This window comes from Macrotis lagotis, chromosome 7 (assembly GCF_037893015.1).
Source record: "Macrotis lagotis isolate mMagLag1 chromosome 7, bilby.v1.9.chrom.fasta, whole genome shotgun sequence".
Taxonomy (NCBI): domain Eukaryota; kingdom Metazoa; phylum Chordata; class Mammalia; order Peramelemorphia; family Peramelidae; genus Macrotis; species Macrotis lagotis.
The window spans coordinates 15,914,187-15,983,971 of NC_133664.1; the positions used below are offsets into that span (position 1 = coordinate 15,914,187).

Here is a 69,785-nt window from a genome sequence, read left to right on the forward strand (position 1 = left end):
TTCAATAGGATCAGACTTGGATCAATAATGACTCACTGCCCACCATCAGAGGCTGAGGAATGATTTCGAGGCAACTTTCCTAGCCCTGGTGATCCTCCTTTGTAAAGGGTTCCTTGGATCAGGGAGGAGAACCTAGGACTCACTCTATATTTTCCCATCATAATGGTATTGGTATATTTTTTATGGAAAGGGCATGGGATTGGGAGTCAAAGAAAAGAGTTTGGACCCCAGCTCAGTCACTTCCCCCTCTGTGACCTGAGACAGGTGACTTAATCTCCCCAGATTCTGTTCCTCATCAGTAAAATGAAAGGGTCGGGATAGATGTCCTCTATAGTTCCTTCCAACTTTAGAGGAAGAACCTAGAGCGATTATAATAATAAATGACATATGTATGTATATTTTCATTTATTACATAGATATCATTACACACACACACATATGGCAGCAGATTTGTTTGCAGTTTGAAGTACACACACTCTAAATAAGTGGAAAGACAGACATAGCCTATAGTGATTAGAAATAGTTAAATATATCTCACAGACAGACAGACAGACACAGAGACACAGTGAGACAAAGAGAAAGAGAAACAAAATAAAGTTTGAAATAAGGTCTCTCATTTGAATTCCATAACAATTTTGGTGGTACAAAATGATACAAAAACTATCATCTCTGTTTTACAGATAAGGAAACTGAGGCTCAGAGGTAAAGCAGTTTGTTTACAGGGTCACACAATGTTGAAATACCTGAGGCTGGACTTGAGTCTCAGTCCTAAAGCTTCCTGAATCCCCAGTCCCATAATCCTACTGGTGAAAATTTCAGTAGTTCCATAACCATGAAATCCCCGGTGAATAGGCTATGCCTATCATGCCAATATCTGTGTTTCTTGGAAGTTTGTCAGGGGAGCAGGGTCCACATTGGAGTCTTCCTTATCATTCTCAGAAGGGGATGAGAGAGGAAGGTGGACGCCAGGGATGAGGGGTAGTGACTGCTGCTAGAGGGTGAGGTTCAGGCACCCCTCCCTCCTCAGGGAGGCTTGGAAGACTTCTGGGGTGGCATTCTGCCTGGGCTGCCCATCCTAGCACTTCGGCAGAGTTGGCCTGGGTTCACCGGGGAGCAGGAGCAGGTGCAGCCACTGAGCAATCCCCCACCCTCCCACAGTTCAGGGGCCAGGCCAGTTGGCCCAGGTGCTCTTCCTTCTTTCATCATGGCAGGGCCTTTCCCAATGATGTTGGTCCCATGCCCAGCATGGCAGGGACTGGTTGCTTCACTGCTGACATTGGCTGACTCCTTTGGTGTGTACAAAATCATGTTTCCATCTTCACAAAGTAAAGTCTCTGCTGAGCCCTCAGCTGAGGGAGGGCTAAGAGACAAGCCACCAATCTGTTTGAAGACCATCATAAAAGTTAGAAGGGGAGTTTATTGTGCCTCCGTCAACATCCTTCCCCTCCAACTTCTGGATCCAGGGATGACACACAAGCCAAGATAATAACTGGCATTTATAAGGGCTTTGTTTTAAGAACTGCAAAGGTATGACCTCAACTGACCCTCATGGCCACCCTGGAAGTTGGTACCATAGCATCCTTATGCTCATTTTACAGGTGGGGAAACTGAGATGCAGAAGCACAGGACTTCTCATGGTCAGGGAGCCAGTAAGAGTCAGAGCAGGATTCTAATTTTTCCTTCCTGAAGGAAAACCCAAGTTCAAATCCTGTCTCCAACTACTTATGTGACTACTCAACAAGCAATTTTTAGGTATCAGTCCTCAATGTCCTCATCTGTAAAATGAAAGTATTGGGCTGGATGACCTCTGGGTGCTGTCTAGCTCTAGATCAGGCGCCAGGCTACAAACCAGGGATAAAACTAAGCCCCCAGGTGCATTTAACCTTTCTTCCTAACACCAAGTCCCATGGAGTCCACAGTTCCTTTATGCCTTTAGAGAAGGGGTGGGGGGAGCCGAAGAATAATCCATGTAAGGAAATGAGTAGGAAACAGTCAAGTCAGAATCCCAACCCATGCTCTCTGGTTACAGATCATTGATGTTTCAAGGAACCAGAGAGGGCGTCTACTCCAACCTCCTCAAAGCCAAGAGTTGAATCCAAGTCTCATGACTGCCCTGGTCAATGTGAAGTGTATCTGTTCTGGACATCATATTTTAAGAAAGACCCTCATATACCAGAAAGAGAGGAAGAGAGCATCTAAAGTGGAGGAGACCCTTGGAGGAGCCCACACTAGGGAAGTACTTGAATCAGATGAGAGAAGACATAGGAAAGGCATGAGAATTATCTTCCAGTATATAAAGGGCAGTCCTGTTGAATTAGCCTTGACCTATTCAGTTCATCAGGGCAGAATTAGGAGTACTCCACCAGCATTATTAAGTACCTACTGTGTACCAGACTCTGCACTAACAATCTAAAGTTCAGTCCTCCCCTCAAGGAGCTTACATTCTATTGGGGATAGCTTATACATAAAAGTATGAATATGAAGAGAATTGAGGAGGAAAGGGAAAGCAACTGGGGAGGGGTGGAAATCAGTTGTGCATACACAGGCAAAAAGCTGGGGGACCCAGGGTGAAAGCTGCCGGATCACAGGGTACAAATTGGAAAACAGTATTTTAGAAGATGGGAAATGTAGAAAGGGACTGGAGAAAGAAGTGGCAAAGCACTGTAGAATCTCTGCCAAGAAAGCCTCAAATGGAGTCAGGAAGAATCAGTCACTGAATTAAACTTCCTCATTCTGGATACAACAATCTATACAGTTCACTATGGTCACCTGGTCTGATCTCATTTGAGAGCTACAATACAGTTAAAATCAACAAAATTTAGCAGTTGATTGAGGATGTGAAGTAGATGTGACTAGTCCACCCTTACCAAAGGTTCTTTGTAAGTTTGAAACCACCCCATAACCAATTCATTTTCTAATGGCCAATATCTCTGAGCTTCAGAGGATGAGGCATGGATGTGAGTACTTATCTCTGTCATTGGTGCAGGTGACCACCCTACCATGATGGAGGGTTAATTTCATGAGCTGATGTGATCCAAATGTTCACCAGTTGGTGGTCAGCCCTCTAACAGCCAATATCTGATTCTCAAGCTGCTGTCTCCATGTCCATACATTCTCTACTGTGGCAAGATTATCCAGACCTGTCATCTTCGATGACATAGGGTCACATCCATGCTCTGAGGAAACACTGGTGTTGGACTTAAGGGGGGAGAGATGATATCAGAACAGAGACAAGTAGTTTTTTGTCTTTGTTTACCCATCTTGCCACATCCATGGGTTGACAATTTATCATTGCCAAATGGGATTAAGAATGACCAGGAGCTTGCCTTCTGTGGGGAGTGGGGGGGAGGGAAATAAGATTAGGGAGAAAATTGTAAAACTCAAAATAAATAAAATCTTAAAAAAAAAAAAAAAGAATGGCCAGGCTCAGAGAAAAAAAAAATTCTGTTTACCTTCTGGCATTGGAGGTTGTATACATTTCTCCATACACAGATGGAGAGAGTCAGACCTAACTTATTTGAACCAAGAGATAGCAGTAATAGCCCCTGCCTTGATTTGGAGGGATTTATGGGCTCCCCAGCCCAACCTTTTAGAGAAAGAAGAAAAGAAGGAGGAAAAGAAGGAAGAGGAGAGTGCCAAAAGGCACAGATGGAATAGAGCCTTTTCCTGGGGAAGAAATGTGAGATCATACAAGGATGAAGCCAAAGGGCTGGAAAGAACCTGGAACCTTGGAAGAGTTCTGAAAAATTATTCCCACTTTAGAGATGAGGAAATTGAAGCCTACAAAGAGGAAACACTTGTACAAGGTCACCCAGAAAACAAGTAGTAAGGCTTAAGATTCTCACCCAGATCCTAAGATCTTGCTTGGGGCAGCTAAGGTGACCCTGAAGTCAGGAAGATCTGAGTTCAAATCCAACTTCAGACACTTACCAGTCATGTGACACTTGGCAAATAATCTAACCACTGTTTGCCTCTGTATCTGTATCGATACAGACGCCTTTGCATCTGTAAACTGAGGAAAGTAATAATAGCAACCGCTTCCCAGGTTGTTTCAAGGAAATGAGATAATTGTAAAAGTACTTAGCCTAGGGCCTGGTACCTAGTAGGTACGATCTAAATGATAACTATTATCAAATAGTATTGTTACGGTTCTCCTCCCGTTGGCTGGAGCCTTCAAGAGCTACCTTCTAGGAGGCTGAGTCCTGGCTAGCACTACTAAGGGCTTCTTGTCCTCCTGAGGCTCTCAGAGAAGCTCTGGGATCTTCATCAGGCCAAGGGAGAGTGGTAAAAGGAAGCTGGAGTATGGCAGGCCCGGTCCTGAGGGCCTCCTTGGGGATCATCCTAAGGCTGGCTGGCTTGTCTGATGGTGCTGAGGAGGACTTTGGAAATAGCAGATGGTGTCTTAGAAGTTTAGGCTTCATGGGAAGTGGATCCATGGGGGTTCTGGAGACTCAGGAACTGCAACCTAAGAGAGGCCCTTCCTGGACCTCCTTGCAGGGATATACTAGAGTCAGCTCACCACCTGTCACCAACTGATGGTTAAATGTCCAGTGGAAGCATTCAGCCTCCCCTGCCACTCCTGCCCCCAAAACAGCAAGAGGGGTAAATCAGGGTTTGATTCATTCCATCAGTGCAACAATCAGGCACAATTTTGGGGTATCTGAGATGGAGAATACCATCTGTATCTAAAGAAAGAATTGTAGAGTTTAAACAAAGAACACAGACTATTACCATCAAATTAGGGGGGGAAATTATCTTATTATGTAATTTTTCTATCTCTTAGACTTTATTTTTCTTCCTTGAGGATATGATTTCTCTCTCATCACATTTAACTTAGATCAATGTATAGCATGGAAACAATGTAAAGACTAACAGACTGCCTTCTGTGGGGCATGGGGGGGAGGGAAGCAAGATTGGGGGAAAATTGTGAAATTCAAAATAAATAAAATCTTTCTTCAAAACAAAAAAAAAACTATTTGCTTTGGAAAGAGAAGACCTGAGGGGGTGGCTAGGTGGCACAGTAGATAGAGCACTGGCCTTGGAGTCAGGAGTATCTGAGTTCAAATCCGGCCTCAGACACTTAATAATTACCTAGCCGTGTGGCCTTGGGCAAGCCACTTAACCCCATTGCCTTGAAAAATCTAAAAAAAAAAAAAAAAAGAGAGAGAGAGAGAAGAGAAGATCTGTAGCATCTTAATAGAGTGTGTGACTGTAGACAAGTTAATATTTGTCCTTCATTTCCAAAGAAAACAGCATCAGGGAGCACATGAATTGCATTTGAGTGAGGGGACAGCTGTGCTAAGTCCCCAGCCTCACTTTCTCCTCCAGAGCCATCTGGGTCCAGTGGCCAGATGTGAATCAGGATTGGAGATAGCCTTGGATGCCAGGCAATCAGGGTGAAGTGACTTGCCCAAAGTCACACAGCTAGTAAGTGGCAAGTATGTGAGACTGAATTTGAACTCCTGTCCTGACTCCAAGACCAGTGTGCTATCCACTGCACCACCTAGCTGCCCTTGTAGACAAGTTACTTAACTTCCCTAGGCCTCTGTTTCCCCATCTGTAAAATGAAGAGCCTGGACTAGACAACCTCTGAAATCCCTTACAGATCTCCACATATGACCTCTTCTCTCCATTGGTCTCCGACAGGATCTCTTTCCCCATTCTTCTTGGCAGAGATGGATTCTGGGGCAAGGACTGAGTTATATTTTTTGGACATTGTCATTGTGACAATGTGTTTTGCTTTACTATATGTGCTTGTTACAAAGATGCTGTCTTTTTTTTCCTTCCTTTTTTCCCAATAGGAATGGAAAGAATGAAGTGAAAAAATTTTGTTAATTGGACAAATTAAACTTCTTAAACTACCATCATAAATTTGATCATGGTTACAGAAGTTGGGTAGGAGAAAAGAAGGGTGCCTCGTGAAGGTACAGTGGGGTACTGTTACGGTCATTCATCCTTCATTTTAGAAGAGAACCGATGACACCATAGGGTGATGTCTTGACTCACTGGTGACCTGGATTTAAGTGAGGCAGAGTTGCACAAAGCCAGCCTTACTCTCTCTTCCAGAGGACGAAGAATGAAAGCAAAGCATCGTTGGGACCTGCATGAAATAGGGGACCAGGAAAGGCAGGCACCAAAATGACCTCAGCCCCTACCCCCAGAATCAAATGTCTGAAGATGAAAAAATGAAAACTTCCATGGGATGGTCTCTTGATCTAGGAGCACAGGCAGGCTTTGAAACACACTGGATCTCATACAAATACATTTCTCCCCTTATCACTTAAATAACATGGGAGAAAAAATTAATGTAATAATAGAAACTAGAATACAATTTTAGTTTTGACATATAGGCTGCCCCTTCCCCCAAGGCAAAATCTCTTCCCTTTGATGGGGCTATAGAACCTCCTTCTAGGCTCCTGGGTCCTCTGAGACTATCTTATTTGACAGAAGAGAAAGTTCAGATAGTCCTTTGAAAACAGGAGCATTTATTAAGTGTTTGCTGTTACCATGTGTTTCTAAGGACAAATACAAGTTAAAAGAAAGACAATTCCTGCTTTCAGGGAGCTTACACTCGGATGGCAAAGAATTCAAAATTGAGGGGTGTCCATCCATTGGGGAATGGCTTAACAAGTTGTGGTCTATGAATCTGATGGAATTCTATTGCTCCTGAAGAAAAGCCTGGAAAGATCCACATAACCGACACAAAGTGAAATGAGCAGAAGCGACAGTAATTGATACACTGTAGGGTTGTAGGATGATCAATTGTGACTGACTCTGCCCCTGACTTCCCAGGCACAGGGACAGATGGCCCTCCTGAGAGGGTGCTTACAAGCTCTGTTTTCATAAATATTGGGTATTTAAGACTTTTGGGTAGGAAAATGTCCCTGTCTTTCCTGTTCCTCTCTTTGATTGGTGATCCAACTGGCTTGGGAATAGATATGGCAGCAGAAAGGGTCCAATGTAGAAAGCAAAGACAATTCCAAAAGACTTGAGACAGAAAACATCATCCACATACAGAGAACAATCTAGAGTCACTTTTTTATTTGTTTTTTGCTTTTTTTACCCCTTGTGGTTTTCCTCTTTTGCTGTGATTCTTCTTTCACAACATGAATAACATGGAAATGTGTGTAACATGATTGTGTCTGTATAGTCTATATCCTATCTCTTGCTGTCTTGAGGAGGGAGAGGGGAAAAGAAAGAGGGAGAACATTTTACAAAAATGAATGCTGAAAACTATCTTTATATGTAATTGGAAAAAAAATTTGAATAAATGATCGCTGCCTGCCTAACAACCTACTGAAATTTGAATTGGATGCATGCAAGCCCCCTATCTTAGCTGGACAGTTTCCCAGGCTCAGGGACAGATTGGCCCTCCTGAGAGGGTGCTTGCAAGATCTGTTTTCATAAATATTGGGTATTTATGACTTTTGGGTAGGAAAATGTACCTGTCTTTCCTGTTCCTCTCTTTGATTGGCAATCCAACTGGCTTGGGAGTGGATATGGCAGCAGAAATGGTCCAAGAAGAAACATGGACAGCATCTGACCAGCCAGCAGGTTCCTGGTTCATTGATCCTTGGTCCAATCACCAACCAAAGAAAAGTGTCCAGACTGAGAGTTGGAAGGAAGCCCAGATGAGGAAACTGAGACCCACATGGTGAGACCTCCTGGGGTCACACCAGTGCTAAGCCCAGGAACCACCAAGTTTAGGGAATTTGCCCAAGGTCGCAGGTTCTTAGTGTCCAAATTCAATGCTCAGTTCACTCTACCATCCTGGACTGAAAGCCTGCTTTGGGCAGGCTGGAAAAGTCATCAGTTCCCTCCCTGGGCCTCAGTTTTCCTCTCTGTAAAATGATGGAGCTGAACTTCCACCTTCCACCAGCAAAAGCAAAGACTCCACATTATGTGAGGACCAAGAGTTAAAAAGCAAACTCTTGAAAAGCTATCATTTGGCAAATGGCACTATTGGGACCTGAGGAGGCCTTTAGAATATCATTTGCATAGATGGAAAATTCCTCTTAAATTATTTCCTCATGCAAATGTGTATTTAACAGGAGATTCCTGTAGGGCCTGTAGTTTGTGTAGGAAGGAGGACAGGAAGGGGACCATGGCCCTTCTCAGACCTGGTGGGGAGAACTGGCTTCAGTTCTGGACAGTGCCACTGGCACAACCAGTTGAGGAAGGACCTTCAGTCTGTGCCCTCTGCGGATGGTGGAAGGAACTGGGGATGTTAAAATCCTGTAGAAGAGAAGCCTCAGGGGAGACAGGAGAGTCCAAGTATCTGCACTTTTTCTTTGTGACTTCAGAGGATACAACTAGGTTTCCAAGTAGTCAAAGTAAAATTCGAGTGGTTACAGTGTAAGCCCGGGCCCAAGGCTGGCCCCCACACTAGGGCACGAGCTGTGAGTGGAGAGGACGCAGAGAGGAGGGACATGAAGCCAGGGATTGCCAGAGCAGGGTGAGAGGACAGAGGGCATCACAGAGAAGATAAGACATCATTTTATGAGGGCAATAGCCAGAAAGGGACTTTGGCTGGAGCAGGGAGGGGAGTAAGGTGTAAACCTTAAGATTTGAAAGGAATACTAGATAGAGATGAGAACAAGAACGAAAACCCTGTTGACATCGGGTCATTTGGAAATTTTCTCCTTTCACAGCCCCTTGGACAAATGTCTCATGCCCTGTAGCTGTGACTCCAAAAATGCAATCATGTACCTTCGGGGGTTTCGCCACGGACTGCAGGCACTCCCTGGTTCAAACAGATTTGTTTTCCGATTTACAGATACAGTAAGTATGTCTTGGGCCTTTGGCCTTTGGCCTTTTTATCACACTGTGGAATATGATCTGGTGATTCTAATGCCTTGGAGGCTTAACAGGGTCTGCCAGTTTGGAAGAAGAGAGGGCAGGGAGTTGGAGGGAAGGGATCTGGACCTCCCAATGGAGAAAGGAACCCTTGATGTGGAAACATCTTTGACTAATGTAGACTGTCGACTCCTCTGTAGCTTGGATTAATTGTCCATGGTTATCCAAGCAAGCCGGCAACAAACATGCCTTAATAGTCTTCTGTAAAGCAGGAACTGGGCTGGTACAAAGGTACAAAGATGTAGATGAGACCATCCCTGTCTTCCATCCCAGCATGGAATGACCTGAACCCAGGTCAATTGTCAACAATCATTTATTAAGCACCTACTATATACCTGCTAAGACAGGATACAAAAAACTTAAAGACAGTTCCTACCTTCAAGATGCTTACAATCTAATGGACACATAAGAGGAAGCTAAAAAGGGAGTGGAAGGATGGATGTACCTGACTCAGGAGAGACTTTATCTTCTAATATATATACATATATAGATGAATATACATAGAAAATATATATTGATGTTTGTCCTTCATTCTCAGAGAAGACCATTTCCTTCTCCAGCTCATTTGACAGATAAAGAAATGGAGATAAACAGGGTGAAGTGCCTTGCCTCCCAGGGTCTAGTTAAGTGTCTGAGGCTGGATTTGAACTCAGGAAGATGAATCTGCTGACTTCAGGCACTAAATCAATGTCTGTTAGACGTTATTAGTTGGTTGGTTTTTGTCATCAAAGAAGACCAAAATGACATCACTATCTAAGAGACAAGTTATGATGTGTTCAACTGTGGCTGACCAGACTACCTCCTAAAACAAAGAATTGAAAAGAGAGGGAGGAAAAGTCATTAAGACTTATAAATATATCAGGAAGGTGGAGCCATGACACACATGTGAATTGGATTGGAGTGAGGGGATGCTGTGCTAAGTCACCAGCTTCACTTTCTCCTTCAGAGTCCTCTGGGTCAAGTGACCAGATGTGAATCAAGGCGACTGGAGATGGTCCTGGATGCGAGGCCAATTATGTGTGCCACATAGTAAGTGAGTGGCAAGTGTCTTCTTCAGTAATGAAGGACAAGAACCAACCAACTAATGACAGCTAACATTGGCATAGTGCCTGAAGGTTATAATAGACATATATCATTTGGCCTTTATTACAATCCTGTAAGGTATGTCCTGTTATTATCTCTCCTTTACAGATGAGGAAGTTGAGGCAAGCAGAGAGGTAAGAGACTTTTCCAGGGTGGGGTAATGTGTAGATACTTAAAACTATTTACAAGTGAAAACAGGCATTACCCCAACACTAGTCCATACTGTATGTTTTTATATGTTAAAAGAATTCAAAAAATGCAAGTTTCATGCATCACCAAAAAACCTTCCATTATAACACAGAAGTGATACTACCATTACAAGCAACAGTGAAGTATATTGCCATTTCTTGGCTTGAAGATAATAAAACCCATGCAATACACCCAAAACAACCGCAGTCCTACTCAAGCAAAATTTGAACCCAGATCTTGCTGCCTCCAAAGACAGCTCTCCCCCTCTCCTCTTACCCTGCTTTTTTGGATCAAAGGGATGCTGACAATAAATATTTCTAGTGGTTAATGTCCCCAGAGAACAAAAGGCAGTAGCTTTTTAAAAGAGGTGTGCCAAGGTGTTGGCCCTTTGGGGGAGAACACTGGGGGAGGGCCACTGTCCCCAGGCTTGTGGCAGGTCTCCAGGAGCAGCCTTGGCACAGTCACAGGCCTGCAAGTCAGGACTTGATATCCAAAGGGTTAAGACAAACAGCCGCTTCAAGGGTAGCAAACATCCTCCACTGTCTCCTTTGGGTGGACAAACCAGTCATTAGGCTGTCATAGCAGCGTATTCACAGTAGCTGGCCTTCATCAGCCCTTGCGCATAGTAGGGATAGAGACTGGGCCATGACTCCACTGGGGTAGGAAACTTCAGTGAAGAAATTCCATCCACCAGCCTAGGTCGTTGCACTTTCTATGAAGTTTATAGTCTTAAAAGAATTAGGACCGAATGGGAATGGGGCTACAGCCAGATTAAGCTGAACAAAATCTATAAAAATACAATAAAACAGATAATGTTCCATTTTTAAACTGAGACAATATGTGGACTGAAGGGCTCTTTACGGGCCCTTGTGTCTATTGGAGTTTGACCTCCCTGGTCTGGGACAGAGAATTAAGGCGTGCTCAAGTGCGATTTGAACTGAGATCTTCCTAGCTTTGAAGCCATCTCTCTCTCTCTCTCTCTCTCTCTCTCTCTCTCTCTCTCTCTCTCTCTCTCTCTCTCTCTCCAAGCCGCCTCTAAGCCTCAGGAACCCCCAGAAAATCTATTTTTTCTAGTATTCGTATCTTTGTGGAGGAGGGAGGGACCCCGCAGTCGCCGAGGAGGGCTTTCTGGGAGGGACACCCCCAAGAACCTTGAAGAGGTTTCCCAGAAGGTAGAGAAGAATGAAGTCCATTTCAGGCAAGGAAGGGAGATGGGAGAGGAGCACCAAGGTCAGAGAACAGGGAGGAGGCCAGTCTCACGGCCACAGAGAGCAGCTGGGGGGAGGGGGACACACTGATGGGAAATAAGGCTGCAGCCACCCAGGGGAGTCAGCTTTCCCCGTTATTGATGTGTCTGGGCAGCTCCTGCGGTCTCTACCTGCCCCCAGTTCTGCCGGACGGTCATTTGGAGACATTTGGCTGCTGTTCAACCCCCGTCTTTGCACCGGGCCTGAGAAGGGGACGAGTGCCATCATTCAAATGGTAACTGCCCGGCCTTTCATAGGTGGTGGTGAGGTTGGCAAATCCGCAAGAATCCTGCAAATGGAGGACTAGAGGTATTCTTGTGGCCATTGGCCAGAGGGGGAAACTGAGGCCCAAGGACCCGCTGGTGGCGGGGCTGGGGCGATGGGGCTCTCTTCCCTTTCTGGCCCCAAGTTCAAGTCCCCCCCCCGCCCCCAGCAGCCTCCTGGGTTGCAACAAGTGTAACCAAGGTCAAAAGGCCCCCCCCCCCCCCCCCCCCGGCTCTTCGGAAACCCCCAGCTCAGGTTCAGCTTAGGCTCTCTTCGCCCGAGTCACTTCTGGCGCCGGGAAAACCCCGAAGCCATCCAGAAGCCCCAGCCCACGAGTGGGCAGGCCCGGTGCCCAGAGGGGGTCCTCTGAGGGGGGCGCCGGGTGGGAGGCGGGGGGCGCGGGGCTCTCAGGCTGGGGTCCGACGGGGCGGGGCGCTGGCTCCGAGGTGGGGGGAGCTCGGCCCGGGCGGAGCCTGCGGAAGGCTGGGGGTGGGGGGAGGTGGAGAGAGGGGGGCTGATGGGGAGGGGCTTCCGAGGGGGAGGGAGGGAGGCTGGACGGGCGGGGCCCCCGGGACGGAGGGAGGGGAGGGAGGCTGGACGGGGCGGGGCGGGGCGGCCAGCGGCTGTCTGGGGCTCCTCCTCCCGCATCTCCTCCTCCCGCATCCTCCTCCTCCTCCTCCTCCTCCTCCTCCTCCTCGTTCTCCCGGCCGTCCTCTCCTCTGGCCTCGCGGAGCGGCCGGCTGCGGGCATTCTCGGGGTCCCGCCGGACCCCGCACCCCGGGCGTTCTCTCCCCCCGGGCTCCCTGCTGTCCCGGAGCCGTCGGGGCGCGAGGAGGATGTTCCCCAAGCGGTCATGGGCGCAGGGCTGCGGGGGCCTCGCGCACCTGGTGGTCCTGCTGAGCCTGGCGGGGCTCCGCGTGGACCTGGATCTCTGCCCGCTGCTCCCCCCGCCGCCCCTGCTCCGGGACCCCTGGGCGCTGCCCCCCTTCCGAGCAGGCACCGTCGGGGCCCGGGGCCAGCTGCGCCCCAAGCGCTTGGACTCGGACCCAGCCTCGCTGCCCGAGGGGCAGCGGCTGCTGCGGGAGGTGCGCGCCCTGGGGGTCCCCTTCGTGCGCCACACGAACGTGGACGCCTGGCTGGTGCAGCGCGTGGCTGCGACGGGGGGTGCCGACGGGCCCCCGAGACTGTTGGGGACCCCCGCCCCGACCGAGGCGGGCGGAGAGGCGGACCCCGGAGACCCCGACGGCGGCAGTGGCGGCGGCGGCGGGCCGCCCCCGGCTGAGGACAAGGACCCCGAAGCTGAAGAGGAGAGGTCCCCGACGGCTGCTCCAGCGTCGGGAGGCACCTTGGAGGAGGTAACTCCCGGCGAGGCCGCACCCCGGCATTCCCGGGGCCTGGAGGGGATCCGGGACCTTCGAGTGCATCTAAGGGCAGTCTCCCCTTATCTTCGGAGACGAGGTGAAGGGGACTAGCCCAAGGTCACTTGGCAGCGCAGCCTAAATGCGGGTGGAGAGGCTTCCCACTCTGGCTCCCCTTGCTGCTAGACCTGGACAGTGTAGACAGGGTTCGGGAACAGCTCTGCAGCGGGGTGGGCACGGAGGCGGACAATGAGAAGCGATTGGGGGGGGGGGGGGCAAGGCTCAGGCAGGGAAGGAATGGGGAGGGATGATTCCCGACTCGGGGGCAGCTCTGCTAGGGGACAGTTCCCCCTCCTGCTGGCTTCCTAATTTGATCTCTCCAAAGCATCTTCCAACTGGGTGCTTTAATCTTCCTACCAGACTAAAATGTTGTCAGAAACAAACACCCTGCATGGCAGGCAGTTTACAGAGGGGGGAAAATGAGGCACAGGAAGGTTTGGCACAGGACAGGAAGCCAAGCCTTCAGACTCTCCCTTAGTACCCCAAAGAGAACGTGGCTGGTCTCTGACATCCCTCCCATCTAGAATTTATGGCTCCATGACCTAGGTTTGAATCCTGCCACTGACTCTTCCCACCTGTGTGGCCTCATTTTCCCACTAGATAAAATGAGAGGGCTTGGAGGAGATGGCTTCCAAGGTCCCTTCCAGATTCTACTCTAGAACACCCTGAGCGTGTGGGGAAAAGGAAATCTTAGAGTGCTTTTCCCCTCCTCATAAAAACCTTATGCTGATCACACCAGCCTGGACCAACCGGTATTGCAGTGAGGGTAAGCGCCCTAGGCCAGGACCTAGTCCAGGGGCAGTGGGCCCCTCCACCGTGGTGTGCTAACAACCATTCCAGAACAGTCCTAATAATAGCTCACCCTCCTAAGGGTGGTGCCCAACCCTCATTAGTGCACGAAAAGGAAAGGCCCCAACTATCTCATCTCCATGGGCCAAACAGGTTTCCTTTTGTCTATGAGTTCTTTTCAGTCTGCTCTCCTCCCAGCCCTCCATGCTCTGGGTGGACTCTACTCTTTTTTTGTTGTTGTTTTTGTTTTTTGCAAGGCAATGGGGTTAAGTGATTTACCCTGAGATAGATTCTGAAGCAGCAAAGTGGCCTGGACCCCCAGCCTGGGCACTGTAAACAGGGAGCCAGATGGGCAGGAAAAGCCAAGAGCAGAGCTTGCTTTTTTCTTTCACCCAGCTTGACCACCAGGAGTGATCCAAAAGCCTTTAAAGGGTTTGCTTCCCCTGAAACTTGGAGGTTAGAGATTAGTATCAGTCAACAGATCTGTTCCTTCGATGTTGTTTTGGTTGAATTGCAGTCTTATGCAAATGAAGGGAAAAGTTCTGGGCTGATTTAACTCTCTGTGGGCTTGCTGTTGTTGGACAAGCTTCTCCACCCTCACCTAAAGAGAGGATTGTCTCCAAGTGGGTAATGATTCACCCCTATGCTAATCTAACCCCAACCTCCTTGGATGGATTACAGTCATCCCTGCCCTTTCTGTCTCACCGTCTTCCTGGTCTGCCCACACAGTCCCATTGGAAGTACCCTGCTGTCTCACTCACATTGCCACTGCCCTTTTTCACCTCTTGCCTGGACTGTTTGTTGGACCCTCCTATCTCCCCCTTGATCATCCATCATCTGCACAGATGCTGAAATTAGTCAAACTTGTCCTTTGGAAGACAGTTACTGCCCTGCTCAAAAAACTTCTGTGGCTCCCTATCACCCCTAGGTTAAATGCCAACCCCCTGACATGCTATTTAGACCCTCTGCCAGCAGCCTCCACCTGGTCTTCCAGTCCATCATATTCCAATTGTGCTGGCCTAGCTCTTGCCCAGAATCCTGCACCTCTGGCCCATGGGCGTCTATACAAACCATGTCTCTTATGTGGAAGGAACTCTTCTTTGGTCTCTCAGAATCTTTCACCTTCTCTGGGAAGCCTTCCCTGCTTTCTCTTATCCCCTTCAGGATTTATTTAGTTCTGGCCCCACTATGTGGGGAATATGGATACAAAAGTGAGACCCTCCCTGCCCTCAAAGAGGATGAGAAGCTGACAATATCCACCAGCTAGCATTTATATAGTGTTTTAAGGGGTGCAATGTACTTTGAAGGTAGTGCACTGGTTAGAGCTCCAAGCCTGGAAGGAAGGAAGGAAGACTCATCTTCCAGAGTTCAAATGAAGCCTCAGACACTAAGTGACCTTTGACAAGTCACTTCACCTTGTTTGCCTCAGTTTCTTGATCTGTAAAGTGAGCTGGAGAAGGAAATGGCAAATCATCTGCTCTGAGGAAGACAGGGTGATGTGACTTGCCCAGGGACATACATTAGGAAGTATCTGAGACCAAGTCCAATTCTTCCATAGATGGAAGATGAATAATGAAGCATGGTAAAGAGACCAATTAGAGTTGGAGTTGGGTCAGAGGAGTCAGGGAAGTCTTCTGGAGGAAGTGGTACCTGGGCTGAGCTTTGAGAGGAAGGAGTCCAAAGGTGGTGGTGAAGAAGGCAGGAGCCCCCTGCAGATACAGTGTCCAGAGGTGGCTCCTGGAAGGCCTGGCTGCCTACACAGCATTGTAAGAATAAAGGATGGATCATGCCACAACTGGAGGCCTCAGTGAGGATGGGGGCCAATGGGTCCACTGGGTTCAAGGCTGGCTCCAGCCACATATTGTCTATGTGACCTGGGACAAAGCTTGGAATTTCTCAGGACTGGAACCAAATAGGTAATTTTCAGAGAAAACTCAGGACAGAAGTTTCCTTTAGGAATGAAATTGCAGATAGAAGTCTCATCCTATCTATCCTCAGAGCCTGGTATATAGCAAGTGCTTCATAGATGCTCAGCCCCCTTCTTTCCCATCCTCAGAGCCTGGTATACAGCAGATGCTTCATAGATACCCAGCCCCTCATCCTGTCTGTCTCCATAGCCTGCTGTACAGCAAGTGCTTCATAGAGAATGACCGTGATTTGGCCATGGCCACTGAGCTGGGGGAGGCCCCTGCATTTAGAGATTCTCCTCCAGCTGCTGGCCTCAGGCCCAGAGAGCTTCCAGTGGCTCAAGTTGCCTTTGGACAGTGAGATGTGACACTGGATGACAAAGCCCCCTCTCCTGAGGCAGGGCTGACCAGGCCCGAGGGCATCCACTGGGTTCTGAGATCGCTGGACATGCAGAACTGAATTAACTAAGCATTAGTGACTGATCTGGAGTTGACCTCTGAACCCAGGAGGCTTGGGTTCGAGTCATCTCTTAGTAATTTAATCCCTCAGGACCCCTGGCTTCCCTTTAGGAGGAGGAATGCCCGAGGAGGTGCCAGTCAGTCCCGGTGGAGGGAGAGCCCTCCCAGAAATGAAACCTAGCTCTAATAATCTATTTTTTTTAAGTGCTCCAAGTCTGAGAGTTGAAAGGTAAAGTGAGGCTTGGCTTTCTCAGAGAGCTGGGAACCTCACTAATCCCTGATTTTTATAGAGCTCTTTGAAGTGTTCAATGCCAGGGGAGCCCTGGGACAACAGACCTTGCTATTTCACAGCTGAGGAAACTGAGGCCCAGAAAGTGGCTTCCCTCCAGGGCTACCCAAAGACAAGATCAGAACCTAGGCCTCCCATGTCCAACTGCTTTGTGCAATGAGAATTTGGGGGAAGGCTCCCCTGGTGGGCCTATGGTGGCTACCCAATGGACAGAAAGGTCTGGAGTGGGGATCCTGCCCTTGGGGTTTTCTGGGCCTCAGCTCTAAAAGGAGGGGCTTACACTGGTAGCAGCCCCTGGGGTCCCGTCTGTGACCCTGGGCCACTTGGCTGAAGCTGAAGAGAGAGAGAGAGAGAGGCTCTCCCCCCAGCCCAGCCCAGACAGACTCCTCGGGGGGAGCAGGTGTCCATGGGAGCGCAGTAGAATGTGAGCTTCTGAGGGCAGGGACTCTCTTCTTTTCCTCTCTCCAACCCGGGTCATTACTCATACTGAGCCAATTGAGGGAAGATCTCCCCCCCCCCCAAGTTTTGCCCCCTGGAAGCCTTTTGGCAAGGGGGAGTTTTCTTCGCAGCAAAACTCTGCTTAGTTGGTTGAGTGTAAACAGGCCCCTGGAATTCCCCTGAGAGCCAAGCTCCCCAGAACCCACACTGTGACCCACAGCCCAGGACGCCCCTTGGGGCCGGCACAGCACAATCAGCCCCAAACTCCGACTTCATGACTCAGTGGCCGGGCACCTGGCAGAATCCTGCCTCAAACACTGGGCCTTCCAGTATGGAAACTCCCTCCCCTAGACATCATCGCCATCATCATGTCTGTAGCCTTGGAGCAGGGGGTCTCAGCCCATTTAAATGGCTGAATAACTATTTCCACATTTCTCTATTTCTTCCTTCAAATGACAGGTCGATAGATCTTGGATGCTAAGTCTAGGGTTCCCATTTGTTGGTGAATATCAAGATGGTAGCACCGTAGGCCAGAGATCAGGTGCCAGCTGCTTCAAGCTCCCTAGGGCTCCTTGCTCTTTGCCCCCAGCTCTCTCTAGAGAAGATGGGCTGGGGGCAGGGGGGATGGACTCCTTCTCCCAGACCCAAAGCCCAGTGGAGCCCAAGGATTGGCCTCCGGAGCTCGGTTTCCAAACCTGCGATCTCAATCTCCTTTCTCAGGCCCCAGGGTAGATGAAGTTTCACAGGTGTGCCTGTCCAAGGCCCTCCTTCCCCCCCAGGAGTTCTTCCGTGCCAGGCGGCCAGCCCTCGGTTACTCAGCAGATTCCGTAACAAGTAAAGGGTTTCATAATTGGAAGCACGTTGCCCTGGACGGATTTATAACCTGTTTACTGTAGAAAAGGTGTTTGTGGGCCCCGGGCCTTCCCAGCCAGGCCCTTCCCCTGACAAAACAGGCTCCCTGGGATTGAGTGAAGGAAGTATAGCTGTTCTATTTATAATTACAAGAACAAGGATAAGCATTTAGCTGCCACTCTGAGGCCTGCAGGAGGGGCTGTGACCCCCATTTTCCAGTTGAGGAACCTGAAGCAAGATGACTTCCCTAGTGAGTGCTTGGGGCTGGATTGGAACACAGATCTTTCTCACTCCAGGCCCAGTGCTCTGTGCTATCATGATACCGACCTACCTCTGGCATCAGGTGTAACCCCCTTTTTTTTACTGAGGCCCTGAGGGATGAAGTGGTTTGGTCCCGGGAAGAAGCAGCATCCTCTTGTGGGCTTTGTGGTGGAGTGGTGCTGAGTCGGTTGGGTTTCTTGGGCTCTGGAGAAGGCCCTTTCTTCCTTCCTGGACCCCAGAATCTTTGGGCTAGTGAGGGCGGTCCTGCTGTTCGCTGGCCTCCTAGGCCAGTGCTGGGATGGGCAGTGGGATCACTTAGGGTTACCTCTCCAGGAAGGTCAGTGATCAGAGAAGGGAAGCGGTGGGCCATGCCTGCCTTGGGGATGGTGGAAGGATATGCCTGCCTCACCAGTGGGGGTGGCACCATGTCTGCCATGAGGGTAGTGGTGGGGCCATGCCTGCCTTTAGGGTAGCAGGAGGGCTACGCCTACCTCACTGGTAATGATGGGACTATGCCTCTCTTATGGGGCTCTACCCACCCACCCAGAATGAGAAGTGTTTTATGTAGATAAGAGAAGACTTTGGGGAGGAGCAGAGAGAATATTGAGTATTAACATTAAGTATGTGAATCAGTATCCTGGGGAAGAGGGAGCAGACTTCTGGAGTGAGCCAAAGCAGGATGGCTCCAGGTCCCAGATGTCAGGGAGGGTCTCTTGTGTAGGTACAGCTCCAAGAGTCCGTGGTCTTGGCTGGCGGGGCCCAGCCAGTGCAGAGGAGGGCATGTGGACCATAGGGCTTAAGGTCATAGGACTTCCAGGAACCAGATGGAAGCACCTGGGCACCTACCTAGGGCTTGCCATCATCCTGGTGGATGGAGGCATCTCCCCAGGGAGTGGCTGGCATGGTGAAATCCTCAGTGTTGCCTCACATTATCTGTCAGCTTCAAGGCCACACCAGAGATAAAACCTCACTGTTCTCCGGATGCCTCCCTCCTCCTCCTCCTCCCACATGAAGCTCCCCACACAAACAAGCCGCTCCCAGAAATGAGCCTGACTGTGTGGGGCTGTCTCCTTGACCTTGACATCTTTAAAGCTGGAGGGTGCCCCCAGACCCCAGGTCCGTCCTGAGCCCCTGAAGTTACCAGAGGCTCATTTGATTCAGTCCTAACAGGTCAGAGGCATTGAGCTGCTGCTCCTGGGGACCCCAGAGAGCCCCCGGGCCCCTCGAAAATCGGCCCCCGGCTCTCTTAGCTCCTCTTGGCAGAACTCCAACTTTGTCCCTACTTCAGTTTAATCTGAAAACCTCAGAAATGGGGGCAGATTCAGTCCAGGCCCTCCTCACTCCCCGCAGAGGTGGCCTCGCCCCCAACCGATTTGGGGCATCTGTGGTTCTGGGCCCCATCCAGTGACTTCCCACTTAAGTGATAAATCACCAATGGCCATCCAGGTGTAGTAAATGCCCCCCATCCCTCTCCCCAGCTAATGCAGCTTTCCCTTCACTGAGGCTCACTTTCCCACCTCCGGGGATGACAGGAATTTAATGACAATGTTTAATTCAATTAAATTCAACACTCACTTAGTATGGATTGAATGAATCCCTGCCTCCATGGAGCTTCCATTCTATTGGGGGGGGGGGCTCCCATTCAGCAGACCCGGGGAGATATTTCTATGAAAAGTCAGGTTCTTGTATGGGGGGGCGACTTGGGTCTAGGCCTCCCTCGCTGCCCATCTGCAGGGTCTGGGCCAGACCTGGTCCTCGGCGGCCAGGCTCTCTGCCCGAGTCGCCTAAGTCACACCCTGGGAGCTTTGCGACATTTTGGTTTTGCTACCTGGACCTTCTTAACCCCTGTGATTAAGAATGGCATCCGTGGAAAGGGGTCATTATCAAGGGAGACCTGGATGCCGTGGCCTTTGCCTTAGGCCCCCCCAGGGCTAGAGAGGAAGGAAGTTGGGCCAGGACAGACAGCGTGAATGCAAAGGCAGGGAGGCGAGAAATCAAGCCCTGAGCCCAGGGGATGGCAGTTAGACCAAGTCTGTTGGGAATACGGAGAGGGAGGATCTGTGGGATGAAGGAAAGAGGTGTGGAGGGCCTTGAATGCCAGGCTAGGGGGCCTGACCACTCTTCGGGAGGCAATCGCAGGATTTGGAGTAGAGTCAAGGGTCAAGTAGCCGAGGAAGCCAAGTCTGGTCCAGCTATGGAGGAGGAATTGGAGAGTATAAAAAGACCCATCAGTCTATCGCAAAAGCCCAGGTGGGCGTTAAAGAGAATTGTGTATAAGGGTGTTGGCCATGAGAACCAGCCCAGGAAATGAAGGACAGAGAGGTTGTTGTGGAAGGAGGGGAAGAACTTGGGGCTTAGATCAGGGACAGAAAACAAACGAGAGTTCCTGCCTCCCTGCCTTTGCCCATGCTGTTCCTCATGCCAGGCATGCCCTCTCTTGTCACCTCCACTTTTCAGACTAAGGTTTGGTCCAAGTGTTACTTCTCGTGAGGGCCGGCTCCTGAACCTCCCAGGTGTTAGTGACTCTCCCCACCCCCAGCTCCAAAATGACTTTGGATTTCTTTCGCTTCTAGTTCTCCCCAGCAGGATGTGAACCTCAGACGGTCCCTTGCTAGGCAGCCAGCTCTTATGAAATGCTTATTGTGCGCAGGCTTGGTGCTAGCCCACCCCCACTGGAGCAAGGCAGATGCAATCTGGCCAGCCCCAAGAAGGAGGGCGTTTATCGCCTCATGGCCATCCATTTCTGTAGAGGTTTAGTCTAGACTGCCAGGAATCGGGAACCCCAGGGAAGAAACCCCTCCACCAATGCAGCTCTGTAATTTGTTGGCTCAGCAAGCTGCCCTGGATCCCAAGAGGTTTCTAGGCCTAAACCCAAGGGTGTAGAGGCCACCTCTCTCTGGTTCTCCCTAAGGAAAATGGAAGACCCTTCAAAGGCCAGATGGTCTTGGTAGTGGGTACAGTGGAAAGAATCCCTCCTGAGGAATCCGAGAGCCCCTTGGTGAGGGTATCAGGCCCACCCTTGCTGTCCACATGGCCTTGGCCTCTCATGCTTAGGGACAGTCCCTCCAATCCATCCTTTCTTTTAATTTGTCTCTTCCTGGTGATGGCCCCACTGTGGGAGTCCCTGTCCCTCATTCTCCCTAACCAAAAGTCACAAGATAAAAAAGACCTCCCGGAAGGGCTCTCCTTCTGTCCATTCACACTGTGCTTATTTCCACTCCCCTGATGGCTGTGAATCTACCGGACATTCTGTCTCAGGGTCTCCTCATTCAAGTCTGCCAGAGACGCAGGAGAGTGAAGTGGGTGGAGATCTGGACCTGGGTTCAAATTATGTTTTGGACAAGTGACCCTGACCTTCTCTTAACCCCCAGACTTTTCTTTGTGACAGATCCCCAGAAAAACTCCCCATTCTGCTCCAAGGTCTTCCCTCTAAGGAGGAGAGTGCTCAACGTATCCTGTGAAATGACTAATCAGGCTCACACAGCTGGAATAAAAGGATTTGAACCCCCAAAGCCTTAAACATTTGGAAGAAGCATCAACTCTGGATTCAGAGGTTCTGGGGTCCAATATATTGCTTGTGTGATTTTGAGCAAATTATTTTTTATTTCCCCCATTAGCAACTACAGACCCCCAGCCCTGCTGAATTCAAAACCCAATCCAAGGCCTCTCCTCCCTGAGGCTTCCCATGAATCCATCCCCTTCTAAAAGGGACCTTTCCTTTCTCAAATCTCTTCTGTTATCTTTCACCCTTTCCTATGGGCTTCTGGGGGAAGGACTCTCCCTTTGCGAAAGCTCCCTCCGCCAACGTGGATTGAAGCTTTGCAGGTCCAGGCTAACTGCAGGTCTGGGGTCCCACGATCAGTAGAGCAGGGCTCGTATTACCTTCATTTATGTACTGTCCGACTTTTCCTCCGAGACCCTAATCTGGAGGGCTGGACCCCTGCCTTGGCTTTGGAGGGCACCGGAGCTGCTTCACAGGTTACAGAATCGTGTTTGGCTTTTTATTATAGGATCAATTGTGTAGCAAGTTGAACAGGGTTTAAACTCCAGTTCTGGACCTTAAAAGGAAAGGACTCTGGGAGTGAAGGCCTCCTGTGTGATCCGGGCTTACCTGGGAGGCTGAGACTGGCAGATCTCCTAAATTCAGTGTTTTCAATTGTCATAGGTCGAGTCTGGCAGGACTCTGGCATCCATACAGTGAGAGATGGGGTACAGCCCCAAGTTGTCGAAGACTGGGCCTGTGAATGGCATCCCCACTAGAGAAAAGGAGACCCCATCTGAAAAGGAGAAGACGTTGACATTTACTTCTTTTAGTTTTCTCCCTTAAAAATAAAATAAATGGGGGCGGCTAGGTGGCGCAGTGGCTAGAGCACCGGCCCTGGAGTCAGGAGCACCTGGGCTCAAATCCGACCTCAGACACTTAATTGACTCAATAGCATTATGAGGAATGTCTGGGAATCTGGGACTAGGTTAACATGAATCAATTGATCAGTTAAAAGGCATTTGTTAGGGGCAGCTGGGTAGCACAGTGGATAGAGCACTGGCCCTGGAGTCAGGGGTACCTGGGTTCAAATCCGGCCTCAGACACTTAATAATGACCTAGCCGTGTGGCCTTGGGCAAGCCACTTAACCCCATTGCCTTGCAGAAAAAGAAATTTTTAAAAAGGCATTTGCTATTATTTTGGTGGGGGAGGGGAAATCAAGTGGGGTTAGGTGACTTGCCCAGGGTCACACAGCTAATAGATTCTGAAACCTAATTTGAACTCTAGTCCTTCTGCCTCCAGAGTTGTTGCTCTATCCATTTTGTCACCTAGCTGCACCCCCTCCCAAAGAAAAACATTTATTATTAAATACTGACCACACTTGAGGAGATGGTAGGGTTTACAAATGCAGATGCAGATGGCTTCTGATGGCTTTAATGAATTTAGTTCCATTCCGATAACTTCCATTATATCTCCCCTCCAAACTAGACCATGAATTTCTTCAATATATTTTTAAAAGGGCGAACTGGGGTCTTGAGTTCAAATCCCTTCCTATATGACCTTAGGCAACTCACTTAAGCTCTTATAGTCTCAATTTCCTCATCTGTATTATGAGGGGGTTGAGCTAGATGACCTCTTGAGATCCCTTCCAGCTTCAGACCTACAAGCCTGAGATTCTGTGAGATCCAGGATTTTGTGGACCTCCACCAATGGCCATCTGAAAACCTCCATTCTTTTTTTTTGTTGTGTTTTTAGATTTTTGCAAGGCAAATGGAGTTCAGTGGCTTGCCCAAGGCCACACGGCTAGGTCATTATTAAGTGTCTGAGACCGGATTTGAACCCAGGTACTCCTGACTCCAAGGCCAGTGCTCTATCCACTATGCCAACCTAGCCGCCCCTCGAAAACCTCCATTCTTGAGACAGTCTCTTGAAATGGTTGAGGGTGGGAAAAAATGTCCTGGCCTGATGGCCCACCTTCCAAGAGCCTAGAACTGACCAGCTCAACTTGACTGGCCCTCAGAAGGCAGAAACAGTCTGTCCATCACTAGGCCTCCTTGAGAGGCTTTCCTGGGCTGAGAGGCGACATCTCAGCTTCCAATCCTGCCAGATCCCCCTCCATCAAATGAATATCTTTAATGTAGGAGGGGGTCGATTCAGGTAATCCATCTAGTATTCATTTATGGGGCATATTCTGGGCACTATGCCACCCTCTGGGGACACAAAAAGGAGCATACAATCGAATGGGGGAAGACAACAGGAAAACAGGGATGTTCAAAGTAAACTATATACAGGAGAAATGGGAAGTCATTAATAGAGGGAAGGCACTCTAAGTGAGGGCGCCGGAAGAGGCTTCCTCTAGGTAGATGGTGGGATTTTAGCTGGATTAGGGTTACAAAAACATTTTCTCAGCCCAGCTGATGAAATTACAGAAGATAAGAGAAGAATGTTTGCCAACATTATTATAATAATATAATTCATGTTAATTATGTAATTTTATTATAATACTTAGACAATAAAAATAATAGTATAATAGAATTTATTCCTAATTAGTCCAGTTCCTAATTTCCTAAAAGGAAATTTGTTTAGAAACCATCAGTAACTTTTGAGAGATCGATTTAGTTGACGGATGAGCTGTTTTTTCAGAGTTCATTACTAGGCCTCCTCTTCCCATGATGCTCTGTGTATTTTCTGGAGAGGGAGTCCAGGTTTAAGGTTTGGGGTATTGTTCTTAAGATACCATCTCAGTAAACGCCTTTACTTTGAGCTAATTGCATCCTCTGGCTGACTACAAAAGGGAATCTTTAACAGTGGGGGTCCATGAGCGATAGTTTTAGGAATGTGGACCTGAAGAGTACCTTAGACCTGGGACAGCCTCCCTGCTCAGCCTTCATGGTGAAGTTAAGAGGATGGGGGGTAGCTCAGACTGGGGTCCAACATGGAAATATACTTTCCTGTTCTAAAATCTTCATTCTCTAACAAGATACTGGCCAGATTCCTTGGTTTTGCCCTCAAGGCCCTCCACCACCATTCCTCCAGTTTTCTCTCTTATACGTTCTTGTGAGCCTATTCTCACACCATTTCTTCCATTGCCTGTCCAGACTTACCCTGGCCTCTGTAGTCTAGCCCCTGTATCATTCCATACTGAATGCTCTTTAGTCCCATCAATGTAGATGTTCCCTCCATTGGTACAGATTGCAACCCATCTCTGCCATTTTTGACATCATGAACATGCTAGCCAAGCTTTGGTGGAATATGCATTTTCATTCTTCAGAGGAAATTACCTGGGCAAATCACTTCATTTCTCAAGACTTTGGACTTGAAAAGACTCTGTTTCAGAGAAAATATCAAATTGAATTAGAAAAAATAGTTTCCTAAACTAATAAATCACAGGTCCAGACCCCATGCCCCTCCCTGTCTCATTGATCCCCATCTCTTCCATATCTTACCACTATGGTAGAATGTTGGGGACCTTCTCCTCTTACTCAGATTTGGGACCAATTCATCATACAATATACATCCAAAGTCATAATCTGTTCAATAGATATTTTCTGTGTAGATGATTCAGATATATGTATCTTTTAATCCCTGAACTAAACAGGATATTGTGCAATATCTTGGGGTACTCCCCTGTCTGATCAGTTGAACTAGGGAAGCAGTGTTCTTTTCTCTTCTTAGAGTCCTTTCAGTTGATATCCCTTTCCCCACCTCAGTCTCTACTTCCAACATGTAAAAAATAAATCTCATCAAAATGTAAGAAAATTTGGGGGTCATAAACTATATAATATGGAAGAGAACTTCATGTTTTAATAGCACAGTCAAATTTGGATCAATTATATTGAGTTCAGAATTTTAAAAAATAAAAAAGGCAGAATTTTTTTAAAAATCAAATTTAAAATTTTTTTTTAATTTGAAGAGGGGTGGCTAGGTAGCACAGTGGATAGGGCACCTGCCCTGGAGTCAGGAGGACCTGAGTTCAAATTCAACATCAGATACTTAATAATTACCTACCTGTGTGGCCTTGGGCAAGCCACTTAATCCCAATGCCTTGCAAAAAAGAACCTAAAAAAAAAAAAATCTGGAGAATTACCGTTCAGAATGGTTTTGCCTTCAGACAACTCTAAAGAGTCTTCCTGATCTGGCCTCTGAGATACTCCCTAGTCCTTCACAAAGACCCACAAGAATGGGTCACCTTGCCCTCTTTCAGATAAGGGTTGCTTTTCTTTCTGTTCCCATGTCCCCCTCTCCCCCACCCCCACCCCCACTTTGGTTCTTTCTGCTGTTGCTTCCCTTTGCTTTAACATGACTGGTCTGTGCCTCCTTTTGACAGGCATCACCTTAGCAAATAGTTGCTCTTTTCCATTGCCTCCAATGGTCATTGATCAATTTTAGTCTGTTGTCCAGCTTCTTGGGCACCACTGCCAGCCCCTTTACCCAAATGGAGCAATGCTCCATGTCTTGTAGCCAAGATATATTTATGCTCTGGCACACCTTTGTTATTTTATCATGTTTACCTGCATTTTAAAATACATTAGTATGTATAGACATTCTACTAGCTGTGTGACCTTGGTCAAGTCACTTCACCCTGTTTGTCTCAGTTTCCTCATCTGTAAAATGAGAAGGAATTGGCCAACCACTGTAGGATCTCTGCCAAAAGAACCCCAGATGGAGATATGAAGAGTTGGACAGTCCTCAACAAAACCAGTTTTAATTAAGTAAACAAGTGTTTATTAAGGCACTACGATGAGCCAGATGTTATACTAAGCTCTGAGAGAAAGAATTCAATAATAAAGAAAGATGCCCTCTGGAAGCTTAGGTTCTAATGGGGTGAGAACACCTGAGAGGAAGCTGAAGACTGGCAGGGCAGGGCAGGGGAGGGGAGTTGGTAGAGGAAGGAATCCAGGAATCCAGAGAGTAAGGAGTGGATTCTAGAGAGGAGTGAAGCACAAGGGGCAGCCTGGGCACGTTCTTAAAATGGTGGTTCCGGGAGGAAGAAATGGGTCGGGGGGACTGAGGCGTCTTCTAGAGCAAGAAGCTGCTGGGTAGAGAGATAAGTCTGGAAGATGGTGAACCTTCAAGGATTCACAGCCAAGGCCCTGAACATTCAGTATGTGCCCTGGCCTCTCTGATGGGCCTCCCCTTTGGGCCTTCGGCCTGACCATGCGCCCTTCCCTCTGATGAGCTCCACTTCTGTGGCTAAGCAAGAGCCTCAAGACTTCACCATTATTAGGGCGGTTAGGTGGCACAGTGGATAAAGCACCAGCCCTGGAGTCAGGAGTACCTGGGTTCAAATCTGGCCTCAGACACTTAATAATGACCTAGCTGTGTGGCCTTGGGCAAGCCATTTAACCCCATTTGCCTTGCAAAAAAAAAAACCTAAAAAAAAAGACTTCACCCTGGCAATAAAAAAAAAACCCAAAGAATGGCCCCCCCCCCAAGAAGAAATCACAGACTCACTTGATTTTTTTAAAAACTATTTTCTTTTCTTGTTGTCATTTTGAACTTGACAATAATCAAGCAACTGGATATACAGAAGACCATAAAAAGCAGATGAACCAAAACTGGCAAGGCCCTGTTAGGTACAGATTGAATTTTAAAAAGATAATAATTTCTTAGAGTAATATATTTATTTAATAAGTGTATTATATAAATATATTTATGAGTATTTTAATATAAACATACTGTCTAAATATCAATAAGTGAATATGTTTATATTATATAAATTTACATATACAAATTTATTTCTATAATAAATATAAACATATAGTATGTTGATCATATCAAAAGATAATAAATAATAAATTCAACACCCCAAGTTTCAAAGCTGTCAGCTTATCTGTTTCTCCTTCTGAACCTCATTCTTTTGTTTTCTTTTTTTAATGAAAATATTTTTCTTTTTTTATCTTCCTTCTCCTCCTCCTCCTCCTCTTCCTCCTCCTTTCTTCTTTCTTCTTCTCATCATCACTGTCAGACCTTTAAACCTCAGGCACAGAATTTCAGAACTACTCTAAAAAGATGATTCTTGAAAGGAATGGAAAAAAACCTCAGGGTTGATGGGGAGTTGATCCCCCTGCACAGTTTGCAGAACCCACAGTTCCAGAAAAGCACAGTTGGCTTCATTTCTTCCCATTGTGGCTTTGTTCCTGGATGCTCCTCCCCTGTGACTCCCACTTGGCTGAATCAAAATTTCTTTTATCGATCCCAAAACTGAGCTCTCAGGTGCTTCCACATTGAGGACTGAAAGATTTGCTGGGGGAGGGCACAGAACTACCTTTGGGGGGGGGGGGTGTATGTCTGCGGGTGTGTGTGAATGTGCAGATATGCATGTGTTCACAAGAAAGAGTGTGCGTGTGTGTGTGTGTGTGTGTGTGTGTGTGTATGTGTGTGGGGGGGGTGTGACCCACTCCCCATCCTAATTGAAAAGAATCTTTCCTGGCACTTTCAGCCTTCCCTAAGGACTGCAATTTTTATTATAAGGTTTTTTGTTTCATAAAGCAATCTTTATTTCATTTGATAATCACAACCAGCCTGGGAGATGCTTGTCGTTGTTTTTAGTTCATTCATTCATTTCAATCATGTCCAACTCTCCATGAGCCCATCGAAGTTTTCTCAGCAGAGGTACTGGAGTGGTTAACCATTTCCTTCTCCAGCTCATTTTACAGATGAGGAAACTGAGGCAAGCAGGGTGAAGTGACTTGTCCAAGGTCACACAGCTAGTCAGTGTCTGAGGCCAGATTTGAACTTTGACGCCATCCACTGCTTCCCTCTGGAAGGCAGGGACTCTCATTTTACAGATGAAGAAACTGAGGTAAACAGAGGGTCACACAGCTAGTAAAGTGTCTGAGGCTGGATTTGAACTCCAGGTCCAGCATTCACTCTACCTCCATTTTCAACTTAATGGAAAAAGAAACTTGTCCGTGAGACTTCAAATATATTCTGTGCAGATGGCCGTTTTTAAAGACTAATAAATTCAGCCTATTTGTTTTTGAACACTCCCCTGCTTATCTCTGCTTCTGAACCTCCTTTTTGTTCTAGTCTTTAAAAAAAATAGATACAAAGTCCCATTTTTCTTCCCCACACCCACATCTTAAAACAAAAACAATATTTTCCTGTACTATTTTTAGTCAAGTAAATCAAATCTGTACATCAGCCATATCCAAAAGTATCTCTCTCACTCTGGGTCCTTGAGCTCCCCATCTCTCTGTTGGATTGACAAACACCCCTCCCCCATCTGGCTCCTGCTTTATCATTAGTCTTCTATAGTGATGGTTGATCAACAGTTCTTAAGTCATTCAAAATTACTTTCATCACTTTTTTTTAGTTTTTGCAAGGCAATGGGGTTAAGTGACTTGCCCAAGGTCACACAGGTAATCATTAAGTGTCTGAGGTCACATTTGAACTCGGGTCCTCCTGACTCCAGGGCCGGTTCTCTATCCACTGCGCCACCTAGCTGCTCCCCAAAACCCCTTTCAATAATAACAGAAGAGTATACACTCAAGATTTTTATTTATTGTGCTGTAATTGTACAAATGGCCTCTTAATTCTTCTCCCAACTCTCTGCATCCATTCATACGTCTTCCCAGTTTCTTCGAACCCATCCAATTCATATTTGGTTCCATGTATAGACTATAATTTGTCCAAATATCTCTCAGGTGACAGACACTCCCTCAGCTCCCAGATTTTTGCTATAACTAAACATGCTGGCATGATAAGTATGGTTCCTTTTCCTCTCCACTTTGGAGCCACACTTTGTCAAAGAGCCATCCCAGTTTTGTGACCCTGCGGACAGAGTTCCAAATCGCTTTTCAGAACTGATTCACAGTTTTTTCCAACAAGGTCCTCCCTTGGTTCCTGCAGTAGTTTCCCTTTTCTGTCATCTCTGCTGATCTGTGGGTGGCAGAGTTATTTTAATTTGTAGATCTCTTTATTATCAGTCATTCAGGGCACTTTTTTTCATTCAGTTGTTAAGAGCTTAGATTTCTTCCTTTGAAGAATTACCTGTTCATATTCTTTGATCATTTATCCATTAGGGAATGTCTCTTATCCTTATATATTTTAGCTATCAGACTTTATTAGAAATACTTGCTGCAAAGCATGTTTCCAGGTCAACTGTTTCTTTTCTCATTTTAACATCATTGATTTTATTTGTACAGAAACTTTTTAATTTTTAGCAAGTAAAACTGTTCACTGTATCTTCTGTGATCTTCGTTAGTAATGAACTCTTCCTCACTCATAGCTGTGAAAGCGATCTCTTATTTTGCCACTCTATTTAAAATAATAATAGTAATAATAATCCACCGGAGCTTATAAAATCTTTTACTCAGATTTTCCAGATTGTAGGGGTGAAGTCTGAGAAGACTTCATCAAATCACTGACAAAGAGGTTCCATGATACAAAATGATTAAGAAATACCCCTGGTCTAAACCTCATTTCTTCCAGACAGCCCTTCAGTTTTCCCAGTTTTTGTCATGTTATTCCTGATGATTCTGATCTTTTAATATTTTAATATTCTTGGGAATCCAAAAGCATCCATAGGTTGCCCCAGCTCCCTGCACAGTCCTACTTGGCTTTGATGGAGCATTTCTTGCTATTTACTGCTTGTAATTTAGTTAAAAAATATTGTCTATATAACACCTAAAAAAAAAATTCTTAAGGTCCATAGGAGCGCCATCCTGGAACATCAGCCTTTGTAGATTAAGCCTGGCTCTTCCAAACTTTATAATAAAAGGAGAGAGGGAAAGAGTATACTTTACAGGATTGTTTACATCCTTTTGGGGTTCAGTGCTGACTTGTATTTTTGTTTAAACAATCTACTGAGTTTCTCTATCCAACTATGGAGTAAACTCCCTTAAGGAAGGGCTCTGACTTTTTTTATTGCCTTGTCTCCGTCCCCCACTTCTATATTAGACTTGGGGGGTAGGATCTGTCTTTTTTTAAAATTAAATTTGATTTTTTCCAATTTCATGTAAAGATAGCTTTCCATATTGATGTTTTGGTAAGATTTTGAGCTTCACATGTTTCTACCTCTCTTTCTTCCCTCCTTCCTCCCCATGACAGCCAGTAATCCGATAAAGGTCATCCATGTACAATCATGTTCAACACATTTCAACATCAGTCATGTTGTGAAAGAAGAATCAGAACAAAAGGAGGAAAATGAAGAAAAAATGATAAAACCAGTTTTTAAAAGTGAAAATAGTATGCTTTGGTCTACATTCAGCCTCCACAGTTTCTTCTCTAGATGTAAATGGCATTTTTCTTCACAAGTCCTTTGTCTTTGTTCACTGTACTGCTGAGAAGAGCTAAGTTCATCCTAGTTCTATCATCACATAATGTTGAAGGTTTGCAATGTTCTTCTGGTTCTGCTCGCTTCACTCAGCATCAGTTCATGCAAGTCTTTCCAGATTTTTCTGAAATCCACCTGCTTAAGATTTCTTATAGGACAATATAGAACAATAATATTCCATGATATTCATATAGCATAGCTTGTTCAGCCATTCCCCAATTGATGGACATTCCCTCAATTTCCAGTTCTTTGCCAGCACACAAAGAGCTACTCTGAATATTCTTGTATATGTGGGTCGTTTTCGCTTTTTTTGGTGATCTCTTTGGGATACAGCCCCAGCAGTGGTTTGTCCCCAGTAGGGGTTTCTCACCCCATGACAGACACACTCAGGAGCCCAGTGATGCCCTGCTCTCCCTTCCTTTGGACATAGTTCCCAATTGCTCTCCAGGATGATTGGATCAGTTCCCAACTCCAACGATGCATTGGTGTCCAATGTCCCCACATCCCCTCATATATGGATCATTTTCCTTTTTTATCATATTAGCCAATCTCATAAGTGTTAAATAATGTTGACTGATTGATTTTCCTCTCGTAGTACTTTGAGGCCCAGGTTCTCAGTTAGGATATATGGGACTCATGAAGGAACAGGCAGCCTTTCTCAGTCTACTGAAGACTACAACCTTGGAACTTTTCTCAGGAACATGTGTAGGAGCACAAACCAAGCCTGTACTCCCAGCGAGGCCCCTCTCTTGACCTCTCTGTGTGACCACCTGATGACTCCCTCTGATCCAGCTCCGAGGGTCTTTGTCCTCCAAGCTCACACTCCCCAGGATCCACTTTCTTCTCCCTCCACCCAGTTCCTCACCCCATGACAGACACCCCTAGGAGCCCAATGGTGTCCCCAGTGCCAACCAGGAGAGCCTGACTACCCTGCTCTCCCTTCCTCAGGAATCCTCGGTCATCAGAGTCTTGTCTTTGGGACCAGAGTGAGACCAATGCATCATCTGGCTGCTCATGACATATTTAGAGAGCTATCATGTCCACCTGCCTTAGCTTTTCTGCAGGTCCACTTCTGCCAGCCCTTCCGGCTTCTCACTTTGATCATTAACTAATTATGTTTAGAGATTATTTTAGGCCATTTAATTATTTTAAGGCATTATTTCAACAACTTAATTATTATTTAATTATTTCAAAATTTATTTTTAGTAATTCCTCACCTTAGGAATGACCTGCCTTAAAAATGCCTCCAGAACTGAATAGGAGGCATCAGGGAACGTCTGGGACTGGCAGCAGAGGACCTGGGTTCTACCATTTTCTTATTATCTTAATGTTGTTATTACTTTGGTAACCTTGGCACAGTCACGGAACCTCTCCCTAACTCAGTTTCTTCATCTGTACAATGGAGATCATGATGGTACCTCCTTCCTAAAGAATTCAAAGTGCTTAGCACCATGCATAGCAGCTGGTAAGCATTATATAAATGATGGCTACTATCATCAATGATCTATTATTGCAATATTCTAATACAATTGCATTATGTATAGTAAATCGGATATGTAAATATAACAAATATGTGATTATATTCTATATAACTATGCAATAGCATGATATATAAGTATATATCATAGTATTTATTATATGTAACATAACAAAGATTTAATAATGTGTATATCATGTATTAATAATAGCTAACATTTATAGTATTAAGGTTTCATTTATTAGTTCATTTGATCCTCACAATAGGTGATAGGTACTGTTAGTATTTTCATTTTACAGATGAGGAAACTTAGGCAGGTAAAGGTGAAGCAACCTACGCAGACTACAGAACTAGTAAGTGTCTGAAGCAGGATTTGAACTCAGAGCTTCTTGACTCCCAAGCCGGACACTATTCATTATACTACCTGGCTGCCCCAGCTGTTCAACTATCTTTTGAATGTCCCTGCTTAGGTCAGATTGGGATGAGATGGACAGTGACCTCTCTCATTGGAAGATCTCAATCTGCATCACAGCTGCTATGGACAGCCGTGGCTTTTGAGGATGCCAAGTCATGCCCTTGATGCTCCTGGAGCCTGGTGCCCGTGGAAAACGTCTCCAGATTTTTCACCCAAACATTGCCCTAGCACTTAGGAAGCTCATCATAGGAATCCTTGTGTAGGACTTTCTTTCCTTTGCATTTCAGCTTCTTAGACTTGACCCATTCCTCTAAATAATGATGTTCTTTCTAATTAATAAATACGTGTTCCCTTCCCTCTAATCTGCAGGAATCTCTTTAGACCCTGGCTCTGCCCTGCAGGGTCAGTAAAACCCTGGGGAGGCCAAGAAGCCACCCTTGGAGATTGCCCTGAATAGACTTGACCTGGGAGCCCAGAATTCTCACCCATGAATGAAACCTTGGTAGGAGGAGGACTAGTAGGCCCCACCCTTGAAACAGTAGGCTCTGCAGGTGTCTGTAGCCCCTGTCTAGCTAATCCACATTCATTTATAGCACCAACACTGATTAAGCACCTGCTGTTTGCTTCCTCAAATCACACAAATGTGTTTCATCGAATTAGACATGGTTTTCAAAATGTTTTGTGACTATGGCCCTTGAGCAAACTTTGCTTTTCTAGACCTCCATTGGAGGCTGGAGGAGATAATTAGAGAAATGATGATGATGATGATGATGATACAATAGCTAATATTTGTATAGAGCTTAGTATGTGCCAGACATTATAAACACTTTAAAATTATCATCTCATTTGATCTTCAAAACAACCTGGAAAGTAGATGTTGTTATTCCCATTTTACAGATGAGGAAACTGAGGCAAACAGCAGTGAAATGGCATGGGAGATTGATGCTATTCTTATCCCCATTTTACAGAGGAGGGAAAAACTGAGGCAAAAACTGAGTTCACACAGCTAAGAAGTGTCTGAAGTCACATTTGAATTCAGGTCTTCCTGATTACAGGTCTAGCACCCTAAGATGCAACTCTGACATTCTATCATTCTAAATTTCTGGAGGGTTTAAAAATAAGTGGATTCCTTTTTCAGAGAGTGGACCTTGAGGGTTTCCTGACCCTAGGGGTGGCAATAGGGCCAAAGAGGGATAACTACTTGTGAACCTTATTGTAGAAGGCCTTACAGATGTGGACTTTGAATGGATCAGAGAACTTTCAGGACCTGTCTTGCTCTCATAGTCCTTGATTCTGCAGATTGGACAAGCATGGCTTCATCCAAGTCACTGGGAAAACCATATCCTACAGATGAAACAGATGCATAGGAAGACTGGTCACTGGCAGCTTCAGGGGCTTGTGCCATGGACAAGGGAGACCATTTTCTGTTTCTAGAACCATCCCACATTTTCACTTTGATGAGAGATCTTTCACCCACGTGTAGGAATGAATTCCGGATTGTATATTATCAAAACACTGAAAGGCACATTGAGTCCAGGTTCTCTGGATGGCCAAGACCACCCCTCCTTCACTAGGAAGACTCAGGCTACACAGCACGAAGACTCAGTCTCTTCAAAAAAGCTCATTCTTGTACATTAACTTGGCCTAAAAGCACCCATTGTACCTTGGAGTACAGAATTCTCTGAACACTTCCAAAGGGCTTTGAGGGTCTATGCCAATGGCACCAGGAAATGTCTATGCCATGAGTGTTCTTCAGATGTTGGTCTGATTGACCTATGGTAGTAGGGAGAGTCTAGATTCAATCCCTAACCCTGGATCATAGAGACCCAAAGCCAGAGGAACAGACATAAGATTTTGTGCATCATGGGAATATCTCTTTGGGGGCAATAGCTGTATAAGGGGCACTGGAAATATTTCTGAATCTGGAGTAAGAATACCAAGGTTTAAATTCTGTATGACCTTGGCAAACAATCAATCCACATGAGTTATCATATGCCAGGTCCTGGGGGTCCTAAGAAAGACAAAAATAGTTCTGCCCTCAAGGGCATTGAATTAGACTTGTATTAAGGGCTTGTATTCTAATGGAGGAAGAGAACAATCATATCAAAAGAGGTATATAAGATACACAATCTACAAGGGAAAAATCAAGTCAGGACTCAGTTTCCTCATGTAAAACATGAAAAAGTTTGGGGATAGCCTTTCTTATCATGCATAATATAAAATACAAAGGGAACCAATTATAATGAAATTTCTATTTGAACCCACTTCAGGAGCCTCTGCCCTGGATGACCTCCCAGTGTTCATCTTTGTGAGAGAAAGAGGGCAGGTTTTCTCCCATGATCTGAAACAAGAAACTTTATTTCTCAAGGGCATCTTCCCCTCGGGGGCCCTGGGCCTGAAGGGAAGAGAAGTGGGATGGGGTGGAAGGGTTAGCTTCCCCTTCTGGTTGCCCTGGGTGTGACGGGAGCTAGGAGAGGGAACACCTGGTCCCTATCTCCAAGGTAGTTCCTTGAACTGGTGACCTTGAAAAAACCATCCCTCTTGTATCTTTTTCAGAGCAATGGAGATGAATTGGACGCAGCCTGGTCTCTGGAAGACATTTTTCATTTGATGGCACCTCCGATGGAAAATTCCCTGGAGGTAAAACTAATGGACTCTGGCTATTGAAATCGAAGGGCATGGGAGGGAGCCCAGGATCAACCTTGTATCCTCCTTCTAAGAGAAAGAGGCTGGGTCTGAGGGGTATGAGGGGGCAGTTACATGACGCAGTAAATAAAGCACTAGCCCTGAAGTCAGGAGGAGCCCCCACAATTGAATTTTAAAAATTTATTGCAATGTTATTGAAAGTTTTCTTTAAGAAACACAACACAGGGGCAGCTAGGTGACATAGTGGATAAAGCACCGGCCCTGGAGTCAGGAGTACCTGGGTTCAAATCCGGTCTCAGACACTTAATAATTACCTAGCTGTATGGCCTTGGTCAAGTCACTTAACTCCAATGCCTTTCAAAAAACAAACAAAAATTGTTGGGCTACTTGAAAGCCATGATTAAAATAACAAAACTTAGATATCATCTTTTAAAAAATTATCAATGAAAACTGTTCTACTATTCTAGAACCAGTGGATAAAATAGAAATGGAAAGAATCCACTGAGCATTTCCTGAAAGTGATTCCCCAAATGAAAAGTCCCACGAGCTATGGGTAAAATTCAGGGCTTCTGGCAAGCAGAAACAATTCAATTATCATGTCTGTTTAAGAGAAGATTTAGCAGCCTCTACATTAAAGGATCAGAGGGCTTGGAATATGATAGCCTGGAGGACAAAGGGACTAGGATTACAACTAGAATCACCTACCCAGCAAAACTGAGTATTTCTGGGGGGGGGGGGGGGGAATAGATTTTCAATGAAAGAGAGAATTTTCAAGCAGTCTTGATGAGAAGACTAGAGCTGAATAGAAAATGTGGCTTTCAAATACAAGATTCAAGAGAAGCATAAAAAGGTAAACAGGAAAGGGAAATCACAGGGGACTTAAGGATAAACTGCTTACATTCCTACTCAGGAAACTAAAACTTGTAACTCATAAAAAATGTTCTCATTATTAGGGTAATTAGAAGGAGCATGTCAGACAGAGGGCACAGGGGTGAGTTGAATATGAAAAAATGATATCAAAAAGAATAAAATAATAAAGGGAGAGGTAGAATAGTATAAATTATCTCACATAAAAGAGGTAAGAAAAAACTTTTAGCATGGAGGAGCAGATGGAGAGGTGAGGAAGAGTGAGTGAATCTTAACTCTCAAAATTGGCTCAAAGAAGGAGTATTACCTACTTTATTGCATATGGAAATCTGTCTCGCCCCAGGAAAGTGGGAGGAGAAGGGGAAAAGAAAAAGGGAGAAGGGTAATAAAAGGGAGGGTAGATTGGAGGAGGTGGTAGTCAGAAGGAAGACATTTTTGAGGAAGGATAGGATGAAAAAAGAGGGAGAACAAACAAGGAGAGAGATAGGATAGAAGGAACTACAGTAACTATGAAAAAATTTTAAAGCAAATTTCTCTTATTAAAACTTCATTTCTGAAATATAAAGAGAACTGAGTCAAATTTATAAAATAATTATTCTTCAATTGATAACTGATCAAAAGAAAATTATCAAAAGATATGAAGTTTTTAGATGAAGTAATCAGTTATCATATATGAAAAAATGCTCTAATTCACTGTTGCTTGAAGAAATGCCAATTCAAACAATTCTGAGGTACTGCCTCATACCTATTAGATTTACTAATAGGTCAGAAAAGGAAAATAACAAACGTTGAAGGCGATATGGGGAAAATGAGACATGAATGTATTATATAATACATGAAAGTATTCTATCACAATCTTATACCACAACTTGTTCAGCCATTTCCCAACTGATGGACTTCCCCTTGATTTCCAGTTCTTTTAGATTCTTTTCCATTTCCCTAAGCATCCTGGGAAACATCTAATAATGGTATTGCTGGGTCAAAGAATATAGGCAGCAAATTCACTTTGAGCAGAATTCCAAATCTCTCTCCAAAATGGTGGGATTAGCTCTCTCAGATCCACCAACAATGGATTAAAATCCTGGTTTTTCTCCATATCCTCTAATATTTGTAGCTTTCCTCTTCTCTCATTTGAGCCAAACTAATAGGTCTAAAATGATATGAAGGTTGTTTTAATTTGCATTTCTCTAATCGGTAACAATTTAGAGCATTTTTTCACATGACTATAAATTGTTTTGACTTCTTCAACAGAAAGCTCATCCTGTTCATCTTCTTATAGATTTGACAAAGTTCTTTATATATTTGACATATGAGGCCTTTATCTGAGAAACTGTCTATAAAAATTTCCCCCCAGGTTTCTGCTTTCCTTTGAATCTTGTCTACATTTATTTTCTTTGTAAAAACCAAAAAAAAGAATTCCCTCCTTTAATAAAATCAAAATTATCCATTTTACATCTCACATCACACTCTATCCTTTTTGTTCATAAATCGTCTTATCTACCCTATATATAAATGGTATAAGATATTGGTGTGGGCCCCATCAATAATTCTTTAGAGCAATTTGCAACTATGCCCAAAGGGCTACTAAACTACGCATACCCTTTGACCTAGCAATACCACTGACCCCAAGCCAAAGCCCCTATGTCTTCCCTTCTCAGTGGATGAGGTTCATATCCAAAAATAGATAAAAAAAAAAAAACCAAAAGGAAAAGGATCTATTTGTACAAAAATATTTATAGCAGTTCTTTTCTAGTCACAAAAAATTGGAAATTGAGGAGATGCCCATCAAGTGGGGAATGGCTGAACAAATTGTGGTATGTGATTGTGATGGAATACTATTGTGCCATAAGAAATGATGAGCAGGCAGGTTTCAGAGAAACCTAGAAAGACTTACATGAGCTGATGCAAAATGATTCTGTACAAAGTACCAGTCATATTGTATGATGTCAGCTATGGATGACTCAGCTGCTCTCAGCAAGGTCTTGATCCAAGGTGACTCTGAAGAACTTAGATGAACAATGCCCCCCACCCCCAGAGAAAGAGCTGGCGGTGCCTGAACACAGACTGAAACAGACTTTTTAAAAAGAGCTTTCCTTTTCTTGGGTGTTTTTATTCTTTGGTTTCTTTCACAGCCTGACTAATATGAATAGTTATTTTTTTTTTTTGCAAGGCAAATGGGGTTAAGTGGCTTGCCCAAGGCCACAGAGCTGGGTAATTATTAAGTGTCTGAAGTCAGATTTGAACTCAGGTCCTCCTGGCTCCAGGGCTGGTGCTCTTATCCACTGTGCCACCTAGCCGCCCCAAGCCTGACTAATATGGAATTATATTTTGCATGACTACACATGAATAACCCATACTGAATTGCTTGCTTTTCAATGAGGAAGGTTGGGAGAGAATTGGAATTGTTTTAGGTTTTTGTTTTTGTTTTTCTTGCAAGGCAATGGGGTTAAATGGCTTGCCCAAGGCCACACAGCTAGGTCATTATTAAGTGTCTGAGGCCGGATTTGAACTCAAGGACTCCTGACTCCAGGGCCGGTGCTCTATCCACTGCGCCACCTTAGCTGCCCCTTGGAACTGCTTTAAAAATGAATGTTAAAAATCATTTTTACATGTAATTGGAGGAAAATAAAATACTAAATAATTTTTTTTAAAAAAGAGAGCTATCATAGTGGGGTGTGTTGTTTTTAAATTCATGGACCTCAGGTCAAGAAAGCCTGGTCTAGTGGAGCTGAGTTCAGATTCTAGCCTTCATTGTGTGTGAACCTAAGCAAATCATTTCTCCCTTCTCTGGGTTTTAGCATCTTCATCTATTAAATGGGAGGGCTGGCCTAGAACTGAGCTTTTAAGGTCCTCTTCTAGCTCCAGAGCTTTGTGTGATCCTCTGATGAAGTCACCTATACTCCATAGGCCTCATGAGCCTCAGTTTCCTCATCTGTAAAAGGTAGATAATACCCTTCCTTACAGGATCCATTGAGGTCATGTGTATAAAATGCTTGTCCAGAAGTAATGGGTTGGGGCGGCTAGGTGGCGCAGTGGATAGAGCACCGGCCCTGGAGTCAGGAGTACCTGGGTTCAAATCTGGCCTCAGACACTTAATAATGACCTAGCTGTGTGGCCTTGGGTGAGACACTTAACCCCATTGCCTTGACAAAAAACAAAAAAAAATCTAAGTTCAATTGTGGCCTGAACTAGGCCACCAGCTCCTACCTATGAGAGTTTTCATTCTATAGGAAGGACACAGAAACAAACAAGGCAGAGTTTGAAGGAGGCAGAGAAGGACAGAGACCTTCAGGGTAGGATGACCCAAGAAAGGAGGTCGGGAATCTCATATATACTCACATGTCCATTTGCAGAATGCCTCTAACCACTCTTTACCATTAGAACCTCTCTACTCACATGTAGTTCTGCCCCAAAATGTAAAGCTCTCTCCATCAACCAAGAGGTCTCTGCTTTGTCGTCCCTTCCAGGGTGTGTCGTCTCAGCCCCTGCCTCTTCTCTGCAACGGCAGCAGTGACGGTGTGGATGCTCTGGAGCAGGACAGTGTGAACTTTAGCCAGGCCATTAGCCATGACGTAAGCCTGCACGAGGCCATGTTGTTACGGCCAGATGCATCCAGAAGGGACCCGTGGGCCAGGCAGCCACAGACTCAGGAGGCATTCCTACCATTAAATTCTAGCAACGCCCTCCCTCTTCCAGGGACAGACTGGGCAGGACTTTTTCCATCTTCTGAGAGTAGAACCAGGAACCTAACAGCCCCAGACCTTTTCTTGGACCTTGATGAAAGCATATTTGATGAGATAAATCTCATGTCTTTTGCCATGGAGGAGGGTTTTGACCCAATGGAAGTTTCCCAGCTTTTTGAAGAGCCAGATTCCGATTCTGGACTTTCCTTAAATTCCAGTCATAGCAGCACATTTGTGACCAATCCAAGTTCATCGGCTTCCCCATGTGATGATGAAGGTGCTGTGGGTTACAGCAGTGATGCCGAATCTCTCTCCCAGCAGGGACTAGAGGGAGCTGTCGGAGGTCACTACCCAGAGACAGGCGAGCTGGGCGGTACCGGTGGCGGGAAGGGCTCAGACCTTTCCAGAGAGCCAACATTGGAACACATTCTTCATAACCACACTTACTACCTACTGCCAAGTCCACCATCGTCTGAACCTCTCTTTCCATGGTCCCAGAAGTCCCGGAACGTAAAAAGGAGCAGCTACCTCGGTGACCAGGCCAGCAGGCTGAGCCAGGACGAACACCATGCCAAAACCCTGCGTCTTCCCTTCTCAGTGGATGAAATCGTCAGCATGCCCGTCGACTCCTTCAACAGTGTGTTAGCCAAAAGCTTGCTGACAGACACACAGGTTTCTCTGCTCCGTGATATCCGAAGGAGGGGCAAAAATAAAGTCGCTGCTCAGAACTGCCGGAAACGCAAATTGGATGTGATTCTCAGCCTGGAAGAAGATGTGTGCAAGCTGCGGGCCAAAAGGGAGAGCCTTAAACTAGATAGGGCCCAATATAGCAAGTCACTGCATCTCATGAAACAGAAGCTCCATGACCTTTATCAGGATGTTTTCAGTAGGTTAAGGGATGACCAGGGCAGGCCTGTCAATCCCAACCTGTATGCTCTTCATTGTGGCCAGGATGGCAGCATTTTGATTGTGCCCAAAGAACTGATGAGCCCCAGCTTTAAAAAAGACCCTCAAAAAGAAAAGGAGAGAAAATGAGGGGAGGAGTGGACTTCTCTGGAGAGAAGATTCCGTCGGTGAAGAACACCAGGACAAATGGGATCCCAGTGACAACTGAAATGGAATTGGGCAGATGTTGAATCCGAGTGACTTCTAACTTGGCACAGTCCAGCCCATAGGGGACTGCTGCCGTACTTGATCGGTGCTTGTTCTTATATGACTGAATTAATGCAACAGATTATCATTTAACTGGACTAAAAACCCAATGGAGGACTTCAAGTTTAGTTCTTGGGGATGTATTGTTATATGGGACCAGCCATGTTTTTCAGGAAGTCTTCAAATGCTAGGTTCACTTCTCTTCCAAAAAAGTTGATAGACCAGAATTTCTGAATCCAATGGAGAATGGGAAAGCGAGGGACAGTTGCATTTGGGTAGGGGTTTTATTTTATAGTGAGATGATCACTTTTAAGCAAAAAAAAAGAAATCCTTTGTGTTAGAAAGATTCCATATTTTCATATGGCCTAACTTAATTCAAAGTGATCTTTTGTTCTTGTTCACTCCTGTCTTGACTCTTTGTTGACCCCATTTGGGATTTTCTTGGCAAAGATACTAGAATGGTTTGCCATTTCCTTCTCCAACTCATTTTGCAGATGAGAAACCAGAAGCCAACAGATTTAAGTGACTTGCCCAGGGTTACACAGCTACTATCTCTTACTGGATTTAAATTCAGGTTTTCCTAACTCCTGGGGCAAGACTACCCTAAAATGACCTTGATTTGTTTTCATTTAGTCTATTAGCACTGGAACCCAGATTACAGTCAGCTTTTCCAAAGCAACTTCTAGTTAAAATGTTTGTGAATACTTAATTTATGTATTTTTCTTGCTATGAAAATAAATTATGGATTTGTAGAAAAAACTGGCTTCTTTCCTTTTTTTCCCCCCCTGAAAATCATCCTAGGGGGTTATCCAGACTTTAATGTATATTTCTATACTGAAATCTTAAGCAACTAGCATTGCTGCTTCATTGTTACCTTTATTTATTTTAACTTCTTTTAGGCCTGTCTGGAAACAGAATTTTCAGATTTTTAAGAAGTTTTTGTTCTAACATTTTGTTTTCCAATTAAAATAGTAATATGTACCCATCATTTTTTTTTTTGTTTTTTAGTTTTTGCAAGGCAATCGGATTAAGTGGCTTGCCCAAGGCCACACAGCTAGGTCATTACAAAGTGTCTGAGGTCAGATTTGAACTGGGGTCCTCCTGACTCCAGCGCCAGGGATCTATCCACTGCACCACCTAGCCACCCCCACCCATCATTTTTTTTTGCAAGGCTGTGAATTCTACAATTTACCCCCACCCTCCCTTCCCTCCCACACCCCACAGAAGGCAGTCTGATTAAGTCTCCACGTTGTTTCCATGCCATGCATTGATATAAATGGAATGTCTTATAAGAGTAAACATAACCCTCTTCCCCCAAGATGAGAAACCTCAAGAACAGAGAGAAAAAATGTCCTTCAGCCTGTGTTCAGATTCCAGGGGATCTGTCTCTCTCTCAATGTCTCTTCTTTATCATAAGCCCACCAGAAGTTGCTTAAGAAGCCTAATTATGGAACATTGGCTTCCCCCCCACACACACACACAAGGTGATCTGATTTCTTTGATGCTCTGAGAGAAAACTCTTCCTGGCAGTATTCTAGCAGTCTTTGGCGTAGCTGTCTTTGGAAACTCCTTTTTAAACATAGAACTTTCCAAAATCAAAAGAATTTGCTTATGACTTAATTTGGATGAAAAATGAAACCAGATCCCCCCCCCAACTTTGATGGTAAACGATCCACCTTCAAAACTTACTTTATGCCTTTGCCCTTAAACTGTTTTTGAATTGTCATCTCTTCAGACTTTGTTTTGAAATGTACTAAAGTATAAGTGAGTCTGCTTTGGACCTGCTCAGGGCCACCACGAGAGGGCATGAATTGTGATGGGAATTGTGAAAACCTGCACCTCATGAGCCAGTGAGGACTGCCTCCGTTGTACTGAATGGAAAGGCCAGGAAGCCAAGATAAACTCTACTTTTTAATGGAGTAATAAACATGTAGTGGTTTGTATCAGCCTTCCCAATGATATTCATGAAATTAAGACTCCAGATTGCCCTGGATCTTAAAAGCCCCTCCCGGCCTTACTGTGGCCTGCAAGCCGGCTTCTCTCGGCCATGTTGCCCCCATGTGCCGATTTAAAATGAAGTGGCTCCCCCTCTCCTACTTCCCATCCCATCTGTTCTTGGTCCAGGGATCCTGAGGTTGTATTAAACCAGTCTTTTTCAGTGGCCCCCCCCCCAAAAAATGAATGGAATGATTTTGCCTGGCTTTTCCTGCCTTCTGCTTTGAAAAAGGAATCAGTAGGCTCCAGGTGTTCATTCCAGCCAAGTGCTGAGGTCTTTGATCACTCAAGTGCAGACTACACATTTGGAGTAAGATAAAATTTTATCCACAGGGGAATTATTAAAGGCTTAGACATGAACTATGACAACATTGTAAAGGACTTTGATGGGAAAATTTTTTAAGTCTAGTCAACGTGAACTAGATGACCCACGTTTGAGAATTGTGGACCTGGGAGTCTGCAGTTACCTTGACAAGTGTCCTTCACTGACCAGCATCTGGTCTTGGAATCTCAAGCAAGCACTTGAGACAGGCCTCCATGACCACCTAGTCTAGTGAAGGGAACCAAGTCCATCCTGCTGGAGGTTCTCCTATTGAGCTGAAAGCCACTACCCTGTTACAAAATTTCTATTGTAGACATTTTTCATTTTTGTAAAATTCCTACCTCCTACCCTTCCCTCTCCAAGAAAGTACAATGTTACACATCTCCACATTAGTCTTGCTGTGAATCAGGAAAGGAAAAAAAGAAAAAAGTGAAAAGGTCACCTGCAGACTCATTCTATGGATGTGGATTTTTCCCCATCTTTCAGAGCTCTTTGAACCCCCAAAAAACTTACCTCCCCTAGCAACCAGGGAGTGAGAAAGTCCCAAAGATTTCCATTACCTGCCCCAATGTCTCTTAAGCATTGTCCTACGTTGTCTTCGTCCTCTTGTTTCTTAAGACCACCTTATTATTAAAAATAACATTCAGGAAAAAAACATTTTTCAAATGTAGCTCAGATACTCAACAGCAGTTGAAGTTGGTCCATTCAACCATTCCCTTGCTGGATTGTGTGGGTTTCTTAGTTCAGTTGTGTTGGAAAACACATCATTTGCCATTTCAGTCTCCAGTTCAATCCACAGATAAGGATATAGGAGGGAAATGGGATGAAGTGACTTTCCCAGGGTCACACAAGTAGCAAAATGTTTAGCAAGTTTTCCTGCCTCCCCAATCTGCATTTTTATCCACTGCACCACCTAGCTACCCTTCATTGCCATGACATGAGGATGAGAACACCAATTTGGATAGTCCTTCTGACCCAAAACAAGGCACAAGTAAATGTTCATTTGGGACCCCATTGCTTTGGCTATTCCCAAAAGGCTCCTCTTTACCCAGACTGACTGGGCTAAGGTAAGCCAGGAGGCCCTGTGACCACGTTGAACATGAAACATCACACAGCAATCACTTAATAGCACCACCTTGTTAGAATGACTTTCTCATTCTCTTAACATTCATCATTTTCAAGTCCTTAGGACTGAACTACTCTCTAGTAGGTACACTCTGGCAGACAACCCTTTCATTGAGGAGACATACCCAGGAATCAAAGAGGTCACCTAAGTAAAGTTAGTAGCTACAAGGAGAGACCAAGTTCCCTTACAGAGGTAGAGCAGGAAGTTGGATCCTGGCTCCTAAGCAATTTCACTATTACCTCTAAGCTACTGAGATTTGGCCAAGTCTGTGTACATTAAGCTTATTTGAACCCTTTGGTGTCTTAACTTTTCCACATGTGGAAGCACCTTCTCTAATGGCTTTTGTGGATGACTGTCCTTTCTGGGTAAGGGGGAAGAGGCTATTAATAATTACATGTGAATGGCATAAGAAAACACTTGGCAATATTTAAATCAATAGAAAACCCCAGAAAACTCCTTTGTTCCGTCTTTTTTTGCTTAATGAGCATTTTAAATTCTAACTTGGCCCATCTTAAAAAAAAATTCTGCTTTTGAGCAACCATTACTTATTAACACTTACACTCCACTTGAACATGTTTTTATCTCTTCCAGAATTAAAGTTCATGTTTTATTCACAGATGAGGTAGTTTTTTTAAGTCAAACATTGCATCAAGCCATCAACAGTTTGCAAAGAAATAGAAACCTTGTATTTTCGACAGACACCAATTTTTAAAGAGACAGTTTATCAAGCCCTAAGTTTGGACACCATCACATGGTTCCACTACATGAACCATCCCAACTGTAGTCTTTCTAGTTGTCATCAAAATGACTTGTGAGCCACAACTCAAAACCTCAATTGTCATAGCACTAAACAGTCGAAGTTAAACCCTTATAGTTCAGTTTTCTTAAAAAAAAAAAACCCACGTGGTAGGAGTTTGAGAGCATCTTTTCTCAGGCAAGTGTAACCTTCTGCAAGCATAATCTAACTGAAGGGATTCACAATGTTGTGTTTTAAAAGGTCTTAAAGGAGAAATACTTTTTCTGAAAAGTTAATTTGTCATTATCTAACATTAAGAAATCCAGCTAAACAGAAAAAATATAGTAAAAAATACAAGGGTAGTTATTTTAAGTAAAACAGAATCCACCTTGTCAAATATGCAGGTTTTAAGTGAAAACTGAAGGAGTGGCAATACTTCTTTTAGACAGCTACAAGCCTAAGAAATAAAAAAAAGGCACACATTGTGTGTGTAATCATCACACAAAAGTACTTGGATACAAAAATGTTTATTTTAAAAACTTTAAAAAAAAATCAAGTTTTGTCTGTTCACGAAACCTGTTCTTAAAACACCATACAATTTGAATGCTGGCTAGGGCAAGCTTAATTTTTGATGTTTACAGACAATTCTCATCACCCATAATTTGAACTGATCATTTTGTATTATCATCCAAATACCATTTCCCTTTCAACTAAAAAAGTGCTTTTAAAAAGGAAGGCACCACACAAGAAATCTATTCAGATGGTACAGAATTTCTTATTTCCTGAAGACATTCTGTGGTTGGCCACTTCTTCATTAGTTACCTGCAGCAAGACACATTCCTGCCAAAGAAAAAAGAAGTATCTGAAGAGGTTGATCAATGTGTGCTCCAAAGTAGCTAGCAATCACTTCAGTGGTGGTCGGAAAGTTCTTACTAGACTGCCGGGTGAAAGCCTAGTAATCTGATGGTCTTATCCCATCCCAGGCAATAAAGCCTCATGTCCAATCACAGAAAAGTTAAGTCATTTTCTTAGTTTTCAAAGTCCTGTAGGCCTATAAAAGGAAGTCACCCTATTTTGTCTTTTTCAGTGATACTGGAGAAGATGAATGTTTGCCATGGGTTAATCCAACTGAATTTTGCTGATTGGAATATGGGGAGATATAGTTGGTTTAAATATATTTATGTAAATGTACAAGTTACATATATTCTAAGACATGTAAGTAGAAACTCTTGCATTTTGTTAAGGGGAAAGGAAAGAAAACCAAAAACCCTGCTCTTATATGTATCCTCAAAGAGGTATCTCTTATTTCCTCCATTGTAACTTGAGAATCAAGAGTCAAGATGGGATAGCATAATGATCTACTAAATTTTAAGTTTTTTGATGTCTTTTTTTTTTTTGGTCAACACCACTGAAGGAACCCCAAGAAAGCTTTATTTAATGATCACCTGCTTGCCTCAGTTGTTGAAAGGTAGCACTTTACAGTCCCTGTGGCAGCAGATTATGCTTGTCCTTTGGTTCATATCAATGCTAAATTCCAGCAGGGAAAAAAATGATATGTTAAAGTACCAGAATCTCCATCAAGAAGAGAAAAGAAAAAGAAAAGAAAAAGAAAAGAAAAAAAATTAAAAGAAAACAAATGACCCCCCCCCAAAAAAAAGCCCCAAAGCCCCCAAATGTCAATTTAATATATTGGAAAACAGGATTCACAAATTTATTTGAGTTGATAATGGTTAACTCAATTTATTGCTATGTTAAACTACATATAAATAATCACTATACTGACATAATAGACTGTCATATAGTATTAGTTTATCTTTTTTTTTTTGGAAAATTAAGAAAGGAAAAGTAAATAAGATCTTACCTAAAGCAGTTTAACTGAAGCTTAGAACTATTTTTCTCTACACACCCTCAGCTTTCGATGGCATCCTTCTAAAACTATGGCAGTTAAAAGTTTTGTAGAAACACAGCCCAGTTTTTTAAGACCGGCTGATTTTAGTAGCCGTCAAGAGTTCTCTTGTACTAGACCTGTGTCCCTGGAAGAGTACCTCGCTGGGGATATCTCCTTGCATTGAAGAAGCAGCATCTAAAAGATCTAAAAAGGTGTTTCTCTTTGCAGAGATATCCCTTCAGTTATCTAGATACTTTTATCCTGATGAATTGCAGACAACACACTTTTTTCTGATCAGCATTTAAATTTACAAATGTAACAATAGCTTAGCAATGGACTTAATTATACACTACCCCCTCCTTAACTTTAAAATAAAAAGTCTATAATTACACAATTTCCTTTAGAATTATTTTATTAAATCATAAATGTACAACAGCTTCTTAACTCTACACACGCACTTAAATTTTTTAAAGGAAAACGTTATGTCTTATTACACCATGATCCTGGCTAATAGCTTTTCAAAACTTTGAGAAAAATCTTAAAAAAGAAGGTTTCACATGTCACCTGAAACTTACAAATTTAACATTATCAAAGAAGGAATGCTTCTACACTCTTACAAAGACCACTAGAAAGAAACAACAATTAAAAAGCTAAGAAACTGTCTCAAAGGCATTTTTTTGTGTTTTTTGTGTTTTTTACAATCCTTCCTCCACAGTAAGGTAATGTTATTAAATAATCCAATCCATTCACAAAATGGCTCTCTGCATCTGCTCTGGTGTCTTCTGCCATATCACTGCATATTTATGCATGACTGAGATAAGAGTTTCCTTAACATTGTTATTTCGATAACCTGAAGCTGTTCTGTTACCTCTGGGCTCTCATCCTCTCCTATTTATACAGTGAAGCCTGTTTCAACAGAAGTAAAGAGTAAAAAAAAAATAGGTTATGAAATTATCCATCTAACCAGTTTTTAAAGGAAAGATTAACATGAACCTAAAAAGCTTTTACTCCTGCAGCTAGGTCTCCCAAGAGAAATAGCAATAGTAATACTCTCATAAAAATCCACTTACCCATGGCAAACAGGCAGAAAAGCTCAATAGCGGCTCCTCCCTCCATAACCCCCACTTCCTCCACTGCCTCCTGGACCATAGTTTCCTAGAATTTTAAGACAGAAAACAAGCAGTTACCGTCAACAATTACGTCTGCCAGGATCTGTAGGACAAATAAGTTAATCTAAAATTGGAGAAAATCTCAAGTCAAAAAACTCACTTCCTAATAATTCATATTCAGACATGAAATTCTCAGAGGAACATTTCCACAGATCTATCAATCAGGATTTCTCCATAAAGTATAACCACAACAGAGTATAATCAGATTATTTAGTGTTTAAGGGGCTGAGATTTTTTTTTTAATTTAGAAAAATCCTTAAGGCATCATTTGGCCTAATAACTACATAAGCAGGATGACTACAATTCAACACCCAGGATTCTATCTGCTCAGACTTGCTACCTTTTCATTTGCAAAATCCTTTGGTCTTTTTGGAAGAAACTGTCACTTTTGTTTTCTTGAATCCAAACACTTGAGACCAAAAGGGGCAGCAGAGTAAGGAAAAACCTACTTAACTATACTAGTAAGCCCTCCAAGCTATAACTCATTTCAAAGATGCTTATAACAATGCCCATCATTTCATGCCACAAATCAGTCTTTATTAGACAGGTTAAGGTTATATTCAGTACCTCCACCATATGGTCCCCCCATGTTCCTGCTACCACCAAAGTTTCCACTCTTCATTGGACCATAGTTTGAAGGTTGTTGGTTATAGTTTCCAAAATCATTGTAGTTCCCACTTCCATAATTGCCTGTTGAACATTAGAGATGATTAAAAGTATAGTATCCATATACAATGAACATTTTAACATTAAAATATACTACACAAGCTTAAATATTTGTGAGACAAACCTACAAAAACTATAACAATAATAATACCTCTCTACACTTTTAAAATGACAGTTAAATTCAAGCGTTAAGTCATTTTAAATTCCAAATTCATACTTTCCCCACATAAAGTTTTCACATGAATTTATTACCTCCTCCATAGTTGTCATAACCACCTCCGTAGCCCCCACCCTGGTTGCCATAGCCAGGTCCTCCACCACCATATCCTCCTCTTCCTCCTCCATAACCAGGACTACCTCCAAAATTGCCACCTATTATAAAATAAGCCTTTCAGTAATTGCTTAATATCTTCAAAGTCAGAGAACTGTTCAATCTGAGGAAGCATACCAATCTACAACAAAGTGCTAGTTGAGGGTTTTCTAGTCAAACTTTTGCAATCAGAAAATGTTACTATATATTCTGTTACCTATGGCTCTTGCAGGTAATAAGACACCTAAGAAAAATTCCTTTGCCCTCCAAACAAAATAAAAACATCTTTCCTGTTTTGTACAGCAACTGCAACTATTCAAAAATTTTTAGCAGAATAGACAATTTTTACCAAAAGTAAATTGGTTTTAAAAAGGGTGGGAGTGGGGTGGTCCTGGCTCTGGTTATTAAAATTCCTTTTCCATGCAAACTCTGGAATTCTGTCCTATTTTCTTGCTAGATATTGTCCACGTGAGAAACATTAAATACCCAAACTCCCAACTAAGTATGTAATTTCGTAACTCTTTCAAATCTTGAATTTGTCATTCTCTAGTAAAATTTGGACCCTGTATTTCCTTTAATAACAAGGAAAACATCAAAGTAGTGATTACTGTTAAGTTTCCAACCAAAGTATTTGTAAAAGAGCTCAAAATTTGAACTGATTTTTGAAGATAAAATTATATTTTAAAAAACCAAGCTTTTAGAATTAGAATGAGATGCAGAATGCTTTTATCAGCACCATTTTGCAAAAAACAAAAAAAGGCCTAACAAGAGAATAAAGACTTTATGTGAAAAATCTCTTAACATATAAAATGGGTCAGAACTTTTACCTTTGTAAAAAAAAAAAAAAATTTAAAAAAACTTTTGACTACTTTGTGGGACAAATCAAGAATATTTTAAAGGATTAAAATAAGAACCAGCTGTACAATTTGGTTCTCTTCCCAAGAACCGCTTTTCGTTACTGTTTTAAAACATTAACATGCAGATTCAATTAAGAATGTGAATTGTCATAGCAGCAGCTGTTCACAAGATTTCCTACTCTACTTAAAAAAACTTACTATTTGCTCTATTCTAAGCCTACTAACTTTACTAAGTCTGAGGAATACAGAATTGTCCAACCTTGAGTCTAAGGGGCTGGGGGAGGTTCTTTATAAGTACCAGCAGGGTATATTTCAAAACCTTACAATAAAATACTTACTTAGTTGGAGAAAAAGGCAGTAAGGGTAAGTCTGGTCAGAGCATTGTCTACCTACAATCACCTTTTATTTTTAAACCATGTAAACAAGCAGCCATTAAATGGAGGATCTCCCCCACCCCCCAAACCACCATCTTAACACTAACCTCCTGGTCCTCCTCCATATCCATTGTAACCATCTCCAAATCCACGACCACTTCCATATCCATCTGTTGTAAAGAAGAAAAAATGATCAAGCACTCCTCTCCTCCTCCAGGGGCTAGCTGCTCACACCAACTTACCAAAGTTCTTTCTAAGCCCCTACCTGCTTCCCAAATCTTATTTTAAGACCCACTTTCTCTTCTAAGTTCTCTAGCCTTTCTAAGCTTTCTAAAACTAAGGAACAACTCCAGACAACTCAAGAATTTAAACATAGCCTTAGTACTAAAATTAGATTTCTTAGATTCTAACAATTTGCTTTAGGCTTCAATAGGTCTTCTCCCCCATTCATTGCAGAGTCTAAACTGAATGGTTACTCTGCAGATTCAAGTAAAAGACAAGGGGATAACCTGAAGGCCATTTCTTGACCTCATAAGTCTTATCACCCTAAGATAAATGTCTGGTTACTCCTTGAGGAGTAATTCTTGAGGCTGCTTATATATCTTAAGTATTCTATCTGCACTTACCAGATCCCCCTCTAAAATTGCTTCCTGGGCCTGGTCCAAAGTTTCCACCGCCACCACGGGAATCCCCAAAACCAAAGTTTCCTGCAAACAAGTTGTTCACAATTAGCATGGAGTTTACCTAGTAGCAATTAATCTGATGAAAACAAGAGAGTCACACTACCTCCTCTTCCACTCCTAGAACTCTGAACTTCCTGCATCTCTTGTCTAGATAAAGCTTTTCTCACTTCTGCGTTATGGCCATTGATGGTGTGGTATTTTTGCACTGAAACACAAGTTCCAAAATTTGAGAATCAACCTTCATCCTACGATTTTCATCTTTTTTTTTTAATTTGGGGAAAAGTTCAATACTTTAAAAGGCAAAGGGAAACAAAGCAAAAATTTTCCACAGACACTACATAGAAAACAAAAGATGTAATTTACTTACATACAATTTTATCCACAGGATCATGGTCATCAAATGTAACAAAACCAAAGCCCCTTTTTTTACCAGACTGTCTATCTGTAATTATTTCGATAGTATCAATTTTCCCATATTCCTCAAAGTAATCTCTAAGGTGATGCTCCTCAGTGTCTTCTTTAATTCCACCAACAAACAGTTTCTTCACAGTAACATGAGCACCAGGTTTTCCAGATTCCTAGGGGACAAAGACAGTTCTAACAAGGTGTTGTTTACAAATTAAACCATATATTTATTTCATCTAAGCACAGGTTCCTTACTGTTAAAATCAAGAAAAGTATGCTTTTTTGCATCCTAGGAGTATTAACATCAGTGAAAGATAATGAAAAATTATCTGCACGGACTGAGGCACACCCAACAGTAGCCCCAGTCTGAAAAGCAGAATTTACTGCCAGGAGACAGATGTAACAAAAAAGTACAAAGTACAAATAAAATAGCAAGGCTGGGAAAGAAAGCTGATGAAATTCTTCAACTCCTATAGCCTCAGAAGTCTAAGAAGTTGAACCCCAGAAAACAGTTGATGTTCTCAAGACAGTTCCCTTTGGGCTCACCTCTCTGGCTACTGCTCTCTTAGGCTCAACCACTCTTCCATCAATTGAATGAGGTCTTGCAGACATGGCTGCATCTACTTCAGCCATAGATGAGAATGTTACAAACCCAAATCCCCTTGATCTTTTGCTTGCAGGATCCCTCATAACCTATAAAACAGAAACCCGAATCTATTACGCAGTAAAGAAATACGCTTAACAGTCATCTTTTTAGAAGTGAGCCAAAGTTTCGTTTGGACTGCTAAGTAGGAATTCAAAGACGATTTACCACACAGTCTGTGAGTTTCCCCCATTGCTCATAGTAGTTTCTCAAACTTTCTTCTGTGGTTTCAAAGCTGAGACCTCCAATAAACAGCTTACGGAACTGTTCCTTTTCTCTCTGCGAATAAAAAAACGAAGACAAGCATTGGGGTTCTCGTTCCAGCTCGCACGCTCTGTGTAAGAGCTTCTCCGGGTTTCTCCCCCGGGCTTTCTGACACTTGGGGCGAGTCTGGGCCTCGGCCGGCCGGGGCCGGGGCTGGGGCCGGGGCCGGGCCCGGGCCCGGGGCGCTCTGTCCCCGCCCGCCCCCTAGTGACGGCCCCGGCCCGCGCGTCAGCGGCCTCCCCCGGCGCGGGGCTCCGGGCCGGCCCGGGGGGCGCCACTGCGCGGACACGCCGGACGCGGCCCCCGGGGCCGGAGGCGCCCGCACAATGCGCGGGCCCGCCGAGCCAAGGCCGCCGTGCGGCGGGGACCTTGACCGTGGGGGGGGCGCGGAGGCCCCGGGCGGAGCGCGGCCCCGGCTGCGCGCTCCCGCCGGGCCCGGCCACGTGGTGCGCGCGGGAAAGAAAGCAAAATGGAGAAGCGGCCTCCGCCGTGACCTTGGCCCGGACGCGGGGGGGGGGGGGCCGGGCCCGGCCGGAGGCTCCCCGCGCCGCGGGGCCCCGGGCCCCCGCCCCGCCCCCCCTTTGTACGGGCCGAGCACGTGGTGCGCGCGGGGGGAGGGGCGCGTGGCGCAGCAGCTTTTCCAGCTCCCCTCCCCCCGCCCGCCCGGCCCCGCCGCCCCCCGCCCCCGCCGCGCCCCCACTCGCGCCCGGGGCCCCCGCGGGCCCCGACCCTCCGCGCTGCGGGGGCGCCGCCGCCATGGCGCCGCGGGGCCGGGCCGGCCGGGCGGGGGCGCGGAGCCCGGCAAGATGGCGGCGCGGCTGGGCGCGGCGGCGGGGGCGCGCCTCGGGGCCGCGCCGCGGCTGCCGCCCCTCCCCCGCCCAACGGCCGGGCCGGGCCCCGGGCCCCGGGCCCCCGCTCACCTCCATGGCGGCGTCGGTCGCCTCAGGCCGGGGCCCCGCAGCCGAGCGAGATGAGAAGGACCTCCGCGGACGGGCGCGGCCCGGACTCGTCCTGGCGCCGGGGGGGGCTGCCGTGCCGCGGCCCGGGGGAGCGCAGCGCCGCCGGCCGCGGGGCGCGGGGTGCGAGGCGGGCGGCGGGGCCGAGGGCGGCGGGCGGCGGGCGGCGGGCGGCGGGCGGAGCGGGCGGACGCGGCGGCTCCGGCGGCGGCGGCTGCTGCGACTGCTGCTGGCGCTCGCGCGGCTGCCGCTTTTCTAGAACCTTCCCTCCGACCAACGCGTCTTCCCCTGCGCCTACGTCAGCGCGGCTGCGCAGGCGCACTAACGGCCGCCAACGGCGCGGCGGGGCCACGCCGGGCCTGCGCGCCGGCGTCCCCCCGCCCCCGCAGGGCGGTGCCCGGCGCCATGGGCGGCCACGCGGCCGGGGCCGGGCGGGCGCGCGAGGCGGCGCGGCGGCCGAGCCACCATGGCGCCCGGCCCCGCCCGGCCGCGGGGCGGGGACAAACGGTCGCGCAGTTTGAAATTGGCCCCGCCCCGCGCCGCGCCGCGGCCCCCGCCCGCCCCGCCCCGCGCCCCTCCCCCGCCCGTTCCCGCCACCCGCGGCCCCGCCCCTGACGTCATGGCCCCGCCCCCGCGCTCCCCTCCCCCCCCGGCCGGGCAGCGCAGGCGGCGCAGGCAGCGGCCCAGCGGCGGCGGCAACTGTAGCGGCGGCGGCGGCGGCGGCCCCTCTCCCGCTCCATCCTCCGCGGCTGGTCCCGGCCCGGCCCCGGGGCCCGTGTCGCTCGGCGGCGGCGGCGGCGGCAGGCGCGGCGGCGGCGGCGGCCCGGACGCGGAGCGGCGGCCGAGTCGGTGCCTTTCTTGCTCCCCCGCCCCCTCCCCTCCCTCCCGGGGGCCCGGGGCCCCGGGGCGCGTCCCGTTAGCTGCGGGGCCCGGCTCCCCGCGCGGCCGCGGCCCTTTGTTCCCGCGCGGCCCGGCCTCGCGGCGTGGGCAGGGGCGGCCACGTGAAGGCCCCGGGGGGCGGTGGGGCCCCGGGCCGGCCCCGGCCGGGCTTTGTGCGGCGCCCCTCCCCCCGCGGGCCGGGGCCGGGGCCGGGGCCGGGCCGGGGCGCGCGCGGGACATGCGCAGCAGCGCCGGGGCCCCGGGCTGCAGGGGGGCGCTGGGGGGCGAGCCGCCCGCTAACTGTCGTGCGTTTCCCCCGGCAGAGCTCCTGGGTCTGCAGGGAAGATGGCCTCCAACAAGACGACGCTGGTGAGTGCGGGCCGGGCCCGGCCCCGGGGCCCCCAGGCCGCCGCATCCACCCGAGGGGGCCGCGCTCCAAGGTGGACGCTAAAGCCCGCCCGCCCGGCCCCGAAGGGCCCCCGGCTCTCTCCGGTGTGCTAAGCTTTGGCGCTCAGCCCGCGCCCTGGCCGGGTTGTCATTTCCGCCAAAGTTTCGGGGGACAGGGCAGAGCGGAGCCCCGAGCCGGGCGGCTCCCCGGTGTTTGTGCCGGGCCGCTTCACGGCGCCTCCCGGGCTCAGAGCTGCACCGAAACGTCCCCAAGGTTGCAGCTGCCGAGGCCTAGCGGGCTGAGCGCTTGCCCAAAGCCGGAGGTCAGCCCGAAATTCAAAGAGATGCTTCCTGCCGTGCCCGGCCCGCATTGCCTTAGTCAGTTCTGTAGGCCTAGAAGGTGAGTGTGTTCCGCAGCCGGAGCCACTTGTCTGCTTTCCTTTTGTACCTGATCTTTGGCTAGCACACGGAAGAAGCCAGAAAATTGGGCAGGACTTGGTGTGTTCTCTTAAATACCTGGGACACACACTGATAACTGAAAGACTGCCCGGTGAGATCCCCAAGTTCTGGGGTGTGACTGACAGTGCTGTTCGCTCTCAGAATTTCCAAGTCTTGCCCCCATTACAATGTTGCTCCTTAGCCTCTACTTTTTTCTAGACTTCTGTTTTTATTGTTTGAATGGACTGCTTCCTGTGGCCAATTCTATACAAATGAAGGGAAGGTTTCACCGTTTCTGTGATGGAGAGTTCAGATGAGTGAAGGGGCAGAAAGAACCTGCCTGTGAAAAGGTTAATTTGCTGCCATCTCTAATTAGATGGAGGCAGGGAAATCCTATGGACACACTCTCTTCCAAAATGTGATGGTACCATCTTACGGTACTTTGTATCTAAGTATAAACAGGTCTTCCCAAGAAAATCTCAAATGGCAGCTTTTGATTTTAAAAAAATGGGACTTGTGGGCAGCTAGGTGGCATAATGGGTAAAGCACCAGCCTTGGAGTCAGAAGTACCTGGGTTCAAATCTGGTCTGAGACATTTAGTAATGACCTGGCTGTGGCCTTGGGCAAGCCACTTAAGCCCATTTGCCTTGCAAAAGCCTTGCAGAGGGCCCCAAAATCCTAGAAGGGCAGTCCTTCCTTTTGGAAGGGCCAACTCTTGCGGGTCTCTTCCTTTATATACATGGTTTAGGAAAGTCAATTCATTTTTCTTTTTCACGTGGTCAGAGAGAACCCATAAACTAAGAAATTTGTAGTTCATTTTTCTAGAAGAGAACATTGTGAGCATGAAAAAGAGCCTCTAAACCAAACTCATCAGGGCCCTGGGCTGACCTCAGCTTTTTTTTTGTCTCCTTCCTCCTGCTCTCTGCATCTGGTGTGTTTATCCTTCGGAACTTTGCTCTTTTCCTGGACAGTGACCGTTAGGTCATTTGCCTGGGTCACCTTTTTGTCTTTTCCCAATTTTTCTTTTCTTGCCTTAAGTCCCCCCCCCATTCCTAACTTTCCCTGATGCTCATCCAGTGTTCAGAAGCAGAACACTCACCCAGCACCCACGTTCCCTCCATGTACTATCAAAGTAGTTCCCCCTGGGTTTCTCCTTGGAAGCTTTAGGAAAACAAAATCAAGTTGGAGGAATTGGTAATGGAGTCAAGATACCTCCCATTTCACACATGTGTTAGTATTCAGAGTTCAGCCTCTTAGAATCTTGAGACACTCCTCACTTTTTTGTGCATTCACACTTCGTCTGGAAGGTGACTTTAAGCCACCAAGCCCCTAGGGTTTTCATTGTGTTTTTAAAAAACATAGAACCTATTGTCTTCTGAGAAAACATATACGAAGTAAATTGCTTAAATAGGGAATCTGGAGGAATTGTTTCAGTGAGGAAGAAGAAATTAGGAAGAAAACATTGCTGAGGAAATCACAGTGCTGTCCCTTTTAACATGAGCTCCTACCAAACTCCTGGTGAGCCATTTTAGAACTGATTCTCTTAAGGGATAGAGAAATAGAAGGCTTTTAAGAGTGACAGGATTATAGATTTTGTTCAAGTCTTCAGGGCTAGTCCAAGAACCCAGTCTGTCACCTTTTTCACTTCATTGTTTGAGCTGGGATGAGGGGGAGGCACGTGTTCGGTGATTTCCTGGGCGGTCTCTAGCTCAAGTACTGCCCACTTGGTTTTCCTCTCAGACTTTTGGGCTGTATTTTAGATGTCGTTTTTTAACCGTGTGCGGCTCTTGTTCTCTCTCCTGAGCTGCAGCCCTTGTTAACATGCTTGATCCAATTACCAGCCATGTGACTGGCCACATCCATGCATGTCCCTGGTTAACATCTGGTTTCTCAAACAGACAAGGCATCTGTGGGGTTGGTTTGCCTCCTGCTATGACATTTTATTTGTTCTTGCTCTGCACTTGGAAATGTATTTACAATCCTAGCAAGCCTTGCATTGCAGCAAGGGGTCAAAAAAACCGGGACAGACGAGTGGGGGTGGGGGAAGGACTTGGGCTCTTCGGGTGCCCTCGGCCTTCTGCCAAGAGGCCTCTTGTGGGGTAAATGTAGAGTACCAAGTGAGTCTGGAACAGCTACCACATGGTAGAAGTTACTCACCCATGACGGTTAAGTGAGAAGCAAGGAAGCCTAAATGCTTGACATGGCTTTTTTTTTCCCCCTTTTCTTTTTAATAGCAAAAGATGGGAAAGAAACAGAATGGCAAGAGCAAGAAAGTGGAGGAAGCAGAGCCTGAGGAGTTTGTAGTGGAGAAGGTCTTGGACCGACGTGTGGTGAATGGGAAAGTGGAATATTTCTTAAAGTGGAAAGGATTTACAGAGTAAGCATCTGCTGTGGGGGGGGGGGGGGGTGTCACTCAGCAGGAGTCCAGAGTGGGCCATCCACCTAAAGTCTTGGCCAAAGACCTGACCTCACAGTTTGGCCTCGGTCTGGAGGAGCCATCCTCGGTTTTGATGCGGGTGCCTTCGAATTCAAGTGACTTGCCCAGTCTCCATGGAACTAACAGCATGAATATCTAGTTCTCTAATCTTTTCAGCCAGACTTTCTTTTGTCCCAAATTTCTCCCCTTCAGAGCAAGGAGGTGCCTTGATCCCTGGCGTGGGGCCTCAGCCAAGGGCTGGAAGAGAGGTCCCAGAGATGGGCTCTTGGTACTTGGGTGCTTCTGAGGTGAAAGACTTTGGAGCTGCCAGCCCTGCCCTTCCCCCACCCCTGGAGCCGAGTCACTGTAGCAGCCACAGTTACTCTTGTAACATTGTAGCCTCTGCCGCTTCTCCAGAGTCCACCTTGGGGGGGGCTGTTGTGGCCATGCCGTACCTAGGGGAAGATGGGGGCGTCCTTTCTGGCTCCCAGGGCATATCTAGCTTGATCCCTCCTTCTGCCATCTCTTTGATCTGCTTTCCTCTCCCCAAGCTTATTGAGGCGGATCTTCAGGACTGAGCAGCTGTACCTGGAGCTTTAATTTCTCCAGCTTTCTGGAGAATTCTCGGCTGGTCCTCTGTTGCCTTTCCTTGGCACCTTAATGGAGCACTGTGTCCCATCGTCTCCCCCCAGTAGTTCTTTTCTCTATCCTTTGACCTCTTCCACCAAGCTCTGTGTCCTCGGGAAGCTTACCTTCTAATGAAGGGAAACCCCAAGTCCTTAGTTGGGATGAGTAGAAACTAATCAGCAGAGAAAAGGTACTAGTATCTAGAGAGATTTGGAGGGGACAAGGAGAGCAATCTAGGAATGAAGGACCCCCCCCCCCAGAGGTCAATGTCATTCATCTGGCCTGTGGGGCAAAGGGAAGTGGCAGGTGAGGAAGGCCCTTGAGCAGCATCAAAGAGGATTTTAGAAATATTTAAACCCAGAGGCCAGAAGGGGAAAGAAATAGTCAGACCTGCACTCTTGGAGGCTCACTGCCAGCCCAGGGAGCGATGGCCTGAGCCACAACAAGCATCTGGGGGCCTGTGACAGGGTCAGAGAAGGCTAACTAGACAGGTCTGGGCACCTGGTCTCTGTTATGGGTTGGGGGGGATACCCCCTGAGGCCTGCCCCGGAGCAGTAACAGCTGGAGTCCACAAGCACAATTGCAGGAAGAGCTTTCTTAGCTCAGATTACTAGGAATGTTTCTGTATTTCAACTATTCTTGATCTTAACCATTATACTCGATTATATGTAATCTTGTTCTGCTACCAATTAGAAAAGCCAACTGGTATTGATTAACCTACCCAGACTCCTCTGTGCAGCCTCTGATGTGAACTAAGGTAAAAGACCTTGTGGTAACGGTGGTTGCAACTATCTCTTTACTGATGTGGCCACTTCAGGCTCTGATAGGAATCATCAGGGCTGCTGACTCTGCCACCAAGGCAGATAGGAAAAGAGCTACATATCATGGTTCTTAAGCTTGACTTAGTCTTCTTTGATAAAGGGAACATTTTTAGGAGTCAAGAAGCATAGGGTTAACCCCAGCTGCACCTCCTGGGTGAGCCAGAGGCTGGTCTCATGTTTCACATAGAAGGGACAGGGGAGCCAGGAGCATCAGGAGAGCCAAGAATTTACCCCTGCCTGAACAACAGCATGAACAGAGAGGACACTTGAGGCTTTCCAGAATCTGCCCATTGGGTCTATGAAAATTGACTCTTGGAGCTGGACTTTAGAAAGTGGTCCTGAGTTAGATTTGCAGTTGTGGGAACCAGTGGCCAACCTTGAATAGGGACCCCACAATGGATAATGGGGTAAGGAGGCTTTGAGATTAGCTCCAGCTACCTGGGTAGAGGAAGTGGTGGATTTGAACCTCAAATAGTGTTTCCCATTTTGGGGCTTTGGTTTTCTGGCAATGTTCTGGATTGGACACAGTGCAAGTCTCCTGTGGAATCCTTCCCCTGAGAGAGCTGCTGGGGAAGGGGGGGATACTAGGGGCCTGGCAGATAGGAAAGCATAGACAAGTTGAAGAAGACCAGGAGCATTTGACTTGGGTGGCATTGCTGGCCTCATCTAGCTAACTTCAGTGCACAAGGAGCTTGTAGACCTGGAGGGCAGCAGGTGTGAGGTAGCTTGGGTGGTTGGTGACTGGGCACAGGCCCAAGCTCCAGCCCACACCAGAAGGCCTTCACTGGAGGGCCAAATCTCCCTCCATGATCCTGGAGAGTGATGTAGGATAGGCCAGTCAGGGGGAGGACTGGGACTGGACAGAGACCAGGTTGGAATTCCCCTGCTGAGAAACCAAAGAAGCTAAGGAAAGGAAGATTCTGGGTGACAAAGTGGCCCCCTGAGGCCAGTGGAGAGGAAGGATCCACTTTCCTGATCTGGACACAAGCTGCATTTTAAAATGGAAGAAACTGAGCTCCCCAAGAGAAGTGCTAGGTTCCCAGCAGATGAGAGGGTGAGTCTGTGATCACTGGTGCTGGACTGACCTTGGGCAGCACTTGGACCGTACCAACCTCCTTGTATCTCTTTTGCTTCAGCTGTACTTCTCTTCGGGACTGGAGCATGCCCTCACCTGCCACAGCTTCATGGTGCCTCTGTAGCGTCCAGCTGGTCATCCTGCAGAGCCCCTCAGCCCTGCCCATTCTTTCAGTGGTCCCCGAGATCTCTCTTCTCTTGCCTTTATCCAGTTACTGAGTCCTCTCGTTCTGCCATAGTACCTATCCTGTGTCATCTCCTTCTGCTGTGGGAAGACTTCCCCACATGACGCTGGGGAGTCCCCCACTCCTTTATGATCAGATCCAGAGGAGGGCCTCAGGCTTGGTGGGCAACAATCCTAGCTCTTAACTTGAATAGATTTCATGGAAACCTTTGAAAATCCATATGCTTAAATCCTTTCCATCAGTGACTCCATTTCATGATTCTGTTGGCGTTCCCCATATGACCCTAGTGCTCAGGAGGCCACCTCCCCATGTGAATTCCAACCCACTTCACATTCTGCTGCTTCCTCTCTTGCTTGTTGGGTGCTGAGGATCTCCCGGAATCCCAGTGGTCTCACTGGAGCCAGATCTCCCTTGTCCTCCACTCCTCATAGCCTTGTTGACCTGTCAAGGCGTCCAGCTACCCTCCTCATGGATCTTCTCTTCTCTCACCACCCAGGAGCTGTGTCCATCCTCCATGACCTGCCCACAGCTGCCACCTCCTTTCTTCCTCTGTCCCTTAATACAGAGGTTCCATGAGACCGTCCTTAGTTCTTTGAGCTATTCTGCTTTTGAATCATTTGCCCCTTTTCCTGGTGGTTTTTTCATTGACATTCATTGCTCCCAAAACCAACTTTTTGCACTTGTGACCAAGAGAAGAAGGTGGGGGTGCTGATCTGGACTCCCTGGGTCCTACCCCCACATAGAGAGCTGGGTGAGAGTCTCGGCGCTGTTGGGGTCCCCAGCTTCTGTTGGGAGAGAGCATGTGAGATTTCTGATGCTTTCAGATGAATGGGAGGGTGCATGTGCTTTCCATCTAACTGGCAAGTTGGAGAGGATGGGAAGGTCACCTTTGGAGACAGGGACCTTGAGCAAGGGAGCAGTAAGAAGTTCGGGGGAGGGGGTCTCGGGTGGGAGAGGATCTGTTGGGTTGCACTTGTTCCAGACCACTCATACTTGTAAGTGCTGCAATCCTCCGGACGCTGGGCTGGTGGGGAAACTCATCACTGACCACTGTTGGGGCTGGGCCAGGCCTCAACTGCTGATCGTCTGCTGAATGCCATCACTTTGGGCTCTTCCCAACAGTGCCGATAATACGTGGGAACCCGAAGAAAACTTAGATTGTCCAGAGTTAATTGAAGCCTTTCTGAATTCTCAGAAGGCTGGTAAAGAAAAAGATGGCACCAAGAGAAAGTCTTTATCCGATAGTGAGTCAGATGATAGCAAGTCCAAGAAGAAGCGCGAGTCTGTGAGTATTGCTGAGCCCAAGTTGGCAGGACCCTTTCCTGGGAGGGAATTTGTGGAAATGTTGTTGCCACCAGGGGTCTCCTAGTGATCACAAGTGCCCCAGGAGCCCTGACTCTTACTTTGAAACTGGTTATTCCCCTTGAGAGGCCGAGGGTAATGCCCCAGAAGGGCATGGACCTGGTCCCTTGGGTTGGGAGGCCCATGGCTCTGGCTCTGGCTCTGGCTCTGCCTCTCCTGGAGGATGCCAGACAAAGACTTGGGTGACTTCTACCTTCCAGTCCCCACCAAGGAACCCTCCTGGGGCTGGACCAGCAGGGTCATTAATAGCTCAGGTGTTAGCTTTACCTGGCCTTTATCAAGTCTCTCTCCTGCATGTCCTCACCAAAGGGGCCCTTCCTTGGGCAGCAGATGTTTGGATCTTCCCTAGAGCATCTAGCTGAGTGTGCATCCCCAAAGGTACTCTTTACAAGTCAGTATCCTATACTTCAATGTCATGGACTCTGGGCATGAACCACAGGGTTTAGGGTTGGGTAAGACCCCAGTGGGGACTCCTGAGCTAGCCAGTGTTTCATGGATTGCATTTTCTGTATAGAGGAAAAATAGACTAGGTTTTAACTGGCTGCCACTACCTTTATCTGCTAGTTGTTTAATTACCAAAGTTCCCCTTTCCCTCCAGGAATTCTGCTCTGTGATGGGGTAAGGAGGGAGGGAGGGAGGAATCTGCAGCTTTTTTCTCCTTGGAGATGATAGGAAATAGTGTGTCCTTGATTGTATTACACAAAAAGTCAATCCAAAAATCTTTTAACTGCTGTTGTCAAAAATAAGGGTTGATTTCTTTCTAATGGCACAGCATGGGCTACAGCATATTTTGAGTCTTCTGGGTTGGATTTCAGACATCCAAATAATTCATATTAATTAACTTTAAACTTTTAGGCTTTTGAAACTTGTTGATTTTGTTGGTGTGGAATATAGATTCACACTGGACTCCAGCTTTTTGAAAGTTCTGTCCCAACTCCTGGGCAGCATCTGTAAAGGGGGGGGGGGTTGTTGCACCTATTGTTCTAATAACACCCACCCACCCCACCCCCCCTTTGAAGCTGGCTAGGACAGCTAGACCATGGGGGAGAATGTTGGCTTACAGGAGTCTTGAACCTTTCACCCGCAGGCTGACAAACCAAGGGGTTTTGCTCGGGGCCTTGATCCAGAACGAATCATTGGTGCCACAGACAGCAGTGGAGAGCTGATGTTTCTCATGAAGTGGTAAGGACCCAAAGTGGGGGGTTTGGGGCTGGGGGTCAATGTCAAAAATTAGCCCATTTAATGCCCAGATGGTGAGTGAAACCCTGGGCCTGGCTCTGCAAGGAGGGGAGGGAACCCTTTGTTTTTATAGAAGAAGGTGACTTGAACAGGGCCTTAAGGGGATTAATGAGTCAAATGTTCCAATTAATAGAGTCCTCAAAGAGGACCCAGGCCATGGTCAGGAAATGGCCAAAGAAGTGGTGGTTGCTGTGAAGTAGCAGAAGTGTTATCCAAATAAAAGCATCCTTAGCAAATCTTATGTTTGGATAGATTTCATTTTTAGTCATAAGAGTTAACTTGCTAAAACTACGGCAAAAATTGTCTACTTTTTTGAAGGTTGGAAAGGGTCATTTGGCAAATGGAATAAACGTGAATAAGGAAAGATTCAGAAAGACAACCTGAAAGAGAGAAAGATTGTTGAGATTTTGGTTCCCATAGGCCAGTGCATAAATGAGAGAGGAATCTGAAAAATAAAAGGCTGCCATGTCAGACATGGTAGTCAAAGCAAGCTTCTTCTCTTGATGGATATTGTAGGAGACAGCTAAGTATAAGAATTGTAGTCTTCCCCAAAATAACTTGAAACCTGAAATGGCTAAATTGTGAATGGTTAACTTTGAACCATAGCCAGAACCCCTCACCTATTAACCTCTTTCTCCACTTACAAAAATGTAAAGAGAACTTACTTGGTGGGAGTTAGGGTCAGGCTGTGGCATATCTAGACGTACTGGGGGCAGGAGGGGTGGTAAAGTTATTGGGGCTTAATGAATCGATCCTCAGGTCCCTAACTAAGCTCATTGATAAAAGCGTAATGAGTTAAAGTCCATCTTTGCCTGCCCATCCTATTTCAGTGACGTCATGTGTTTGTAGTTAGGTAGGGTTCCATGTGTTTGTAGTTAGGTAGGGTTCGGGGGCATTAGAATTTGAAGTTAAAGGAAAGCTATTAGTCATCCCATTCTTTTGGAGATCTCAGTTTCCTTCTGTTGTCTAGATAAGGATAACTGAAATTACTTCCAGGCTGATAGATGGAAAAAACAACTGGGACGAAATGGGAAGCCTTGGCTTTAGCGCTCTGCACACATGGGATCTGCAGGTTCTCAGCTCCGGCAGTGGTTTGACCCGGCTTTTTTCCTCCTCTTTACACAGGAAAGATTCCGATGAGGCTGACTTGGTGCTGGCCAAAGAAGCAAACATGAAATGTCCCCAGATAGTCATTGCCTTTTATGAGGAGCGGCTGACCTGGCACTCCTGTCCTGAAGATGAAGCACAATAATCAATCATTTGTGTGGCTATTTTAAGTATGTATGTATGTGTACGCATACATACATACATACATATCTATTATAAAGTCCGGATCTCGATTCCATTCTTTGATTTGTTAGCAGTGTAAGCACCATCTCCAGCTAATGAGAACTGAGTTGGGTAGGTTTTTGTTTTTTGTTTGGTTTTTTTGTTTGGGCTGGTTTTTATTTTGCATCAACAGCACTGGTAACTGAACAAGTAAATACAAGCTTTCTGCATTTACTTTAACATTTATCACAGAAGAGAGCATTTGATACTATGGAATTATTAACTTCCTCCGCCATAGAGAAAAACTTTTATAAATATTGATTAATACCTTCTCTAGTCACTACTCTGAATCCTAAGAAATGTTTAGCCCCCATGTATGCCTAAGGTTAGCTGTCCAAGAAAATGTTGTGTCTGTGTAGATTTCTGGTATTCATTTGAATGAAACCCTTAGCTTTTAAAAGCTTGCGTTTTACACCTAGAGATAAATCTAATGAAAGTTTGCTTCTGGCAGCCTTTTCCCATGTTTGCTCAGTTCTAGGGAAGGGAGCCCAAGAGCCCATTCCTCCTGACGAACAAAACACTAACTGTTTTTGAACAGAACAGAATGATTTCGCAGGTAACCTTGCTGGGGGGCTCAGCGTCTATAGACCCTGTGAAGGTAGTAGTGAGCATCTTCACTGTGGATGAAAAGGTGCCCCCCCCCCCATACACCAGGAGATGAAAGCTCCACATTGATCCAGAAGGGAGTCTCTCCTCATTGATTAGAACTGGACGGGTGAGAATCCCATCTGCCCAGATTGGTGACCAGGCTTGCTTGCAGCCTCTTCACATGTCTAGCATCTCAGCTGTGAATATTTGCCCAAACCCCATACCTGGGTAAAGGCTGCCGGAACTTGTTTAAACATTACCTAAAGTGTTAAAATAGAACCATTTTGGCCTTGATTTTCAAAGGAAAACCTTGGACTTCCCTGCTTTAGAAAGTAAGGGTGTCCCATCTTATTTTACTAACCAAAGGGTCCTCTCTTAATCATGTAGTAACATCCCCATCTGATGGAACTTATATATTCTGCCCAAAGGGCAGGCATTGGGGGGGGTTATGTTTTCCTAACTATGGGCATAAATGGGGAAGCAAACGTACCCATGTTATGTAGTCTTCTATACTCTTGATGTGCATGTTTTTCCTTCTTTATCCCAACTTATCCCTTCAACATGTAGGACCAGCCTTTTTGAGTATTTGAGTCACTTGACTCCTCTGGAGTCAGGAAAAACAACAAAAAAGAAAAAAAAGAAAAACTTTGTAGTCATTGGAATGTTATACAACTGTATATTGTTTACTTTATTGTAAATACTGGTGAACAGTGGTCAATAAATAGTTTTATATTCTTCCTTTACATGCAAAGACTTTTTCTAAACTCCTTGCCCAAGTGGGGCCTGTGGGAATCCTGAATGCCTTGTGGTGCTTGTTACAATCTTTGAATCTCTCCGGTTGTCTATCCTTCCTTAACTCTGATGTTAGTTGGTGGCTAGTCTGCCTGTGTCTGGTTCATGTGGCCATGCCAGGGGGATTTGGGAAATCATTAACAACTCCATATGCTTAACCCCTGGGGAATCTCTCTCTGGACTTTTGTGTTTTTTTTTTTCCTGTTCACCATTCTCCAGGAATAAGATTGATTGCTAAAGTTAACTTGAATTCTCTGACCATACATATAAAGGCTTTGGATACATAATGTTTTAGTATACTTCTCTGTAATCTTACTCCCTCTTACCCATTTCTGTCTACTAATTGTAACTTATGGTTAAAACTTACAAAATATCCTTGGCTTTAGGCCCCTAATACACCTGAGGCATTCAAGTTGTGATTGAAATTGTCTGTCTTGGAAATATCCTGGATGATGGCAGCATTTTCCCTGAAACATCACTCCAACACATCTCAGAACTCCTCCCATCCCAGAACAAACTTCTGATAGGTACCAGATTCTACACGGGACACTAGGGAAGAAAGAATGGGTCTTGGACTTGAAAGTTGGTCCCCATTGAGACCAACTATCAGATGATACAGAGTCTCCCATCAGGGGCATCTTCTGCTTGGACTCCTATGAAAAGAGAACAAAGTGAGAGGAAAACAAAAAACCCAAGTTGGAAGTCTTAGATTCTGAGGTAAAAACATGGAAGGGAGCTCAGTTGATTTAGTCTAATCCTTTCTTTAAAACAGTGACTTTTTTGGATAGAGCAGAGAACCAGAAGTCAGAAAAACTTGAGTTCAAATCTGGCCTCAGATACAAGCTGCATGACTCTGGGCAAGTTCACTTGATGGTGATTGCCTCTGAGAAGTCTTGACTTTTGTAATTAATTGGAAATTTGTGATAAAGTATATAATCAAAGCTTGCCACGAGCACTACCATGGGAGTATGTGGGCTACGTTCGAAGTCAGCGGTGTCCCTCATCTTGAGGGGAAGGTGTGTGGTATTCTTTGGAGCAGGCATTGTAGTATTGCCCAGCATATTAGACAGGATTATGCAGCATATTGCTAGGAGGCCGTATGGCTCAGGCAGCCATCTCAGCTAGAACTTCTCCTTGGTACCTTTTCAGAAAAAATTAGTGTGGCCTACAGGGTGGATATTGTCCTCTATTCAGAGGAAGGACCTTGGATTTCTCCATTAAGAGTGTAAGCTCTTTGAGGGCAGGGACTTTGTTTTTCACTTGTGTGTGCATTACTGTATCACGTAAGCACTTAATGGATGCTTGATTCAATTGAGAGTGGGCCCATTCCAATTTTTTTGTCATTTGATATTTGATTTTTCCCAAATTACATGTAAAAAGCATTCTATTTTTCAGATTTTGTGTTTGAATAGCTCTCTTTAAGGAGGGCTTTGGCATGGCCCAAGTGTTGCTAAGGCTGTGGCAGAACCAACCCAAGAGCTCCTGTTCGTTGTAGATGACCTTCAACACTTAAGATATCATTCATTTAGACTTAAAAGGGACCTCAGAGGTCATCGATTTCACCTTCCTCATTTTGGGTAACTGAGGCAGGATTTGAGCCAAGGTCCTCTTGACAGCAAGACCAGACATGGCTCTATTCGTTGGGAAGTATTTGGAGAAAAGTACTCATGTTTTCCCCCTCCATCCTGCCCCAGTCTTCTCTTAGATCTCTCAAATGACATCAAAGTGAGATCCTTCACCATTCTGATTGCCTTCCTCCATATTCTTTTCAAATAATTTCTTCTAAATGAGAGAGCCCAGAACTGAATTTAATTGGAAATCCTATACTTGGACATATGAGCTTTCTGGGTCTCAGGCAAAATTCAGTGAGACCACTGCCAGCCTTAAGTCTGTGAACCTCCATGGTCTTGAAGGGAATAAAAGACTCAGCTTGAGAGCTGAAGACCACCTCCTAACCAGATACTTCTCTGTAATGAGACTGACATCTCTCCTGGAGGCTGGACTCGTTTTTCCAGAAAATAAGGAACTTCCTGGCAAAGATGGGTGCCTTAATAGAAGGCAAAGAATCTGACTGCTGCATACCTACTTCAACAACAACAAAAAAAAACCACCCTTTGCACCAGATCAAGAGTACGATGGGAAATGGTGTAACCCAGAACTGCAGAAAAATCAGCCAGAAGTTCGAGAAGCAGAGTGGCTGGTGCTTGATTGACTTCAGTCTAATGAGAATTGCTCAAGACACTTCCAGATAGACCTGGAAGGAAGTTCTGTATCCAAATAACTCTTTTTTTATAAAAGAAAGATTTTATTTATTTTGAATTTTACAATTTTTCCCCTCATCTTCCCTTCCCATAAGGAAGAAAAATAAAAGAGAAAGCAAAATTACATAAGATAATGGTTTTTATTTTTTTTAATTAAAGGTAATACTCTTTGGTCTTTGTTCAAACTCCATGATTCTTTCCCTGAATACAGATGGTATTCTCCATCACAGATACCCCAAAATTGTGCCTGATTATTGCCCTGTTGCTATGAGCAAGTCCATTAAAATTGATCATTGCCCCCATGTTGCTGTTAGGGTGTCCAGTGTTCTTCTGGTTCTACTCATCTCACTCAGCAAAAGTTCATGCAAATCCCTCCAGGCCTCCCTGAATTCCCATCCCTCCTGGTTTCTAATGGAACAATAATATTCCAAAGAACATTTTTTTTAAGTTTTTGCAAGGCAATGGGGTTAAGTGGCTTGCCCAAGGCCACACAGCTAGGTAATTATTAAGTGTGAGGTCGGATTTGAACTCGGGTACTCCTGACTCCAGGGCTGGTGCTTTATCCATTATGCCACCTAGCCACCCCTAAAGAACTTTTGAAACAACCAGTGAACCTCAGCTGGCCAGCCTTAAGGTCAGAAAATTAATATTTAGTGAAGAAATAGAAATTAAGAGTAAGTTGAAGTAAGTTAAAAGGTCTCAAGAATTACAGTAAATTGAGGCAGCTAGGTGGCACAGTGGATAGAGCACGGGCCCTGGAGTCAGGAGTACCTGAGTTGAAATCCGGTCTCAGATACTTAATAATTAATTGCCTTGGGCAAGCCACTTAACCCCATTTGCCTTGAAAAAAAAAACCTGAAAAAAAGAATTACAATAAATACATATAGATGATGCTACAAATTTGATGTGTTCCAACTTTTAGATTCTTTGGCACAGGAAAAGGGACCCCAGGACTTAATGTCTTGAATGACATCAAGACTCTCCAAGAGGTAGCAGAGCCCAGGTTTGGGACTGCAAATTCTGTTCCCAATGGGACTTGTGAGAAGTTTGCAGAAAGACTAAAGCACAGTTGCACAGATTCAGCTTGTGGACATAAGTTCATGTGTCAGTGTGGAGGACTGTGACTCATTCACCCCCAAAATGGCTCATTGGGGCAATCAATGCATTTTAATTATGCCAATAAAAACTTAAAAGATTTCCAGGAATACTAGCAACTAAATAACTTTAAGAACCAATCATAAGATGGTCATTAGGGTGATGTACCTTATTAAATTTGTTTTTATTTCATTTAATATTTTTGTTAGCATCAAGAATGATCATTAGAGGGGCAGTTAGGTGACTTGGGGGATGGAGCACTGGCCCTGGAGTCAGGAAGACTTGACTTCAAATCCAGATTCAGATAGCTTAATAATTATCTAGCTGTGTGACCTTGGGCATGTCACTTAACCCCATTGTGTTGCAAAAAAAAGAAAACGATCATTAAGGTAAACTTTCAAGTTAATAGAAATGATCTGAGACTACAAGATGGCTGCTTTCAATTAGCTTGTTTATTGATGATGTTTGCCCTTCATTCTTAAAGAAAAATAATATTAGGAGGTAATGCTTTGATAACACATGAATTGGATTTGAATGAGGGGGACTGTGCTAAGTTACCAGCCTCATTTTCTCCTCCAGAGCTATTTGGTTCCAGTGACCAGATGTGAATTGGGATGACTGGATGTGGGGCAATCAGGGTCAAGTGACTTGCCCAAGGTCACACAGCTAGTGAGTGAGTATTGTCTATTAAGAGACTAGATTCAAACTCTTGTCCTTCTGACTAAGGCCAGTGTTCTATCCACTGTGCCAACTAACTGCCCAACTCCAAGGCTAGCTCTACCCCCAAAAATCTGAACACACAGCCCTTGCTGGAACACTTATTCAATAGTTCCTAATAACAAAC

General features: G+C 45.7%; 3 protein-coding genes and 1 long non-coding RNA gene across 10 annotated transcripts; 3 read left to right on the top strand and 1 right to left on the bottom strand.

Moving 5' to 3' along the window:
• The first annotated feature begins 8,560 nt into the window (after nt 1-8,560).
• LOC141493625 (uncharacterized) lies at nt 8,561-12,038 on the top strand. Its single transcript, XR_012470261.1, has 3 exons — nt 8,561-8,781; nt 10,048-10,073; nt 11,491-12,038. It is a non-coding gene; the product is annotated as an uncharacterized LOC141493625 (long non-coding RNA).
• Nucleotides 12,039-12,251: 213 nt separating this feature from the next.
• NFE2L3 (NFE2 like bZIP transcription factor 3) lies at nt 12,252-41,821 on the top strand. The gene is made up of 3 exons (XM_074195510.1): nt 12,252-12,994; nt 35,263-35,346; nt 39,687-41,821. Exons 1-3 carry the CDS (start codon nt 12,476-12,478, stop codon nt 40,935-40,937), a joined length of 1,854 nt encoding a protein of 617 aa, XP_074051611.1. The 5' UTR covers nt 12,252-12,475; the 3' UTR covers nt 40,938-41,821.
• Nucleotides 41,822-45,744: 3,923 nt separating this feature from the next.
• HNRNPA2B1 (heterogeneous nuclear ribonucleoprotein A2/B1) lies at nt 45,745-53,573 on the bottom strand. Of its 5 annotated transcripts, none has more exons than XM_074195513.1 (13): nt 53,413-53,572; nt 52,397-52,507; nt 52,132-52,278; nt 51,548-51,758; nt 51,284-51,385; nt 51,124-51,204; nt 50,605-50,667; nt 49,209-49,328; nt 48,858-48,980; nt 48,192-48,276; nt 47,095-48,027; nt 46,687-46,760; nt 45,745-46,073 (listed from the first exon to the last, which is right to left on the bottom strand). In XM_074195513.1, the coding sequence occupies exons 1-10, from the start codon at nt 53,416-53,418 to the stop codon at nt 48,215-48,217; spliced, it is 1,026 nt and encodes a 341-aa protein (XP_074051614.1). In that variant the 5' UTR covers nt 53,419-53,572; the 3' UTR covers nt 45,745-46,073; nt 46,687-46,760; nt 47,095-48,027; nt 48,192-48,214. The 5 variants fall into 5 exon arrangements, with proteins under 5 accessions (XP_074051614.1, XP_074051613.1, XP_074051616.1 ...); XM_074195512.1 differs by having other exon boundaries at nt 46,679-46,760; XM_074195515.1 differs by lacking the exon at nt 47,095-48,027 and having other exon boundaries at nt 53,413-53,573.
• Nucleotides 53,574-54,244: 671 nt separating this feature from the next.
• On the top strand, nt 54,245-64,216 carry CBX3 (chromobox 3). Of its 3 annotated transcripts, none has more exons than XM_074195517.1 (7): nt 54,245-54,297; nt 54,651-54,696; nt 57,387-57,529; nt 61,398-61,560; nt 61,947-62,015; nt 62,725-62,819; nt 64,002-64,216. In XM_074195517.1, the coding sequence occupies exons 2-7, from the start codon at nt 54,673-54,675 to the stop codon at nt 64,126-64,128; spliced, it is 621 nt and encodes a 206-aa protein (XP_074051618.1). In that variant the 5' UTR covers nt 54,245-54,297; nt 54,651-54,672; the 3' UTR covers nt 64,129-64,216. The 3 variants fall into 3 exon arrangements, with proteins under 3 accessions (XP_074051618.1, XP_074051619.1, XP_074051620.1); XM_074195519.1 differs by having other exon boundaries at nt 54,275-54,293; XM_074195518.1 differs by lacking the exon at nt 61,947-62,015 and having other exon boundaries at nt 54,256-54,297.
• Nucleotides 64,217-69,785: the final 5,569 nt, after the last annotated feature.

What these genes read in the sequence shown, in the direction of transcription:
- CBX3 (XM_074195517.1), top strand. Translation starts at nt 54,673, where the DNA reads ATGGCCTCCAACAAGACGACGCTG. An exon ending in CCTCCAACAAGACGACGCTG is followed by an intron (nt 54,697 to 57,386) that starts GTGAGTGCGGGC and finishes TCTTTTTAATAG; the next exon opens with CAAAAGATGGGAAAGAAACA. An exon ending in CCAAGAAGAAGCGCGAGTCT is followed by an intron (nt 61,561 to 61,946) that starts GTGAGTATTGCT and finishes TCCTCACCAAAG; the next exon opens with GGGCCCTTCCTTGGGCAGCA.
- NFE2L3 (XM_074195510.1), top strand. Translation starts at nt 12,476, where the DNA reads ATGTTCCCCAAGCGGTCATGGGCGCAGGGCTGCGGGGGCCTCGCGCAC. An exon ending in CGGGAGGCACCTTGGAGGAG is followed by an intron (nt 12,995 to 35,262) that starts GTAACTCCCGGC and finishes TATCTTTTTCAG; the next exon opens with AGCAATGGAGATGAATTGGA. An exon ending in CGATGGAAAATTCCCTGGAG is followed by an intron (nt 35,347 to 39,686) that starts GTAAAACTAATG and finishes CGTCCCTTCCAG; the next exon opens with GGTGTGTCGTCTCAGCCCCT.
- HNRNPA2B1 (XM_074195515.1), bottom strand. An exon ending in AGAGAGCAGTAGCCAGAGAG is followed by an intron (nt 51,759 to 52,131) that starts GTGAGCCCAAAG and finishes TTTGTCCCCTAG; the next exon opens with GAATCTGGAAAACCTGGTGC. An exon ending in GGGGGGACCATATGGTGGAG is followed by an intron (nt 48,277 to 48,857) that starts GTACTGAATATA and finishes TTAAAATTCTAG; the next exon opens with GAAACTATGGTCCAGGAGGC.